Consider the following 72,089-nt stretch of genomic DNA (forward strand, 5'->3'; position numbering starts at 1 on the left):
AAGCGAGAGGAAAGGTGAATTAACTGGACAGCAGAATTAGATGTTTGATACTGTTGCTCAATCCATAGGATAGGCCATGAGTATCAGATCGGTCGGCTGATGTGGCTGTTGGAAGTCATATACTAAGTATTCTGGAATCAGTAAACAAACACAAAGTAGTCCACAGCCAGTAAACAACAGAGATATATCTGAATATATCTTTTTTCTTGCATTCATTCTGGAATTAGCCTTGCTCCTATTTAAATCAATAGGACTGGGGCTTCAGTTGTAGATGCCACCAGTACAGTGTAGTAGAGGAGGACTAGGACTAGGACTGCATCCTCGCACCTAGGCTGCTTCCGGTCATATACCTTGTATATTGGTTCCAGTGGCCACATCAGCTGATTGCTTTGGAGTTTGGGTGTCGGACCCTGACCCTTATACTAATAAGCGGTGGATAGTTAAATTTAGCATTTATTTTTAGATTGAAGGCTGAGGAACGTGTGGACACAAGGTGTTTTTGAGGGGGAGACCTGAAAGACTGGGCTAAATCAAAGGTTAACCTAATGCAGTGGATTTTTGAGACCAGTGAAAGTATGGATAGGCTCGGACTTGTCCACAGGGGAGCAAGTGAATACCCCTGGGGGCTAGTGGGTCCCACAGCCACCCACCTCCTGTAAGAGTGGTGCATGGCACTGTAGACACTGTACTGCATCCAGATAGCCAGCATACAATATCTCATACAACCTATATATTTACCTGCATAGAGAATTTAAACTGTAAATAAACTTTCAGACAATTTTTGATTTTCTGGCAGCATCATACATATTATACATCTGCATAGAAATATCCTGATCCTGACTGTTTTTAACCAGTGATATCTCTGGAAATAATTTGCATAGTACTGCAGCCATGAAAGAAGAAAATCTCCAAGTTTGCACATTTTATAATACCTGAAATATAAGTGTTTGAAGCAGGGGCATAACTAGGAATGGTAGGAACTGAAGGCGAACATTTGACATTGCCCCCCCCAAAAAACCGTATTCCTGCACACACTATTATGCCCCATGGTGGGCCCCATAGAGCTCTGGGAGAAATTCTCCCTTCCTCTGCCATGATACAATACCTATCGATATGCCATTACACATAGGACCCTTTCCGTGGCACCCAGGTCTCCACCCCTACACCATTTGAATGTCTTTGCAGACTGAATACCCCTACTTGTGGTCTTATCTCTACCATGTACATTATTCCTAATAGTCCCCAGTAGGGTATGTTTACTAGACACAGATATATGGCCCGATGGGAAAGCTACCTATATCTGATGACTCCTGGTAGATCATATAGCAAATGGCAAAATGTCTTATTATATTATTCCCAAAAAGAAATACTAATATATACTCTTGCTCCACTGGTGCCATGCCCCAGAGCTCCTCCACATCCTAAATAGTAGCCTCCCGGCCAACTGCTGATGGTTTGTCTCCCCTTAGGGCTTCCTGTTTCAGATATTCTGGACATGCCCTATGGATACAGTCATTCTGGGTGGGTCTGCTCCCTGATCCGGCAAGTAATGGAACAGGACCTCCACTATATCACAAGATGTACCTACTCAACTAACCCCCCAACCCCCTGAACGATAGGGAAGAGGTCCCGAAAATTACTGTTCCATCTCCTGACTGCAGCCTTGTGCCTAGTAACTCGCCATGGGTGGAAATCAGTCCCTCCTTCTCAACTTGACCTATACACCAAACTTTGTGATGTTCAGACTATGGATTATCTCATAGACACTACTGAAGACAAGTTAGAGCCCTTCTTATCCCGTGTGGTCCCTTTGGAGCTCCTATTCCAGGATCCACCAGCTGGATACAGCTATGGTCACAACTCGCACCCCCACCCTGCCCTGACACTTCACCCTCTATTGTCTCTTTCCTGTGTTTGTGTCTTGTCCTGTTTTCTCTGTCTTTGTAGTTTAAAGTTTTGCTGCTACCCGATTCCCATTTACCACCCTTGCCCTAAAAGCTTGTCACCCCCCTATCACAACCTAATAAATCTCCCCTAACAGGTTACATACACGTTGATCAGCACATGTTGTCCTCATCTCCGCTTGTTTGTTATAACATTTACTTTGTACAATTCACTTTCATTGTTCTGTTTATTTCAAAACCTTTCAAAAATGAAGTTGGGGAAAAGAAAAAGTTTCTGTGGCCGTGTGTCTGAGCCGTTTACAAGGAGCACAAATTATGAAACGTGTCCTATTTTCGCCCGCATTTGTGGCGCAGACAAGTGTAGGGGATCATACAATTCTTTTTGCAGATCTGTGATTGTGGATGACATGTGGACATGTTTTTTGTGGATCAGCATTTGCATACAGTAAAGACCACGCCAGTCGTAGGCCGTAGAAACCTGTTGGAAAAATTGAGTATTTTATTAAGAACAAGGATAATATGGCCATGTACATGAGCCCTAAAACTCACAGAAATGCTTGGAGGTTTTATACGCAAGCTTCCCGCCATGTACAATGTTCCAGATTTCATGTGATGTCAGCCATACATAAGTGACAGTTACTTTGTCATGAAGACTGGCACTTGTCCGCCATGTGGTTTCGCAGCCTTTCATCACATACACTGGGTGGGTCGGCTCAACCACCTACTCAGCAGCGTTAGATTAGGGAATGTTGCTGATGTTTCTGACACTTATCAGTCTCCTCCAGGGTGATGTGATGGTAACACTCACTACCAGTCAGCACGTACACATTATGGCCCCTGTGATAACAGATGCGGCAGCTACACCATAATACGTGTATTAAAGGAGGGACAAAACATCCTATTTTAAGACACATCGCAAGTGGTTTTATATATGTGAACTATATATGGTCTAGTGCATCTCAGTAAATTAGAATATCATTAAATAGTTTTTTTTAGTAATTCAATTGAAAAAGTGACCCCCTTATATTATACTGAATCATTACAGAGGGAACTTTTCCAAGTGTTTCTTTCTGTTAATGCTGATGGTTATGGCTTACAGCCAAGGAAAACCCAAAAGTCATTATCTCAGAACATTAGAATTTTGTATAAGACCAAGTGTAAAAAGATTATTTAACACAGAAATGTTGCCCAACTGAAGTCTGTCCAGTAAATGCCCTGAATACTTGGTGGTGGCTCCTTTTGCATGAATGACGGCATCAATGCGGCAATGTGGCATGGAGGGATCAGCCAGTGGCACTGCAGAGCATGTGTTATGGAAGCCCAGGTTGTATGACAGCAGCCTTCAGCTCGTCCACATTGTAGGGTCTGGTGTCTCTCATCTTCCTCTTGACAATACCTATAGATTCTCTATGAGGTTAAGGTCAGGCGAATTTGCTGGCCAATCAAGCACAGTGATACTGGGGTTATTAAACCAGGTCTTGGTACTTTTGGCAGTGTGGACAGGGGCCAAGTCCTGTTGGAAAATGAAAATTCCATCTCCAGAAAGCTTGTGGGCAGAGGGAAGCATGAAGGGCTCTAGAATATTCTGGTAGACGTCTGCGCTGACTTTGGTCTTGATAAAACACAGTGGACCTACACCAGCAGATGACATGGCTCCCCAAACCATCACTGACTGTGGAAACTTCACACTAGACCTCAAGCAGCTTGGATTGTGTACAGCGCCCCCTCCGTTCTTCCTCCAGACTCTGGGACCTTCCAAATGAAGTGCAAAACTTACTTTCATCTGAAAACACCTTTGAGCAACAGTCCAGAACTTTTTGATGATATTCTAATTTATTCAGTTGCACTAGTATTTCCAGTTGCTTATACAGCTCTGTACAGAGGTATTAATCATTTACATGTCTCTGTTTCCAAAGGGATTCACAAAATACTTTCCTTACCTTTCTGATAATTGTGGTGATGAAGTCTAAAAGTCTAAAATGAAGTCCAAACTGGCTGATTTTGTCAGGACCAAGTGACTTTCTTATGTATATGAGTGTGTGCCCACTGTCCCCTGGGATTTCCTAGGATAAAATTAAATCCCAGTCATGGCTGGGTAGATGTAAAATTAAAAAAAGAAAAAGTTATACTCACCTACCCCAGTCCTCTATTTGTGCATAATACCCCCCTATCCTCTGGTGCTGGGAAGATGTGTTGAGGATTCCCTGACTGTTGTAGAAAATCAGGCCCCATGACATTGTGAGGTTCAATCTGAGTGACATCCGAATACATTGTGTGATTAACTTACCTCTATGGAGACTTCTGGATAGGACCTGCTCAATTTTTATCGGAATGGAATGGACCATTGGATGCCACCTCAATGGGGCATCGCCTAACACACTACGGAGATGGTTAATGATTTTGGGGAGGCTATAACTACCAACAACTTGGTTTGTATTGAGGATCAGGAAGTGGAAAGGGTTAGATTCTACAAATACATTGGTGTACATCTGGATGACAAACTACCCTGGAGATTAAATGCAGACAAGGTGTATAAGAAAAGGACTAGCGGGCTGTTCTTCCTTCGGAAATTGGGGTCCTTTGAGGTGCGTAAGGAGCTGCTACTAGTACCAGGCAGTGGTCATGGGACCCTGTTTTATGCAGCTTTGGATTAGGGGGTTAACACTAGGTCAATGGCTGTTAAAAAGATTGATAAGATGATCAATATTGAAGGCTAGAGTAGACACAGCAGTTTAACAAGTGGGAGGGTAGTATATAGCGGAATGGCCTATGGAAAATAAAGGTGATCAATGGGATCCCCTTAGAAAGTCATTTATTTCTTCTGCAACATAACTATTCAACAACATCAGTGACTTGGCAAGTGCATAATCCATGGGGTTCTTCATGATCTCACTAAGGTACAGGTACCCTTCTGATGTTACTCTGACTGAGGTCTTTAATGGCGGACCATTACCAGGCTGACTTAGTCACTGGGGACCTCTGTGGGCTACTAGGTGTTGGCTGATACTCCTATGCTGTGTGTAATTTTGTGAAAACACAGGGAGAAAATACAAACTCCTTGCAGATGATGTCCTTGGCAGGATTTGAACTCAGGACTCTGCAAGCTACCGTGTCAACCCACAGGACCCATTTTTGAGAGTGACCTGCTAGTGTTGCCTATACCAGCAGATCACTTTCACTTACCTAATTATTGATGCAGCTCCCAGGACCTGTTCTGACACACAGTATGTGGGTACCTTTTATTCTGCTCCTGGAACCTTCACTATGGTGCCGCTGGGCATGGGGTGCAGAATAGACATCCTGCATCCAACAATATTACTGTAATAATGCCTTAGTAGTGCCCCTGCACAGGTAATAGTCCCCTTCCACACACAGGTAATATTACAAGTGTGGGCACTATTACAGTAATAGTATCCTCTGAATGATGGTCCCCTCCCCCAACCCTATCCTTACTTTTATTAATGCACAGGTAGATATTGGAGAAAGCCAATAGACAGTTGGTTAACGCGCTCAACTCGGAGCAGAAATGATGATCAGAAGATATGTCCTTCTAATAACGGGACTTTTATTTGATTTCAGATTACGCGTTTCGGGGTTTGAGAGTCACACAGGATGCTTCACCCCTTCATCAGATCTTAGTTCACTTGGCTGAATAGCATGCAGTGTCATTGCATCCCAGAGTATAATAGGTGGTGCTCCGGAGGAGGTGTAAGAAATAATTAAAAAAAACATTCACACTCACCTTCCTTTATCTCTTTTAGCCCTTCTTGCGGTGTCCTGCTCTCTCTCTTGATTTCCTAGGTGACGTTATACTCCCGGCATCACTGCGGAGGCCTGTGATTGGACCTCATCGGTGACATGGACATGCAGTGCGTCTTGACGTCATGAAGCTTAGCGCGTCCTTGTCACCACTATGGCCCAGTCACAGGCCTTTCCGTTCACCCTGGACATATGACGTCACCTGGACCAAGGAGGCCCAAAAGAGGTAAGAGAAGGTGAGTGAACAATTTTTAATTTTTTTCCCCTCCACTGGGCCTCCACTTATACTCTGGGATCTCAGGAAACCCCAGAGTATAATAATTTACCCCAATGCATGCCACGGAGGCCATTTTAGTTTGTCTGAGATTAATCCCAAATTGTTTGGCTTAGTTAAAAAAAAAAAAACAAATAATTTGGAATATTTGGGTCAAAACCATCTCATGCTGAAATGGTTCGCCCATCTCTAGTAGAGATACATTGAAATTTCTTTTAATCAACTGTGTGACTTTTTGTCACCCAAGGGTTAAGGCTGGGTTCATACCTGCGCCCCATTATAGTTTAAGGGGTCCACGGATTTCCACAGACAACCACTTTTTTTTAAGCGGATTACATTAGGACCCCCTGAACGGAAACTCAAATGCAGGTGTGAACCTAGCGTAACTGAGGTTTTAATATTTCGACTCCATTTCTCATATTTTTTTGAGAAAATGAAAATTTTGTGAGTTATCAACTGGAGTACAAATGTAGCAGAGCTAAAATTGTGCAACATGACAACTATGCGGGTTATTATAATGTTAAATATATATTATACGTAAAAAATATGAAAACCCAATCAGCATGTGGTGACACCGCTGCACATACTGCCAATTACAAGCTCATCTCTGCTACATCTGTAAAGCAGCATTCCAAGCGTTAAGTTATATTTACTAGGACTCAAAGTTCTGTAGTTTGGGTGTGTTTGGGTCTGTATCTGTGCGGGATGGCAAAGTGTGATAAGGGACAGGTCTTTCTATCACTATGATCCTGACTCAGGACTTGCTTATCAGTCTCCAGACAAGAGACCAGAGCTGCAAAACACATGATGCAGCAGATGGGATTATACAAGGCCAATGTCGGTTTTATAGTAAACACTGTTATGTCCATGATACCGTTCCTCCATACATTATATGGTATTCTGAGATACTTTATGTATTCTATAAAAAGACCCATCATCATCTATTATAATAGCACTGATTAACAAGAGGGATCTACCATAGGTTATGTGAGTTTATAGAATTATGAATTAAACTACTTTAATTTCCATCTATATCCTGTAAGGATAGGCAACCTTCAGCTCTCCAACTGTTATAAAACTGCAACTCCCAGCATGCATACTTAGGGCTCGTTCACATCTGCGCCCGGTCTCCGTTCATACAGGTTTCCGTTTCCTGCACAAAACAGAGCAGGAGACGGAAAGCTGCAGGACTCTTTCATACCCATTCATTTGAATGGGTTTGAAAGGCATCCGGCCGTGAGCGCCGGTGAGCGTTTTATGCTCTCCGCCGCGAAACCGTTTTTTTAAAACCGGACACAGAGTCGGACGTGCAGTACTCTGTGTCCAGTTTTAAAAAAAACGGTTTTGCGGCGGAGAGCATAAAACGCTCACCGGCGCTCACGGCCGGACCCAGTCTGACAGCTTTCTGTCTTGCGCATGCAGAAGATGGAAAGCTCAGAACGGAGTCCGGGTGCTAGTGTGAACCCAGCGTTACTCTGCTGTTCTTGGAACTCCCATGGAAGTGAATGGAGCATGCTGAGAGTTGTAGTTTCACAGCAGCTGGAGAGCCAAAGGTCGCTGACCCCTTCCTTATAATCTCAGAAATGCCAGCTGTTCCTTGGAAGAACAGTTGTTGATATACAGTAGTGTTAAAAAAATAGCTGTCCAGCATCTTTAAGACTGTATTCACATCTGCTTTGCAGATTTCTCTTAAAATCGGCAGAGAGAAAAGTCAGTATATGGTGGAAACCTGGAGGACCGCATTAAAGTCTATGGCAGGGGTCCTCAAACTGCGGCCCGAGGGCCACATGCGGCCCGCCAAGCACTTCTGTCTGGCCCCGTCGACAACGCCGACAGGCGTGCATTTATAATGAAGCTCCTGGGGGGCTCGGGCCAGGCCATGGAGAGCAATTCACTTTACCTATTGGAGGGCACCGCTCCCGATGTCTGTGCAACCTGCTCTGCCTCCGGCCCACTGTTTAAAAAGTTTGAGGACCCCTGGTCTATGGGGTCTGTGAGTAACCATTTTTTAAGAGGATGGCATCTCCATCTTTTGGGTCCCCATGTGGACCCGACCGACAGACACCCGAGTGCTAGTGTGAACCTAACGTAAGTTGATAAATCAATGTTTTTGCTAGAAGTGACATTTATATATTTCTACATAGCAAATCATTTACTTGTTAGTGTAGTAGACTAGTAGAAAAATCATTGATGGAGTCATCAATTCGGACATGAATATCACTCATTCTGAGCAACTGAATCATTCATTGAAAATGGTTATTCTAAATAATAGCAGTAAGTTACCGTATATACTTGAGTATAAGCCAAATTTTTCAGCACAGTTTTTGTGCTGAAAAAGTGCGCCTGTGCACCTGTGAAAGACATCTGTGGTAGGCCGCTGGAGCAGCGCTGCTGCTGATAGGTGAGTGATGAGGCAGCGCTGTCTCCAGGACCGCCCCAAGATGTTTCCAGAGCATCTTCTCTGCCTTGGAAACATCTTATGGCGGCCCTGGAGACAGCGCTGCCTGACTACCCACCTATCGGCAGCAGCGCTGCTCCAGCGGCCTACCACAGTCAGCAGCGGGCCTCTACTCCAGTCCAGGCCCCCTCCCCTGGCTACATCACACGCCGGATGACGTCGCCACGTAAGCTCAGGCCTGCACCCAGCATGTGTCGATGACGTCTTACTGCATCTCAGCGAAGGCGGCGTCATCATGCCCCCTACGCTGAGACGCAGTATACTGCCGGGGAAGATGAGGCAGCCGCAGAGGGAGCAGCATGAGCAGTGCGAGGTCGGTAAGTATGAGAACTTAATGTTTGTTTGTTTTATAATAGGCTGCTACCTGCTGAAGTATTCCCAGCAGGTAGCAGCCTATTTACCAACCTTCCCGGGCCTGCTCACTGCCAACCCCCATGTCAACCTTATACTATAGGCCGCAGAGGCCAGCAGTGAGTAGGCCCGAACCCAGGCCATGATCCCACTGCCGCTATTATTATACTTGGGGGTATTGAGTATAATAATCAGAGCCCCAGGGGAGTTGGGAGAAAATAATAAACAATGTTACTTACCTCTCCGGGATCCAATGTTAATCCTAGCCGGCTTTGGGCCTACGTGGTCTGGGATATTACCATATAGGCCCAAAGCCTGTGCTAGTAGTAATAGCCTGTTACTGCTAGTACAGGCTTTGGGCCTGTATGGCAACAGGCTGTTACTACTACCATAAGGCTTTGGGCCTATATAGTACTGCTAGCACAGGCTTTGGGCTTATATGGTAATATCCCAGACCACATGATGTCTGACACATTACCATATAGGCCCAAAGCTTGCTAGGATTAACATGAGCACAAACAGAATGTCATGCATTTTCCCCGAATAAGCTCGAATAAGTTTTCCCAGTTTTTTGTTGCAAAATTAGGGGGGTCAGCTTATATTCGGGTCGACTTATACTCGAGAATATACGGTACATTGGTGAGGTCAGTCATTCTGTGCAGTAAAAGGGGTCCATTTTGGTCTATATTTAAGGTAGGAGGGTGGAAAATGTCGCCCAAGTTGGTTATAATTAGAGATGAGCGAACAGTGTTCTATCGAACTCATGTTCGATCGGATATTAGGCTGTTCGGCATGTTCGAATCGAATCGAACACCGCGTGGTAAAGTGCGCCATTACTCGATTCCCCTCCCACCTTCCCTGGCGCCTTTTTTGCTCCAATAACAGCGCAGGGTAGGTGGGACAGGAACTACGACACCGGTGACGTTGAAAAAAGTAGGCAAAACCCATTGGCTGCCGAAAACATGTGACCTCTAATTTAAAAGAACAGCGCCGCCCAGCTTCGCGTCATTCTGAGCTTGCAATTCACCGGGGACGGAGGTTTCCGTCCAGCTAGCTAGGGCTTAGATTCTGGGTAGGCAGGGACAGGCTAGGATAGGAAGGAGAAGACAACCAACAGCTCTTGTAAGAGCTAAATTCCAGGGAGAAGCTTGTCAGTGTAACGTGGCACTGACGGGCTCAATCGCCGCAACCCAGCTTTCCCAGGATCCTGAATGGAATACACTGTCAGTGTATTCCCGTATACCCGATATATACCCCGATACCCGTTCCAACGGTGTGCCCCCCCACCTTCACCCCAGAAATACCCTGCAAGTCCCCTAGCAATAGAATTGGGGCTATATACACCCACAATTTTTACTACTGGTATACAGTGCCATTGTCTGACTGGGAATTCAAAGAATATATTGGGAATACAAATACCCTCATTTCTTGCTACTGCCATATAGTGCCAGTTTCTGACTGGTAATTCAAAGAATATATTGGGGTTACGTGCACCCACAATTTTTACTACTGGTATACAGTGCCATTGTCTGACTGGGAATTCAAAGAATATATTGGGAATACAAATACCCTCATTTCTTGCTACTGCCATATAGTGCCAGTGTCTGACTGGGAATTCAAAGAATATATTGGGGTTACGTGCACCCCCAATTTTTACTACTGGTATACAGTGCCATTGTCTGACTGGGAATTCAAAGAGTATATTGGGAATACAAATACCCTCATTTCTTGCTACTGCCATATAGTGCCAGTTTCTGACTGGTAATTCAAAGAATATATTGGGGTTACGTGCACCCACAATTTTTACTACTGGTATACAGTGCCATTGTCTGACTGGGAATTCAAAGAGTATATTGGGAATACAAATACCCTCATTTCTTGCTACTGCCATATAGTGCCAGTTTCTGACTGGGAATTCAAAGAATATATTGGGGTTACGTGCACCCACAATTTTTACTACTGGTATACAGTGCCATTGTCTGACTGGGAATTCAAAGAATATATTGGGGTTATAAATACCCTCATTTCTTGCTACTGCCATATAGTGCCAGTTTCTGACTGGTAATTCAAAGAATATATTGGGGTTACGTGCACCCACAATTTTTACTACTGGTATACAGTGCCATTGTCTGACTGGGAATTCAAAGAGTATATTGGGAATACAAATACCCTCATTTCTTGCTACTGCCATATAGTGCCAGTTTCTGACTGGGAATTCAAAGAATATATTGGGGTTACGTGCACCCACAATTTTTACTACTGGTATACAGTGCCATTGTCTGACTGGGAATTCAAAGAGTATATTGGGAATACAAATACCCTCATTTCTTGCTACTGCCATATAGTGCCAGTTTCTGACTGGGAATTCAAAGAATATATTGGGGTTACGTGCACCCACAATTTTTACTACTGGTATACAGTGCCATTGTCTGACTGGGAATTCAAAGAATATATTGGGGTTATAAATACCCTCATTTCTTGCTACTGCCATATAGTGCCAGTTTCTGACTGGTAATTCAAAGAATATATTGGGGTTACGTGCACCCACAATTTTTACTACTGGTATACAGTGCCATTGTCTGACTGGGAATTCAAAGAGTATATTGGGAATACAAATACCCTCATTTCTTGCTACTGCCATATAGTGCCAGTTTCTGACTGGGAATTCAAAGAATATATTGGGGTTACGTGCACCCACAATTTTTACTACTGGTATACAGTGCCATTGTCTGACTGGGAATTCAAAGAATATATTGGGGTTATAAATACCCTCATTTCTTGCTACTTCCATATAGTGCCAGTTTCTGACTGGTAATTCAAAGAATATATTGGGGTTACGTGCACCCACAATTTTTACTACTGGTATACAGTGCCATTGTCTGACTGGGAATTCAAAGAATATATTGGGAATACAAATACCCTCATTTCTTGCTACTGCCATATAGTGCCAGTGTCTGACTGGTAATTCAAAGAATATATTGGGGTTACGTGCACCCACAATTTTTACTACTGGTATACAGTGCCATTGTCTGACTGGGAATTCAAAGAGTATATTGGGAATACAAATACCCTCATTTCTTGCTACTGCCATATAGTGCCAGTTTCTGACTGGTAATTCAAAGAATATATTGGGGTTACGTGCACCCACAATTTTTACTACTGGTATACAGTGCCATTGTCTGACTGGGAATTCAAAGAGTATATTGGGAATACAAATACCCTCATTTCTTGCTACTGCCATATAGTGCCAGTTTCTGACTGGGAATTCAAAGAATATATTGGGGTTACGTGCACCCACAATTTTTACTACTGGTATACAGTGCCATTGTCTGACTGGGAATTCAAAGAATATATTGGGGTTATAAATACCCTCATTTCTTGCTACTGCCATATAGTGCCAGTTTCTGACTGGTAATTCAAAGAATATATTGGGGTTACGTGCACCCACAATTTTTACTACTGGTATACAGTGCCATTGTCTGACTGGGAATTCAAAGAGTATATTGGGAATACAAATACCCTCATTTCTTGCTACTGCCATATAGTGCCAGTTTCTGACTGGGAATTCAAAGAATATATTGGGGTTACGTGCACCCCCAATTTTTACTACTGGTATACAGTGCCATTGTCTGACTGGGAATTCAAAGAATATATTGGGGTTATAAATACCCTCATTTCTTGCTACTGCCATATAGTGCCAGTTTCTGACTGGTAATTCAAAGAATATATTGGGGTTACGTGCACCCACAATTTTTACTACTGGTATACAGTGCCATTGTCTGACTGGGAATTCAAAGAGTATATTGGGAATACAAATACCCTCATTTCTTGCTACTGCCATATAGTGCCAGTTTCTGACTGGGAATTCAAAGAATATATTGGGGTTACGTGCACCCACAATTTTTACTACTGGTATACAGTGCCATTGTCTGACTGGGAATTCAAAGAGTATATTGGGAATACAAATACCCTCATTTCTTGCTACTGCCATATAGTGCCAGTTTCTGACTGGGAATTCAAAGAATATATTGGGGTTACGTGCACCCACAATTTTTACTACTGGTATACAGTGCCATTGTCTGACTGGGAATTCAAAGAATATATTGGGAATACAAATACCCTCATTTCTTGCTACTGCCATATAGTGCCAGTGTCTGACTGGTAATTCAAAGAATATATTGGGGTTACGTGCACCCACAATTTTTACTACTGGTATACAGTGCCATTGTCTGACTGGGAATTCAAAGAGTATATTGGGAATACAAATACCCTCATTTCTTGCTACTGCCATATAGTGCCAGTTTCTGACTGGGAATTCAAAGAATATATTGGGGTTACGTGCACCCACAATTTTTACTACTGGTATACAGTGCCAATTTCTAACTAGGAATTCAAAATGCGCAAGGCTCCCGGAAAGGGACGTGGACGAGGCCGTGGGCGAGGTCGGGGGAATGGTTCTGGGGAGCAAGGTAGCAGTGAAGCCACAGGGCGTCCCGTGCCTACTCCTGTGGGGCAGCAAGCATTGCGCCACTCCACAGTGCCAGGGTTGCTTGCCACATTAACTAAACTGCAGGGTACAAACCTTAGTAGGCCCGAGAACCAGGAACAGGTCTTGCAATGGCTGTCAGAGAACGCTTACAGCACATTGTCCAGCAGCCAGTCAGACTCTGCCTCCTCTCCTCCTATTACCCAACAGTCTTGTCTTCCTTCCTCCCAAAATTCCGAAGCTTTACAGAACAATAACCCAAACTGTCCCTGCTCCCCAGAGCTGTTCTCCGCTCCTTTCATTGTCCCTCAACCTGCCTCTCCACGTCACGATTCCACGAACCTAACAGAGGAGCATCTGTGTCCAGATGCTCAAACACTAGAGTCTCCTCCATCTCCGTTCGATTTGGTGGTGGATGACCAGCAACCCACCCTCATCGACGATGATGTGACGCAGTTGCCGTCAGGGCATCCAGTTGACCGGCGCATTGTGCGGGAGGAGGAGATGAGACAGGAGTTGGAAGAGGAAGTGGTGGATGATGAGGACACTGACCCGACCTGGACAGGGGGGATGTCAAGCGGGGAAAGTAGTGTGGATGTTGAGGCAGGTGCAGCACCAAAAAGGGTAGCTAGAGGCAGAGGCAGAGGTCAGCAGCTTAGGCGAAGCCAGGCCACACCCGGAATCTCCCAAGATGTTCCAGTTCGTACCCAGCCCCGAAAAACTCCCACCTCGAGGGCACGTTTCTCGAAGGTGTGGAGTTTTTTCAAGGAATGCGCCGAGGACAGATATAGTGTTGTCTGCACAATTTGCCTCTCGAAATTGATTAGGGGCTCTGAGAAGAGCAACCTGTCCACCACTTCAATGCGCCGTCATTTGGAATCCAAGCACTGGAATCAGTGGCAGGCAGCAACGGCAGGACAAAGGCCGCCTGCCGTTCACGCCACTGCCACTGCCTCTGCCTCTGCCTCTGCCACTGCCACTGCTGACTGTGCTGGCGATGCACTCCAGAGGACGAGCCAGGACACCACTTCATCTGCCTCCGCCACTTTGTTGACTTCTACCTCATCCTCCCCTGGTCCTGTCTTATCTCCTTCTCCTGCACCATCAAAGGCACCATCAGGCGTTTCTTTACAACAACCCACCATCTCTCAGACATTGGAGCGGCGGCAGAAATACACTGCTAACCACCCACACGCGCAAGCCTTGAACGCCAACATCGCTAAACTGCTGGCCCAGGAGATGTTGGCGTTCCGGCTTGTTGAAACTCCCGCCTTCCTGGACCTGATGGCAACTGCGGCACCTCGCTATGCCGTCCCTAGCCGTCACTACTTCTCCCGGTGTGCCGTCCCCGCCTTGCACCAGCACGTGTCACTCAACATCAGGCGGGCCCTTAGTTCCGCGCTTTGCACAAAGGTCCACTTGACCACCGACGCGTGGACAAGTGCATGCGGACAGGGACGCTACATTTCACTGACGGCACACTGGGTGAATGTAGTTGAGGCTGGGACTGCTTCCCAAACTGGCCCGGTGTACCTCGTCTCCCCGCCTAACATTCCTGGCAGGGACACGAGAAGAACACCCCCCTCCTCCTCCTCCTCTACCGCCTCCTCCTCCGCCACCGCCTCCTCCTCCGCCACCGCCTCCTCCTCCGCTGTTAGATTGACCCCAGCTACGAGTTGGAAACGTTGCAGCACTGGCGTTGGTAGACGTCAGCAGGCTGTGCTGAAGCTGATCAGCTTGGGGGACAGACAGCACACTGCCTCCGAGGTGAGGGATGCCCTCCTCGATGAGACGGCAATATGGTTTGAGCCGCTGCACCTGGGCCCAGGCATGGTCGTTTGTGATAACGGCCGGAACCTGGTAGCAGCTCTGGAGCTTGCCGGACTCCAACATGTTCCATGCCTGGCCCACGTCTTCAACCTAGTGGTGCAACGTTTCCTAAAGAGCTACCCCAATGTTCCAGAGCTACTGGTGAAAGTGCGGCGCATGTGCGCCCACTTTCGCAAGTCGACAGTAGCCGCTGCTAGCTTAAAATCTCTCCAGCAACGCCTGCATGTGCCACAACACCGGCTTTTGTGCGACGTCCCCACACGCTGGAACTCAACGTTTCAGATGTTGAATAGAGTGGTTGAGCAGCAGAGACCTTTGATGGAATACCAGCTACAAAACCCTAGGGTGCCACAAAGTCAGCTGCCTCAGTTTCACATCCATGAGTGGCCATGGATGAGAGACCTTTGTGACATCCTACGGGTCTTTGAGGAGTCCACAAGGAGGGTGAGCTCTGAGGATGCGATGGTGAGCCTTACAATCCCGCTCTTGTGTGTTCTGAGAGAATCCCTGATTGACATCAGGGATAACTCAGATCACACAGAGGAGTTAGGGATAGCATCCGATCCGTCACAGCTGGAGAGTAGGTCCACACATCTGTCCGCTTCACTGCGTTTAATGGAGGAGGAGGAGGAGGAGGAGGAGGAGGAAGAAGAGTTGTCCGATGATGTGATGGTGATACAGGAGGCTTCCGGGCAACTTCGAATCGTCCCATTGTTGCAGCGCGGATGGGTAGACATGGAGGATGAGGAGGAAATGGAGATTGAACTTTCCGGTGGGGCCAGAGGAGTCATGCCAACTAACACTGTGGCAGACATGGCTGAGTTCATGTTGGGGTGCTTTACAACCGACAAGCGTATTGTCAAAATCATGGAGGACAACCAGTACTGGATCTTTGCTATCCTTGACCCCCGGTATAAAAACAACATCTCGTCTTTTATTCCGGTAGAGGGGAGGGCCAATCGCATCAATGCTTGCCACAGGCAATTGGTGCAGAATATGATGGAGATGTTTCCAGCATGTGACGTTGGCGGCAGGGAGGGCAGTTCCTCCAGTAGGCAACCAAGTTCTCACCGGTCCACACAAACGAGGGGCACACTGTCTAAGGTCTGGGACACCTTGATGGCACCCCCTCGCCAAAGTGCCGCCACGGAGGGTCCTAGTGTCACCAGGCGTGAGAAGTATAGGCGCATGTTGCGGGAATACCTTTCCGACCACAGCCCTGTCCTCTCCGACCCCTCTGCGCCCTACACGTATTGGGTGTCGAAGTTGGACCTGTGGCTTGAACTTGCCCTATATGCCTTGGAGGTGCTGTCCTGTCCTGCCGCCAGCGTCCTATCTGAGAGGGTGTTCAGTGCAGCCGGTGGCATCATCACTGACAAGCGCACCCGTCTGTCAGCTGAGAGTGCCGACCGGCTCACTTTGATAAAAATGAACCACCACTGGATAGAGCCTTCATTTTTGTGCCCACCTGTGTAAAGCACCCCAACATGAAACTCCATGTCTGTACTCAACCTCTCCAATTCCTCCGCATCCTCATACTCATCCACCATAAGCGTTGCACAATTCTGCTAATACTAGGCTCCCTCCAACATGATTTCCCCCAACTCTGCTGGTTAGAGGCTCCCTCCACCCTGATTTCCACCAACTCTGCTGGTTAGAGGCTCCCTCCACCCTGCTTTCCCACAACTCTGCTGGTTAGAGGCTCCTTCCACCATGAATTTGCCCAAACTGGGCTGTTTAGAGGCTCCCTCCACCATGAATTGGTCCAAACTGGGTTTTTTAGAGGCTCCCTCCACCATGAATTGGTCCAAACTGGGCTGGTTAGAGGCTCCCTCCACCATGAATTGGTCCAAACTGGGCTGGTTAGAGGCTCCCTCCACCATGAATTTGCCCAAACTGGGCTGTTTAGAGGCTCCCTCCACCATGAATTTGCCCAAACTGGGCTGGTTAGAGGCTCCCTCCACCATGAATTGGTCCAAACTGGGCTGGTTAGAGGCTCCCTCCACCATGAATTTGCCCAAACTGGGCTGTTTAGAGGCTCCCTCCACCATGAATTTGCCCAAACTGGGCTGGTTAGAGGCTCCCTCCACCATGAATTGGTCCAAACGGGTTTTTAGAGGCTCCCTTCACCATGAATTGGTCCAAACTTGGCTGTTTAGAGGCTCCCTCCACCATGAATTGGTCCAAACTGGGGTGGTTAGAGGCTCCCTCCACCATGAATTTGCCCAAACTGGGCTGTTTAGAGGCTCCCTCCACCATGAATTTGCCCAAACTGGGCTGGTTAGAGGCTCCCTCCACCATGAATTGGTCCAAACTGGGCTGGTTAGAGGCTCCCTCCACCATGAATTTGCCCAAACTGGGCTGTTTAGAGGCTCCCTCCACCATGAATTTGCCCAAACTGGGCTGGTTAGAGGCTCCCTCCACCATGAATTGGTCCAAACGGGTTTTTAGAGGCTCCCTTCACCATGAATTGGTCCAAACTTGGCTGTTTAGAGGCTCCCTCCACCATGAATTGGTCCAAACTGGGGTGGTTAGAGGCTCCCTCCACCATGAATTTGCCCAAACTGGGCTGTTTAGAGGCTCCCTCCACCATGAATTTGCCCAAACTGGGCTGGTTAGAGGCTCCCTCCACCATGAATTGGTCCAAACTGGGGTTTTTAGAGGCTCCCTCCACCATGAATTGGTCCAAACTTGGCTGTTTAGAGGCTCCCTCCACCATGAATTGGTCCAAACTGGGGTGGTTAGAGGCTCCCTCCACCATTAATTGGTCCAAACTGGGCTGGTTAGAGGCTCCCTCCACCATGAATTTCCCAAAACTTGGCTGTTTAGAGGCTCCCTCCACCATTAATTGGTCCAAACTGGGCTGGTTAGAGGCTCCCTCCACCATGAATTTGCCCAAACTGGGCTGTTTAGAGGCTCCCTCCACCATGAATTTGCCCAAACTGGGCTGGTTAGAGGCTCCCTCCACCATGAATTGGTCCAAACTGGGGTTTTTAGAGGCTCCCTCCACCATGAATTGGTCCAAACTTGGCTGTTTAGAGGCTCCCTCCACCATGAATTGGTCCAAACTGGGGTGGTTAGAGGCTCCCTCCACCATTAATTGGTCCAAACTGGGCTGGTTAGAGGCTCCCTCCACCATGAATTTCCCAAAACTTGGCTGTTTAGAGGCTCCCTCCACCATTAATTGGTCCAAACTGGGCTGGTTAGAGGCTCCCTCCACCATGAATTTGCCCAAACTGGGCTGTTTAGAGGCTCCCTCCACCATGAATTTGCCCAAACTGGGCTGGTTAGAGGCTCCCTCCACCATGAATTGGTCCAAACTGGGCTGGTTAGAGGCTCCCTCCACCATGAATTTGCCCAAACTGGGCTGTTTAGAGGCTCCCTCCACCATGAATTTGCCCAAACTGGGCTGGTTAGAGGCTCCCTCCACCATGAATTGGTCCAAACGGGTTTTTAGAGGCTCCCTTCACCATGAATTGGTCCAAACTTGGCTGTTTAGAGGCTCCCTCCACCATGAATTGGTCCAAACTGGGGTGGTTAGAGGCTCCCTCCACCATGAATTTGCCCAAACTGGGCTGTTTAGAGGCTCCCTCCACCATGAATTGGTCCAAACTGGGTTTTTTAGAGGCTCCCTCCACCATGAATTGGTCCAAACTGGGCTGGTTAGAGGCTCCCTCCACCATGAATTGGTCCAAACTGGGGTGGTTAGAGGCTCCCTCCACCATTAATTGGTCCAAACTGGGCTGGTTAGAGGCTCCCTCCACCATTAATTGGTCCAAACTGGGCTGGTTAGAGGCTCCCTCCACCATGAATTTGCCCAAACTGGGCTGGTTAGAGGCTCCCTCCACCATGAATTGGTCCAAACTGGGGTTTTTAGAGGCTCCCTCCACCATGAATTGGTCCAAACGGGTTTTTAGAGGCTCCCTTCACCATGAATTGGTCCAAACTTGGCTGTTTAGAGGCTCCCTCCACCATGAATTGGTCCAAACTGGGGTGGTTAGAGGCTCCCTCCACCATTAATTGGTCCAAACTGGGCTGGTTAGAGGCTCCCTCCACAATTAATTGGTCCAAACTGGGCTAATTAGAGGCTCCCTCCACCATGAATTGGTCCAAACTGGGTTTTTTAGAGGCTCCCTCCACCATGAATTTGCCCAAACTGGGCTGTTTAGAGGCTCCCTCCACCATGAATTGGTCCAAACTGGGCTGGTTAGAGGCTCCCTCCACCATGAATTGGTCCAAACTGGGGTTTTTAGAGGCTCCCTCCACCATGAATTGGTCCAAACGGGTTTTTAGAGGCTCCCTTCACCATGAATTGGTCCAAACTTGGCTGTTTAGAGGCTCCCTCCACCATGAATTGGTCCAAACTGGGGTGGTTAGAGGCTCCCTCCACCATGAATTTGCCCAAACTGGGCTGTTTAGAGGCTCCCTCCACCATGAATTGGTCCAAACTGGGTTTTTTAGAGGCTCCCTCCACCATGAATTGGTCCAAACTGGGCTGGTTAGAGGCTCCCTCCACCATGAATTGGTCCAAACTGGGGTGGTTAGAGGCTCCCTCCACCATTAATTGGTCCAAACTGGGCTGGTTAGAGGCTCCCTCCACCATTAATTGGTCCAAACTGGGCTGGTTAGAGGCTCCCTCCACCATGAATTTGCCCAAACTGGGCTGGTTAGAGGCTCCCTCCACCATGAATTGGTCCAAACTGGGGTTTTTAGAGGCTCCCTCCACCATGAATTGGTCCAAACTGGGGTTTTTAGAGTCTCCCTCCACCATGAATTGGTCCAAACTGGGGTTTTTAGAGGCTCCCTCCACCATGAATTTGCCCAAACTCTGCTGGTTAGAGGCTCAATCCACCCTGATTTTCAAAACAAATGTTGGTGCCAACCTCAACTTACTACAAGGGCCAAATTCACTGCTGGTGACAAGCTCTCCTCACTGCAAGTGCCAAATACACATGTTTCAAGGTGTTTTCCTACTGTCAGAGAGGTGGTATTGAGTGTGTAAAGTGTGTAGTTGTTAGGCTGTGATGTTGGGGTAATAGAGGGTCTTTGGTGTGTTAGATGCCCCCAGACATGCTTCCCCTGCTGTCCCAGTGTCATTCCAGAGGTGTTGGCATCATTTCCTGGGGTGTCATAGTGGACTTGGTGACCCTCCAGACACGGATTTGGGTTTCCCCCTTAACGAGTATCTGTTCCCCATAGACTATAATGGGGTTCGAAACCCGTTCGAACACACGAACATTGAGCGGCTGTTCGAATCGAATTTCGAACCTCGAACATTTTAGTGTTCGCTCATCTCTAGTTATAATGTATTTCCTGCTAAAATAATGGGGAAAACTGGTATTTCCAGACATTGTCATAAAAACATACTTTAATAAAAAAGTTAATTGGAGGGGGAAAAACATTCAGAGACCTGCAGCACATTATAGGCGGCCCAGGTCAAATAATCTCAGATGCCTTGAAGTGGCAACCAAGATCTGAAAGACACGTAAAAAAGAAGGGAACTACTGTTTGAATGGATTGAAGAATAGCCAAAATGATCACCTCTAGACAAATCGAGGAAGGTCTGAAATTACCGATGAGCACTACTATAACCAGAGGAGGATCAAGTGAAGTCAAGTTACCAGCAAGAACTTGCAACAAAGTCACTATATATCCTGAACAGTCCAAGGAACACAGCTCACATGTGACGTAACATCTCCTTTAATGACAGATCATGTTCCGAAACAGTATGAAATCCAATACTGCTCCATGAATGGAACATGGATGAAGTATACAAATCATGTAACATGTGATAGGATGCCATGTAAAGCTCTGTTTCCTTGCAGCATTTGTAAGCATCTTCAGCTCTGGTATATCCCCCTGATGATCACCAAAGGGCTAGAGAAGGCAGACTTGCAATGATCGGAGTTAGTCTACCCCTTTAATCCCTTCATGCTGCAGCCATTTTTCATTCTTTACTCACCACTTTCCAAATGCCATAACATTTTTTGTTTTACAGTTCACAGAGCCGTATGAGGGTAATGTTTGTGGGATAAATTGTACATCGAAATGGTAACATATAATAATCCCTGTGATGTGCTAGAAAGCTATAAAAAACAGAATGGTGTGGAATTAAAGAAAATCTGCATTTGCATGACTTTCTTATGGACTTCATTTTTTATAACTTTCAAAACCGCATGTTCCCTGTATTCTGGGAGCACTCCTGGGATCTGTCACTTTTCTAGATTATTTTACAAATACCTTATGAAACCCTAATGACAGTGTAGCCTGTTTTACCATGATAACAGCAGTATATGATGCAATTAAAGGAGACATATACATATGCTGAATAGGTGGAGGGTGGACTCAAGTTACCTCCGTCCAACACAAAGGAGATTGTGACAGATCAGAATACAAAAATAATAGCGGCAGTGGGTTCTCAGTATGGTTGTATGTGGGTTATATAGCTGTATAAGGAATATATGTACTAGAACTGGTCTTGGAGGAATAGGTCATATAAGAGGACAGGGCAGACAGGATCAAGTTTGTAAAAATCAGAGAATCAGAGCAATGGAAGAAAAACTTCTGTTAAGGCTATATACACACAACCATGTGCACAGTCAGTGTGCTAGCCCTGTTTATCACAGCTAGTATACTGAGCCATTCATTTCTGAAGCCACATACGCACGACTGTATATTTATCCCAAGCCAGTGTATGTAGCAGCTGAGTCCAGGAAAAAAATTCAGGATAGGTATTATGGGTGAAGATTTTTGGTGAAATTTGCACCAAAAAATCAGCAACATCATATGGTACAATGTAAGTGAATGGGGTATTAACAAAACCTGTAGACAAATTTCCACATATTTTACAGCTTGATGTAGGTTTTTCTACTGAAGGGTGAAATTGCTACAAATTTGTGCACATGCGGATTTTCGTCATTAGCATCAGAACATTCAGTGGAACCCGTCATCGATTGTGTAAACCACTCCCTGGTGACAGTTTTGCTCCCAGATGTCATTACAAGGGTTAAGCAGTGGTCGTATATTAATAAACAGTGATAAATAAAAAAGTGGGCCCCGTGACTGAGAGAAAGTGGGGATAGCCGTGGATCTCCATCAACTTCACTTGTAATTTACTCTTAGAATTCTAGACTATGAGGCCCCATTCCCACGGAGTAACACGCCGCTCATTCAGACACGTAAACATGTGTCAGAGTGAGCGCATCAAAACAGAATCCCATTGACTTCCATTTAACACGCGTAACACATTGAAATCAATGGGTTAAAAAGCCTCCCACTGATTTCAATGTGTAGCGCGCGTAAGACGGAACCCATTGAAGTCAATGGGATTCTGTTTTGAAGCACTCACTCTGACATGTGTTTACGTGTCAGAATGAGCGGCGCGTTACTCCGTGGGAACGGGGCCTGAAGGTGACACCTGTGCAGTTAAATTTTGAGTGTTGCTCACAAGTGCCTTTAGTGTTCAAAAAAGGTACAACATGGAAGCTTCTAAACCAGAGTACTACGACATAGTCATAATGTCTTAATTTAGGATGGGCGACTCCCTGAAGATTCGTTTCATTCAGAATCCAGGCCGAACTTGTTCAGACAGAACCGGATGTGAAATCATTATACTCTAGGACAGGGATAGGCAACCTTCAGCACTCCAGCTATTGTAAAACTACAACTTCCAGCATGCATCCTTGCATTACTGTTCTTAGAACTCCTATGGATATGAATGGAACATGTTGGGAGTTGTAGTTTCGCAGCAGCTGGAGTGCCGAAGGTTACTGACCCCTGCTCTAGGGTCTCTTCAGACGCCACAGTATAATAGGTGTCCGGCGATCTGTTTTCTCCTTTCCCGATGCATGATGTTTCAGAAGAGCTCGAGAGTCGGTGTCTAGCCCTCCCTCCTCTGTGCCGTCATGCGCCTGGGGGCATCACTTGGGCCTTGGGTGAAATGGACACACCGAGAGTCATGAGGTCACAAACACAGAGGAGGAAGACAGAGATTGACGGACTCTGCAAGAAGCCCAAAAGTGGTGAGAGAAGGCAAGTATAAAAGTTTTTTATTTTTACACCTACCTTGGGCCCACACCTATGATTTACAGCAAATTACCGTATGTTGCGGCAGCCATTTTAGTTCACCCAGGATGAACCCCAATTTGTTGGGTTTCGGTAAAAACAACAAATAATTTGGAATAATCGGGACAAATCGGGCTCGTTGTGAGCTGATTCACCCAACATTAGTCTTGACACATGGGTCTTTGGATAGGGTAACACAACTACACAGATCATTGTCGGACATGTCAATCATTTTTTAACAAGTTCAGGACCAGACACCTAGAGACAAGTGGTTTGAAACTAAATTTTGTGTTCACCACTCGTGAACTGGAAGTTAAATTATTATACTCTGAGGTCTGAAGACAGTGTAATAATATTACTTCGGATTCTATCTGAACAAGTTCAGACTGAAACAAACCAGAGAATCGATTTGTCTGACACCAAGATGAAGCAAATCTTCAGAGGTTCACCCATCTCAAGCTATAAATTTTTTTCCCTTTGAGTTATTCAAATAATGTTTGCGTCTTTTTTTGGTGATAAATAGGAATTTTTTTATTTATTTATTTTTTTTCTGTTTTTATTTTTGCATGCTTTTTCTTTATTTTACTATCTGAGAAAATGCAAATCTTTATTTATTTATTTTTTTTAAAAAAAGAGTATACAGTAATTTTTCTGTAGACGACTCTAATTTTGTGTTGTCAGGGGTGAGGCTAGAACCTGTGGGTGTTTTAGTGGTGTATGTTTTCTTTTCATTTTATTATTTTGTCTTTTTTTTTTTTTTTTTTTTACAGATTGTGTCCCAAAAAATAAGTATCCACTATTAGGATAGATGATAAATTGCTGATCGGTGGGTATCTGACCGCTGAGACCCCACCTATCCTGAGAACACTGCTTTATCTCCTCTCTGACTGCAGATGAGACGCTCATGGACACAGACAAACCCTAAGCAGGGCCGGATTTATCATTAGGCTAACTAGGCTTCAGCCTAGGGCCTCAAGATCAAAAGGGTCCTACATTCAAATTGTTAGCAAAATTAAAATTATACTATTCTAAAAACAGTGAACACTAAAACACAGCCGAAAATAAGGAGTGGCCCCTGCACACAGTATTATGTCCCTTAGTGGCCCCTGCACACAGTATTATGTCCCTTAGTGGCCCCTGCACACAGTATTATGTCCCTTAGTGGCCCCTGCACACAGTATTATGTCCCTTAGTAACTCCTGCACACAGTATTATGTCCCTTAGTGGCCCCTGTACACAGTATTATGTCTCATAGTGGCCCCTGCACACAGTATTATCCCCCATAGTGGCCCCTGCACACAATATTATCCCCCATAGTGGCCCCTGCACACAGTATTATGTCCCTTAGTGACCCCTGCACACAGTATTATGTCCCTTAGTGGCCCCTGCACACAGTATTATGTCCCTTAGTGGCCCCTGCACACAGTATTATCCCCCATAGTGGCCCCTGCACACAGTATTATGTCCCTTAGTGGCCCCTGCACACAGTATTATGTCCCTCATTGGCACCTGTACACAGTATTATGTCCCTTAGTGGCCCCTGCACACAGTATTATGTCCCTTAGTGGCCCCTGCACACAGTATTATGTCCCTTAGTGGCCCCTGCACACAGTATTATCCCCCATAGTGGCCCCTGCACACAGTATTATGTCCCTTAGTCGCCCCTGCACACAGTATTATGTCCCTCAGTGGCCCCTGTACACAGTATTATACCCCATAGTGGCCCCTACACACAGTATTATGTCCCTTAGTGGCCCCTGCACACAGTATTATGTCCCTTAGTGGCCCCTGCACTCAGTATTATGTCCCACTATGGACATCCATAACAATTATTATACTCTGGGGTCTTTTCAGACCCCAGAGTATAATAATCGGAGACCCGGGGGAATAAAAACATAAAAAATTGCTGTTATTTACCTGTCCCCTGTACCTGACGTCAGACGCCACATGACCCGGGACGCAGGCTGGGGTCTTGGGACGTCAGACAACTAGGCTGAAGCCTGCCCGGAGCCTGGAGAAGTACGTAACACAGTTTTTTATGTTTCTTACCTCTCCCGGGCCTCCCATCATTATACTTGGGGGTCTGCAAAGACTTCCGAGTATAATAATAGTCTTTGCGGGGCCCGTGGTGTCACTTACCGATCCCGGCGCAGCCAGGATCGGTAAGTAGATAGGGCCCGTTACCGGCTGGACTCCAGCCGGTAACGGCCTATTAAGAAAAAACGCAGCGGTAGCGGCTGTCGCCGGCCCCCTAATGTCCTGGGCCCTGTGGCAGCTGCCTCCACGGTAGTTACACCACTGACTGCGCACTCGGGCACATTTGCACTTTTTTGCACTATTTAATTTATTTATCTATAATCATTGATTTATTGTATATATATATTTTTTATATTAGGCTCGATTTGTATTGATCCTTCATACACACTATATGATGAATTATCTACGTTTTTACACTTTATTTTTACATGATCTTATTTGCGTCTTATGATCAGTACACTTTTTTATTCCCACTAGTACAATTGGTATATAGGTTTTATCCATCTTTCTTTACCCATTTAATTCCTGTCGGTGGAGCTGTTATTATTATTTGCCTTGTCGATCGTTATTTTAATAAAGTTTTAATGGCTTTGTATTAGAGCATGCACAATAGACTACAACGGTGGCCATGTTTTTGTAGTAGTGATAGAATGGTCCGGGCATGCTCAGTAGCATTTTTGTTGGCCATTTTATTTGGATGCTTTCTGGCATTGGCAATACAACTATAGAAATGAAAAATGGTGATTGCACCTGCGGTAAGTCCTCCAAAGTCCATGTGTCCATTCAGTCAGTGTCCCCGGATATATATCACAGTAAAGATGGATTTTATTATCGTTCACGTCATTTACAAACTTATAAATGGGAGGTGAAAGGGCCTCATAAGTGGCAGAGCCTAGGGCCTCTTCATCTAAATCCGGCCCTGACCCTAAGTCCCATTCAATTCAATGAGAATGTTGGAGATAACCAAAGTCTGCAATCCTATATGGACAAGTCTAAATATATGTCAATATTGTATCACTGTAAGGATTTTGTCGGGGTATAAGAAGTAAATTTAGAACTGTTTGTTTTGTGATCGGTGAAGTATAAGACATATATTATGTAGTACATTTACTTCTGGACATATACACTCTGGTATGTACCTCCCAAGTGTCCATTTTTTGGAGGGATGGTCCCTACTTTTGACCCAAGTCCCTTTGCTCCTCTTTCCTCCATAAATATCCCACTTTTTGATATTGAAATAGATGTGTATTAATAAATATAACTATATTGTCCCTAACAGTATCTTACACCCTGACTTATATAATATGTCATCATTTGGTTCATTTTAGACTTCAGAATATTCTTAGATATAGTTTTAATATATTAATAAAAACCCATTCAAGCCTATAGACAGGCAAAGAAGTGTCAAACTTTTACCAAGTAAGTTCTGAGTGTCCCTATAAGAGAGTTCTTACCAAGTGAGGGAGTCGATGAATCAAGAACTGTGCTTTGCCTTTGTAAAGATTTGTCACTGACACTGACTGCCACCTACTGGTCATTATTATATTCATTTTTGAATCAAACTTTTTTTCGCAATTCCGAACTGAGACTTCAAATCCAGATGTGAAAGTAGCCCAAGACTACGGTAAATTAATATGATTTTACCGGTTTTAGGTTTATACAGTTTAGAGTAACTGAGGTTGCAGAAAACTGGAGATTTCATAGTGACATGTCAGAAATTTTGATATGTGAAGTTAAGGAGCAGAATCTCTCAGCAGAACGCTGCGCCTATTTGGCTGTGATCAGCTCCTTTTGGCTGAGGGATTCAGCTTCATTTAGTCTACAGGTGGGATCCCCAGCACCCTGACCTCTACCCGTCATAACGTCTGACATGTTACCATGACATATCCAAGGTTTTTAAAACTACAATTACTCTTATACTGTATCTCTATGTAAGTGAAAAGTTCTACAACTGTTTAATATATTTGCCACTTGTGAAACTATATCATCTTTTATATGAATTTCAACAGTTCTACATGTTAGGGCTTTTATTACATAGTTAGTCACAAGCAGAGCGGAGTTAGAGTCTGAACCAACTTTTACATAACTGATGACTTTAACCTGTATTTAATAGGTGCCGTGAGGAAGCAAAAGATAGTGCCTTATAATAGAAAAAAACTTGTCATCACGTATACTGTATGATATTATCATTCATGTAGGCAAACTGTATATAGAGGTTTCTAGCTAGACTTTCCTTGGATTATTCTGCCACCTAGAGGTGAAGATCACAGCCACCTCCTCTTCCCTTCCAAACTGGACCTCTTACGTGAGCGTCAGTTTTGCCACAGAAAAATGGCTGAACTGACATGCGCGGTCAGCTTGGCGCGGCCGATGACATGGCGAAGAGGTGTCGGTGGAGAGTCTTCGAGGAGTTTTAAATCAAACCGTTGGAAATTAGCTTTTGAGGATTTTGAGACGGTTTCAAAAACTGATTTCGCACAGAGAGCCAAATACTGATGTGACCCCAGTCTGAACAGGTTGTGCCTACTTGTATGGAATGGACTGGGTCGCACGCCCTTACAGTAGGTCCGCCTCAGCAAAAAAAAAAGTCACATAATTTTAGAGTTTTGGATATTTTTTTTGCTGCAGCATACCTCCCAACTTTCAAAAGCTAGGAAGCCTGCACATGGAGTTAGGCTCCGCTCATTCTGAACGTAAAACTCGTTCAGAAAAAGCGTGTAAAAACCAGATCACATTGATTTCTATGGTTGTGGCATACCCACGTATCATATTGAAAACAATAGGGAAAAAAGCCTCCCATTGATTTTAATGGGTAGCACACGTATGCCGGCACCCATAGAAATCAATGGGTTTCTGGTTTTTACGCGCTCATTCTGAATGAGTTTTACGTTCAGAATAAGCGGAGCGTAACTCCGTATGAAGGCTCCCATAGAAAGAGGGACAGAATGTGCAGCGTGCTATGCGTGACACAGCAAATTTAGCCCCACCCACTTCTATATTGACTCTGCCAAATCTTAAACATTTTGCTATGTGCCCCCATAAAGTATAATCCTCCTAATATTATATGTCCCCACATAATTGTATTCCCTTCCAATTTGCCTGACAATATGAAGAACCTAGAGGGGGACATTAAAGGGGCTCTATCATTGGGGATATGCATTTTAAACTAAGGACACGTTGGAATAGCTGAATTCAGCGCACTGTTGGCTTTCCCGTTATGTGTCTCCCTGGCTGGAAATATCAATGCCGTTAGTTTCCTCACAGCCCAGCTAGACTGTCTGGAACGCCCCTCTGACAGTGGGCAGAGATGGTGCCGCTATAACAGCACCGATATCTCCAGCCCCGGGCAGATAACAGGAAAGTCGACAGCGTGCTGAATTCAGCGCACTATATAAAACCGCACATGCAGGAAGACATGAAAGGTTCTCTTTAAGGCTATGGCTGGGTTCACACTACCGCCACTGTCCCCCTACCGTTTTTCCATGGTAAACTCCGGGGACACTGGACAGGGGACGGCTTCTCAGCAGTCAGCTTTAAAACCCTTCATTTGAATGGGTTTTAAAAGTAAACCGCTGGTGTCTGTCTGCAGCCTCTCCGCGGGGAAACTGGGGTTTTTGGCCAGACATAAAATCTTACATGTTCAACTTTGTGTCCAGCCAAATAAACAGTTTCCTCGGGAAGACGCTGCATATGGACATCGGTTTGCAGATTTACAGATTATGAGCTAAAGATATGCTAAAGACTATTCAGATGCTGCAATTAGTTTGTAAAAAGACCCCCGTTTTTATTAATTACCTTGGTGATCGATATGTAAATGATCTTGATTGTGCACGGTGGGCGTGTCGTGCACCCCTTAGTGTCATAGCTTCTGCACACCCACCGCTGCCTCCAAGCCCCCCTCCTCCTTCTTATTCACTGCGGTTTCTATTGAAAGCATGCGTGTGCGCATTGGCCTGCTACTGCTCATGCACCAGCGCCTTTTTCCCATACAGAACATTGTGAGCTGGAGCATGTGCAGTAGCGCGCTGGAGGGACACGCCCACCGTGCACGATCAAGCTCATTTACATATTGATTACTAAGGTAATTAATAAAAACGGGGGTCTTTTTACAAACTAATAGCAGCTCCTGAATAGTCTTTTTAAAGGTTCTCTTTAGCTCATAACCTGTAAATCTGCGGATAGAGCCCCTGTAGAGCTGACCGCCGGCAAGCCGCCCCCTGTGCAGCTTCTCTGGGGAATAGGACGGAGACCCAGCAAGTGGACACAGGCGCAAGTGTGAACACCTCCTAAATGGTCTGCAGTGCGCTGTGTAAAGCCGCTATATACCACTGTACGGTCACTATACGGTCACTATAGACACGTGACCTCACCCAGCGAGGAGTGGTTGTTTCAAAACGAGGCTCGGAACGCTACAATGGTGTGACTTGTGATTGGTCCTACTTCAGCCAATAGCATCCTGTGTGACTGATTTGAACTACTGGCGCTGAGTGAACACATAACAGCAAAGCTTCAAGTATTGACAGGCAAACTACAGAACTACAGGCGAACTACAGAAAGCCGCCCCCCCGCGGAATGGGGGCGTGGCTTAGCAGAGGGGCGTGGCGAATCGAATGGGGCGGGGCTTAGCGCCGTTCGCGGGCAGAGAGCAGGCCCGGAGACTGCCTGTGTTCTGCCTGAGCGTGAGGGGAGGCTGCTGGAGCAGCGCTGCTCCAGTGGCCTCTGCAAACCACTGCTCGGTGCTAAGCCAGTCCAGGACAGCTTGTCCTGGACTGGCTTAGGTTAGCAAAAATACCGCCCTCCCTGAGGCCCTGGCATAGCGCCGCCTGAAGCGCTCGCTTCAGGTCGCCTCATGGGAGGTGCAGCGCTGGACCGTAGGCGGCACTCTCACTCCTCAGGCGCCGTCTATGATACTGTGTCAGGACGGCCTCGTATGTATGAGTATAGCGAGCCCCGTGACTACCGTCTGCTCTGTGTATCCGACCTTCTGCCATATGTACCCGCCCCCACTGCCCTGTGTAACATAGAAGTAGTCACTAACAATTCTGGGGGCGCCCGAGAGTCTGATAAGTCTCCATTATATAGTAACCCTCTACTCTCCACAGCTACGAGCTCAGGTACTGTGCAGTGTCTACATGTACAGGTCAGGTTCAGGTGGGTAGTCATCATGTAGCAGTGTATATATGGTGGACATGGAAATGTCTATGTAAATACACTGCCCTTCATGTAGCAGGGCCGCCCACATCACCACAAAGGGGCGGCTTAAGCTGACCAGAAAAGTTAAAGGGGTTACCTCACGAACGACACTTATGGCCTATCCAGAGTCTCGGTTGTCCAGCACTCCTGTACCCCGACCTCACTGACTGTGAAATCCAGACTGTCAGACATAGTTGGGCTGTACAGAAACAGTGTAGCTCTCTTCTATGCTATTTCTGTAACTAATATAGAAATGAATATGAGTTACAGAGGATGCTAGGCTGTAAGGCCCACCCTTGTTATAGTAGGGAGATGGCTGAACCGAAATTACCAATACTGATCAGCACCGGTGGAGGACAGCGCACTGATGGCTTTCTAGCAGTATATACAGTCCTATGAAAAAGTTTGGGCACCCCTATTAATCTTAATCATTTTTTGTTCTAAATATTTTGGTGTTTGCAACAGCCATTTCAGTTTGATATATCTAATAACTGATGGACACAGTAATATTTCAGGATTGAAATGAGGTTTATTGTACTAACAGAAAATGTGCAATATGCATTAAACCAAAATTTGACCGGTGCAAAAGTATGGGCACCTCAACAGAAAAGTGACATTAATATTTAGTAGATCCTCCTTTTGCAAAGATAACAGCCTTTAGTCGCTTCCTGTAGATTTTAATCAGTTCCTGGATCCTGGATAAAGGTATTTTGGACAAACAATTCAAGTTCAGTTAAGTTAGATGGTCGCCGAGCATGGACAGCCCGCTTCAAATCATCCCACAGATGTTCAATGATATTCAGGTCTGGGGACTGGGATGGCTTTTTCATAGGACTGTAACACCACATAAAGAGAACCTTTCATGTCCTCAGGCACATGCAGTTTTATATACTGCTAGAAAGCAGAGACTGTGCTGAATTCAGCGCACTATTGGGTTTCCCATTATGTGCCCCAGGTCTGGAGATATCGGTGCCATTACCGATCTCTGCTCACTCTCAGAAGGGTGCTCCAGACAGTCTAGCTGGGCTGTGAGGAACACATGAATATGAAACCGCCGGGGTTTCGTCCCCTGTCCAGTTTCGCTGGGGCTGATGACGGAAATTGCGGAATGCATACACCGGACACCAAGCACAAGTGTGAACGAAACTTTACTTGCGGCTGCGAACGGGGCACCATTCTCTTGTGAACAGGGAGTCATTGTTATTATTGAGAAATATCTTTATGTAGCACATATGAAACTAAATCTTGTGTGGTCTGTACTGTACATTTGGCTCTGTAAAGCATTTTTGTATAGAACCAGTTCTAGGAGAACCTCCTAAAATTGCTTGCAGAAAGTGTTGGTAAATTTGTCTACCAGTGGTTAAGCTATTTTTCCTGATGCAGTGATATGATGCTATTAAAAATGAGTGAACAGTAAAATATTCGATATTCGTTTCGAATAGCCACTCAATATTCAACTATTCGAACGAATATCGAACCCCATTATAGTCTATGGGGAAAAATGCTTCATTTCAGGGGATCCCACCATTCAACTCAGGAGAGTTACCAAGTCCACTATGACAACGCTGGTCAATGCATTCCTATGGGAAAAAGTCAGCTCGCGCATATCGCAAGCTAACAGGGATCCCAACATAATACAGTGATTTGGGCATGTTAGATGCCCCCAGGCATGCTTCCCCTGCTGTCCCAGTTTTATTCCAGGGTGTTGGCATCATTTCCTGGGGTGTCATAGTGGACTTGGTGACCCTCCTGAGTCGAATGGTCGGATCCCCTGAAACGAAGCATTTTTCCCCATAGACTATAATGGGGTTCGATTTCACTGTTCGCTCATCTCTAATAATTACTAGAGATTAGAGATGAGCGAATAGTATTCAAAACTAGAGTTTCAAATACCTCGCTCCCATAGGAATGCATGGGAGCGGCCGTACAGCAAGGGGTTAAGCGCCGGCCGCTCCCATTCCTATGGAGAAAGGTATTCGATTCTAGTATTCAAATCATCTCTACTAGAGATGAGTGAAGTTTTGGAAAATTCCATTCAGCCGCTTCTCCAGATTTTGCAAAAAGATTTGATTCTTTCCTAATTGATTTTGGTGAATTACGTTAAAAAAAAAACCTATTTCCTAACTGCAGAGAGCCTGTATAGTAGTGTAGAACACTGTGCCTTGCAGTAACACACATGGAGAGTCTGCTGTGGTAGTTAAACAATATAGTGAGTGAGTATAACATGCTTCGCTCTTAGAACCACTACACATTTCACTTATTTGGACCCAGTGCCAGAATGTGGAGGTTGCAGCAGCCTCATGAATCCATACAGTGACCCAGTTGTAGAATGTGGAGGTTGCATCAGTCTTATGAGGCCATACAGTGCCTAAGTTCTCTTGGAGAAAGTCAGGATTCGATTTCTTGATAATTCACTGTTTTTGGCTGTAAAAGGCTTGTTGTGTTCCACCTTGAACACACAGGAATAAGTATTGAGCAGCAGTATAGTGGCTGTGAGCGCTGCAATGTGTATTAAGTTTCTTTCTGTTAACAATGCTGCAACCACCGCAAAGTCTTCTTTGATTTCCTCCCTATACTTAACCTACACTAGCAATCCTTTTTCCCTGAACTGCTGTTTTCTAATACGCTCCCTAGCTACTGCTGATGTTTGTCCCTTCAGTAAGAGCAATGTGAAATGATGGTTGATCCCGCGTTCCCTGCCCCTTGTCCTAATATGTGCAGAGGACATTTTATTGAAAAATGCAATTCGGTGCATTGAAGTGTGAAGAAATTGAAGATTTCCTGAAATTCGGATTGAATTCCACTTGGACCATCTGTATGCCCTAGACTCCTTTATTTTTGAACCCTTTAATTGAGTCACATAAAGACATTCCAGAATCCGAAAACTTGTTTAATATTCCAATTAAAAAAATGTGAATTTCAAACGTAGCTTTTAGACATGATTATATTTGGTCAATCGGCAGTGAAGGAGTCTGGATACCAATACTGATGTTCTGCTGCTCAATGATTTGTTTCATAGATCATTCAGTCATGCAGGATTCCTAAGATCTTTTGAGTTAATTTCATCCTATATCTCACGTGTATTCCAGCAGTCATAGGATGCAAAAAAAACCCAACACTGTATGGCAGTGATTTCCAGCAAGTCAGAATTTATGCAAGGATTCCTGTTGCATTTCCTTCTTCCTTATCACACCAGCAGAAAGGAAAGGTCCCACAACATGGCTGTAACCAGGGCCTCCATAGGTAATTGAGGAAAGCTAACTGCAGAGGTACCACACTGATGGTTTTCTGATGCTCTGCCACTGCCGCCTTTATTCGGTCTAGTACAGTCTTATATTGGGGGTCCACATGAGGGTCAAGGGGGTTGGACTCTGAAGTATCTGCGGATAATTCAAATAATAATGGAGGATCAAGGAGAGAAGTCCCATCTGCATCACAAGCACAGAATGCAGTTTCATAGCAGCCCACCGCACCCTCAGGGGAAAAGACTGGAGTCATGTAGTGAGCTTTCCATATAGCGCCACCTAGGAAAAAAAATGTAAGTACAGCAATTAATTTTCTGTAGGAGATTTAAACATGAACAATAAGTTAAATGAGGACCTTTCACCACCTCTACCAACTCAAGTTGGCGGTGCTCTTTAGCTTCCACTGTTCCCAAGCAATAAGCACACTTAGTTTTGGTGCCTGATGTGTTATTACTCTGTAATGTCAGGTGGGCGGTGTCAGACAGGGGGTGCGATTCAGAGCTCCAATCAGAGACAGCCAGTGTCAGCGTTCAAAATCACACTCCTTGTCTGCTTCTGCCTGACAATGCCCACTTGACAGTTTAGAGACTAAATAGCATATTAAGGACTAAAACTAACAGCATTGATTGTTCAGGAATGATGGGGGCTAGAGACATCCTATGCGTGGACCCTGGGCGTAGAGCAGAAGAGGAGGCAGCTGCGGCTCCACTCAGCAAAGGATCACATGTAGGTGATTTTTTGATGTTTTTTTAGTGCAGTTGTGGATAATTTAAAGGGGTATTCCCATAACTCTTGTTCTGCAATCTGGCTGATAAGTGGAAAAGCTGAAGATAGACAGCACAGTAATCCCGGAGCTCTCACCTCCCCCCTTCCCTATCTGAGGAGCTCTGTTGCTTGTCAGCTCCTCCCCCCCTGACAGCAGGCAGCTACATCACTTGGCAAATGAGCAGATAAGCCCAGTTGCAAATAAAGAACCCTTATGTAACTCCATCAACAAAACAGTAAAAAAGTTATAGGCGCCAGAATACGGTGACCCCATAAAAATCGCTCATTTTCAAAAAGTGAAAAAAAGTTTTATTTGTAAAAGCGGTAAAACATAATGAAATTAAATATAAATATGGTATTCTCCATAATTGTAATGATTTGCAGGTCGAATACAGGTAAAACAAAATGCAAAAAATGAAATGCAAAAATAGTATTTTTTTTGCACGACGCCCTAAAAATGTTAGTGAAAGCTAATCAAAACATTATACGTACCCCATGGTACCCCAGTGGTGCAAAATGAAAGTACAACTCGTCATGCTAAGAATAAGCCTTCACATAGCTATGTCGACAAAAATAAACAAGTTATGAATTTTGGAAGGTGGGGAAGGAAAATATCCTTAAAGGGTTAAAGTGATTTCTGGGATTAAGATATTGGAAGGTAGAATAGCCAGCATGGCCACTACACTATGTACAGAGTTGTCTCCTTCTGGCTCCATACACTTTGCAAAAATTCCAAGGGAACTTGTTCCTATTCCAACATTAATTCCAATACCAATTACGGCAAAACATTAAAACCAATACTTTATTGATATACCTTAAAAATGAAGAAAGACCCAGGGTATAAACCAAAAATATAAATATCAAAATTTCCCTCTCTAGGACATACTTAGGTGGACCTATGATGTTAAAAAAGACCACTAGTAATTAACCCCAACCCTCCCTCTCTCTCTATCTATCTATCTATCTATCTATCTATCTATCTATCTATCTATATATAGTATATACACAAGGTTTTACAAGGGCATGTCCACAACTCACTCTAAGGCTCAGTTCCCACACATTGAAATCAATGGGTTAAAAAGCCTCCCATTGATTTCAATGTGTAGCGCGCGTAAGTCGGCACCCATTGAATTGAATGGGATCTGATTTGGAGCGCTCACACTCTGACACGTGTATACGTGTCTGAATGAGCAGAGCGAAACTCTGTGTGAAAGCACCTTAAGGCTAGGGACAGAAAAGTACTTCACAATCTACTTTCCTGTCCGCATGACTCGTGCAGAGACCGCGCGGAAAGCACACAGACCCCATTATAGTCTATGGGATCCGTGTGCTTTCACTGCTACCGCTTGTCAATGCATTCGATAGTCCAATCGGGGGGTCCCCATGCGCAATCCCCCAACGTATTACCGAATACAGATGTGGACCAGGCCTGAGGCTATAACTTGGACCATGCTCATATGATAGTAAACATGAAATAAAGCACTTACTCTCTTTTTGATGCCAGCGGACCGCATGTAGGTCAGTGCCACAGTAATGGAACAGAAATTCATGTTCTGAGTGAGGAGATTGTTTTGTGACTAGAGGCATCAGGTTCCTTCCATCAATGATTCTAATATAACAGAAAATTTTAATATGAATTTCCATAAGCTTCAGCTTTAATTACACTTTATTTTTTTAATACATTTTCTGACCTCCAAATCCCACATTCCTTCATACAGCCTAACTTTAATCATTACCAGGGGAGCTAACTATCTACAGGTCTGTACAGCTCCTATTGCTTTTTTAACCGCATCTCCAAGCAGCCCGGATGATGGACCCATTCATAAAGAGGAATTCTGAGCTGATTTCATCTCAAAATCAGCTCCAAATTCCATCCTGTTTGAGTGGAGGCAGTGACTTGCTGAAAAATAAGCTTCCTATTCGCTCTTTCTGTGGAAACCGCGTTGCGATGCTCATGCTGATTAACCCCATTGTATCTGTGGCTAACCAATGTGCAAACTAGCTGCAGAAATTCAGAACTCTACTTTGGCTTTCCATCAAGGGTTCCACAGGGCTGATATTTAGAGAACAATTTGAGACAAAACACCACCTCACGTTCCGCCCCAAATTCATCCATGTGAACAACCCTTAGATCATATTCCATCGACCACAATTTGGCATCTGTTCTTCATCACCTCCCGCGGTTCTACTGAACTTCAAATGCCAAAGAAACCTACAGTAACCTAAGATATGTTCCCTTCCCATCATATAATGGATTAATTATATTGGTTGGCCGGGATCTAATCCTGTTTAATCCCCGGCAATCTATCTTTAACATTTTTCAATACTTTTGAGGTCATTCTTTTTTAAACTTTAGTTTTTATTAAATTTTGAAAAATTTTCAAGAAAACAAAATCGGTCCAAACAAGTGATAATACCATTCTTAGTACATAGTCTATACATAGACAAAGAGAGAGGCAAACTAAACCAGAGAAACGATAGGAAGGAGTTAAAAGGAGGGGGAGAAGATAACATTAGAGACCATGCAGGTCATGGAGACCATATAGACTGGAAGGCCTCCATTGTATTGTAAAGCGTAGCAGTGAGTAGTGGCATAACTAGGAATGGCGGGGAAATGTGACGAAATTTTGACATGGTCCCCCCTCTCCCCTGAAGACACCGACTGACTGACGCCCCCATGCATTCCTGCACACAGTATTATGCCCCATAGTGACCTCTGCACACACTACTATGCCCCATAGTGGCCCCTACACACCGTATTATGCCTAATAGTGGCCCCTGCACACAGTATTATTCCCCATAGTAGCCCCTGCACACAGTATTGTGCCCCATTGTGGACCACCCATGAACAATTATTATACTCTGCGGTCTTTTAAGACCCCAAAGTATAATAATCAGAGACCCAGGGGAGGATACAAACATAAAAACCACTGTTACTTACCTCTCCCGGGCTACCTCTCCCTGAGTTACTCCAGCAGGTAACGGACTATTAAAAAAATAAATAAATCTGCAGCGGTAGCGGCTGCCGCTGGGCCCATAATGTCCCAGGCCCAGTGGCAGCCACTATCGCTACTACCCCGCTAGTTACGCCCCAGGCAGTGAGATATTCCAAACTCCTAACATCTTTACTTTGAGGTCATTCCTACAATGTATTAGATGTGACAGGGCACAAACATAACACAAACCTGTCATTAGGCAATTCTCCACCACCCAAAGAGACCAGTGTTGGATAGATATCCATTAGACTTGTGGGCTCATCAATTTCTACATCAGAAGGAATCACTCCAGGCCATCGCAATATCCCTGGCACTCGGATACCGCCTTCCCAGCCAGCCATACCCTTTCCACCTTTTATATGATAAGAACATGTTGTAAATGTGTTAGATGAATTTAATACACTAAGTAGATTTGTATGCAGTGTGTATGACTTAGTAAAATAAAATTGAAATAATGAAATATATGATTGTATGATCCCATTAACTAGGAAAATTGTTTCTCAATGGAGTTAGCTGTGTACACCAACATACCCAGCATCCTGGACATTCTGGGGCCCACAATGACGCAAACACCATTAGGGTCCCTTATAAACCAGGAGTCAACTCTGCTTCTGCCCCTTCATTTTAGCCAGAGGTATACCTTGAAGCTACAGAGCCCCAGAGTAATATCTGTAATGGGGCCCCAAAGAATAATTGCATATTTAATTGGGCAGAGAGACCTTTGACGCCCCCTGAGGGCGGAGGACTATAACTATGCTCTCCATGTGAGTCTCAACATCTGCGCCATTATTAATCATAACTTCAGACATCAGTGTTACAATGATATCTCAGATATTACAGCACAAGATGAACTTTTTTTCCTCACCTCTATAAATTCCATTCCATCCTCCAGTTTGGATGTTGCCATCTTTATCCTCTAAATATCCTCCATTGTCAGAGGCAAAATAAATCATTGTGTTATTCCTTAATCCAGCATTATCAATAGCATTGACTATTGAACCTGAAAAAATATTCAATGATGTAAGTGATTAAACTATACAGAAATAGAAGACAGATGTGCTACATGTGATAACCAAGACCTAAAGCAAGGGCATTATATACAAATAATTGCTCTACATCCAGGGGTAATATTGTCTTACTCAAGAGTTTCCAAACTAAAAAGTTTCCACTTTCCCAGCATAAAAATATTGATGACCTATCCCAAGGATAGGTCATGAATGCCAGGAGTCTGACACCCGACAACTGGGGGTCTGATACCAGACAACCCCACCTATCAGCTGTTCTGTGCAGCGGATACACAGACAATAGATCAACAAGCAGGCAGCCCTGCTCTCAGTGTAGTGGCCTGACCAAGTGATGCAAATCAGCTTCCATTTTCTATCTAGATCGGGGGTCTCAAACTCGCGGCCCGCAGGACAACTGCGGCCCTCGGGACAATAGTTTGCGGCCCCCAACTCAGTACCAGTACATAGCTGCCAACTTTCCCGCATTTAGCGGGAAAGTCCCGCTTTTATACTCCTGTCCCGCGGTCCCACGCAGCTCCCTGCATGTCCTTTTAGTGTTGTACTTAACAAACTTTCCTCCGATCACCCCCCCACTCTTATAACAGCAATAAAAGCGATGGGTGATCGGTGGAAAGCTTATACTACTGTAAAGTGAAGGACCTGTGTGTGATGCCAGATGTCACGTGACTAGGGAGGCGTGTCTTAGTGTGGCAGCCGGAAGATGAAGGGATGTGCCGTCTAAAGGTACTGAGAGGGGAGGGGAATGTGAGATACAGGGTGGAGAGTGTGTGTGTGTCTGTGTGTGTCTCTGTGTGTGTGTCTCACAGTAACCTAGGGGCAGAGATGGAGGGGAGGGACATGAAACTAGGGCCACAGATGGAAGGGGAAGATGAAACTGGGGCAGAGATGAGGGGGGCATAAAAATGGAAGCAGACGGAGGGGGAACATGAAACTGGGGGCAGGATGAAGGGGGGACATGAAACGGGGGCAGATGGAGGGGGGACATAAAACTGGGGGCAGATGAAGGGGGAGCAGATGGGGGGACATGAAACTGGGGGCAGATGGAGGGACAACAGGAAACTGGGGGCAGATGAAGGGGGATATGAAACTGGGGGACTAACAAGAAAAAATATATATATATACCGAGCAACCCAGATGATTCCCAAATATACACTTAAATATATTTGAAAAGATCGTGTACCAAACACAAGGGAGATTTACAGCAGCAGTAATAACATCCAAATACCCCTTAGGGAACGATAAATGAAGAAGAAAGACCGATGGATGCGAGGATAAACTGCGCTACTCTCTTGAGATAAAATACGTTCTTTATTCCGCTTTTCTTAAAAACACGACGCTACATACAGCGTTTCGGGGGATTCCCCTTTCTCAAGTGTTACAGAAACACACAATGTACCTTAATAAAAACAAACAAATATCATAATGAATACAGGATATAGTTTCCTACAAAAAAAAAAAGGTAAACAACTAAACATGGATTTTAAGTCTCTTCCAACCATTATTAAAGACCTCAGTGTTACCCTCCAAAATAGTTGTCACTAATAAATGGTCTGGGTAGCTAAAGAGGCAAACCAACACAGATACAGAGTATAAGTCATCAAATGTAAATCATCCAAAACCAACAACATATAAAATACAATATACAGCTAGATAGGAAGAGGGTTAGGGTAAGTTTTCTTACCAGACACAAAGTCAGGAGCAGGGATCAGGAGCAGAAGCTTCCCTGCTGGGGTATGGTTGTGATACTTGTGATACACAGCGTGGAGTGAATCCACCATGTGTGTAACGCAGGCTTTTACCTGCTACGCACGCTGGTAGGGAGGGTCACATGTATCCAAATTGTTAATCCCCACCAGCCGCTCAAGCTAATTGAAAACTGCTGTCCACAGATGATCCCTCTGTCAGAAAGAACAGAGGGTGCAGACAAAACGCTGTTCAATTAGGGCACTGGAACTAAACGCCTGGGCAGATTCATTCAAAATTAGGGAGCCCTAGACCATAATCTTATTTTACAGTGTGTTTTGTGATGTGTAAAAAGGACAGGTCATATTCGAATTCAGGAAGCCACGGACCCTGATCATGCTTTAAAGTGCATTTTCACATATATAATCAGGAGTCCCAAAACGATTAAAACATCTGTTTAAGAAATAGGTTGAAACCTCATCATAAATAAGTATATAAATAAATAAAAACTATATAATACATTGTTATCAACTTGAACCCACAATGAATATTACTCCTCAAATGAGGGAATTTTATTAAAAAATAGGTCTTATTTTAGACTGTAACATGGATACTGGTATAATAGGTCCATGATATAAAAATATAAAAATATAAAAAAAATAAAATAAATAATAAATAATAAATCATGAGTAATAATACACATACATTTGAAAAACAAGGGGGTACAAAAATATAAGCATACAAGCTACAGTATAAGGACAGAACATTTTACATTAAAATCTTCAAAATCAGAGAATGAACTGAGTTGCATTGGTTTTTATCTGTTTAATCCATAAAAATGACCCACAATAGTGTACCTATTTCATACAAAGTTAGTTGGAGATGTCCTCCAAAGCTTCATTAAGTCCCTCTGGATGGAGCGTATTGAGTTTAAAAATCCAAAACATCTCTTTCTTTTTCAATGCCTCAAAACGATTATTTACATTGCTAGGAATTTGTTCAAGTGGAATCACAATAAAATTAGAAAAGCTGCACCCGTGTTTAGCCTTTGCATGTCTTGAAACACTATGTTTTTCATAGCCATTCGCAACATTGGAGCGATGCTTCTTAATTCTATCTCTTAGAGACATTGTTGTCCGTCCCACATACTGTAACCCACATGTAACCCTGATAAAGAATTGGAAAAGGATGGGCCTATATTGAAGGTACCATCCTGTACTGGATTAGTACTTGAATATACCCTATCAAGACATTTTGCGATTACAGGTGATTACCAGGAAAGTGAAAGGAATGGGGTCCCCCAACCAGGACCCTCCACTATTTATTCAAGTACTAATCCAGTACAGGATGGTACCTTCAATATAGGCCCATCCTTTTCCAATTCTTTATCAGGCCCTTCTACTTTTCACCCAGTAAACCTTTTAGAGGTAACAGTCCCATCCTCCGATTCACCTCCCCCTATCACTACTAAGTTAAAACCCAAGTCTAGGTTTTACCCATTGCACCATAAAGGTGCAAATATTGAGACGTTCTATTCCCTGGTCTCCTCTGATTTCAGGAAATTGGATAAAACAAAGGATGTTCCAACCAATCTTAATCCAGCGGAAAAAAGAGCCTTGAAAACTTTAAAGGACAATTCCGGGATTGTAATCAGGGGGGCAGATAAGGGGGGTGGTATTGTCATTCAGAATCGTGAGGCGTACATGTTTGAAGCCACCCGAATTCTTTCTGATGACAATTATTATAGAGAGATCAACCATGATCCAACTGTCCAACATTATTCTGAATATGTAAAGATTATCCTTAGAGCATTTAATGATGGCATTATAAATAAGAAAGAAAAAGAATACTTGCTGGTTAAAAACCCAACAGCAGCCCTATATTACCACCTACCAAAAATTCACAAAGATCCTGTGAACCCCCCAGGACGTCCGATAATCTCAGGTATAAATGCCATAACAAGAAATCTTTCTCATTATATTGACCTTTTATTACAGAAATATGTCATTAAGCTACCGTCCTATCTAAAAGACTCTGTTAGTCTCTTGGAAGAGATTTTACCTATGCCATGGGGGAAGAACTATCATTGGGCCACATTGGACGTCACAGGTTTATATAGTAATATTGCACATACAAAAGGTTTAGAAACTATCAAAAGTTATTTAAGTATTGACTCATCTATGCCCGAGAAACAAAAAGAGTTCATCCTAGAAGGGATCAACTTTATCCTCACCCACAATGTGTTTAAATTCGAGGGAAAAACGTTTATTCAAGTAAAGGGGACAGCTATGGGGACAAAATTTGCCCCAGCGTTTGCAAACCTCTTTATGGGTCGCTACGAGGAGTCCTTTATTTTGAAAGATCATCTCTGGACTACAAATATTAAATTCTACAAACGTTACATAGATGATTTGCTTTTTATTTGGGAAGGCACCACTACAGCATTCCATGAGTTTACAGCCCATCTAAATAACAATAAATGGGGAATAAATCTAACGGGTAAAATCGATGAGAAAGAAATCGAGTACCTGGATTTAGTCCTAATGGGTGACGAAAAAGGTATACGGACTAAAACGTTTTTTAAAAAAGTTGATAGTAACAGTCTGTTGAATTTTAAAAGTTTACACTATCACAAATGGATCAAGAATGTCCCATTTGGACAATTTAAAAGAATAAGACGCAATTGCACGAGCCAATCAGACTATATGGCACAGAGCAAGATCATGGCCACAAGGTTTAAAGATAAGAATTATCCAGCCCCTTTTTACACATCACAAAACACACTGTAAAATAAGATTATCTAGGGCAGCAAACCTAAGCCAAAAAGACTGTTTAGTTCCTAAAAAAGTTACAAAAAAAGAAAACGAGTATAAATACAATTTTATCACTACCTTTAATATAGCCCATCGTTCAATTAGGAAAATTTTAGAAAGACACTGGCATGTTTTGGCAAATGATCAATTTTTGAAAAAACTAATCCCGAAGAAACCTTCTATGACATTCAGGAGGGCACGAACCTTAAAGAGTCTCATTGCCCCGAGCAAATTAAGATCCTCTGGGAAAATGAATACTAAGCTTCAATCCAATAGTAAAAATGCCGGTAGCTTTAAATGTGGGCATTCGAGGTGTAAATGCTGCTTAAACATAGCACACAATACGAGGGAAGTCACTAGTAGGTCTACAAACGAAAAATTTTCCATCAGATCTAGACTAGACTGTTCATCGTCGTATGTTGTATATATTTTAAATTGCCCATGTGGGTTACAGTATGTGGGACGGACAACAATGTCTCTAAGAGATAGAATTAAGAAGCATCGCTCCAATGTTGCGAATGGCTATGAAAAACATAGTGTTTCAAGACATGCAAAGGCTAAACACGGGTGCAGCTTTTCTAATTTTATTGTGATTCCACTTGAACAAATTCCTAGCAATGTAAATAATCGTTTTGAGGCATTGAAAAAGAAAGAGATGTTTTGGATTTTTAAACTCAATACGCTCCATCCAGAGGGACTTAATGAAGCTTTGGAGGACATCTCCAACTAACTTTGTATGAAATAGGTACACTATTGTGGGTCATTTTTATGGATTAAACAGATAAAAACCAATGCAACTCAGTTCATTCTCTGATTTTGAAGATTTTAATGTAAAATGTTCTGTCCTTATACTGTAGCTTGTATGCTTATATTTTTGTACCCCCTTGTTTTTCAAATGTATGTGTATTATTACTCATGATTTATTATTTATTATTTATTTTATTTTTTTTATATTTTTATATTTTTATATCATGGACCTATTATACCAGTATCCATGTTACAGTCTAAAATAAGACCTATTTTTTAATAAAATTCCCTCATTTGAGGAGTAATATTCATTGTGGGTTCAAGTTGATAACAATGTATTATATAGTTTTTATTTATTTATATACTTATTTATGATGAGGTTTCAACCTATTTCTTAAACAGATGTTTTAATCGTTTTGGGACTCCTGATTATATATGTGAAAATGCACTTTAAAGCATGATCAGGGTCCGTGGCTTCCTGAATTCGAATATGACCTGTCCTTTTTACACATCACAAAACACACTGTAAAATAAGATTATGGTCTAGGGCTCCCTAATTTTGAATGAATCTGCCCAGGCGTTTAGTTCCAGTGCCCTAATTGAACAGCGTTTTGTCTGCACCCTCTGTTCTTTCTGACAGAGGGATCATCTGTGGACAGCAGTTTTCAATTAGCTTGAGCGGCTGGTGGGGATTAACAATTTGGATACATGTGACCCTCCCTACCAGCGTGCGTAGCAGGTAAAAGCCTGCGTTACACACATGGTGGATTCACTCCACGCTGTGTATCACAAGTATCACAACCATACCCCAGCAGGGAAGCTTCTGCTCCTGATCCCTGCTCCTGACTTTGTGTCTGGTAAGAAAACTTACCCTAACCCTCTTCCTATCTAGCTGTATATTGTATTTTATATGTTGTTGGTTTTGGATGATTTACATTTGATGACTTATACTCTGTATCTGTGTTGGTTTGCCTCTTTAGCTACCCAGACCATTTATTAGTGACAACTATTTTGGAGGGTAACACTGAGGTCTTTAATAATGGTTGGAAGAGACTTAAAATCCATGTTTAGTTGTTTACCTTTTTTTTTTTTTGTAGGAAACTATATCCTGTATTCATTATGATATTTGTTTGTTTTTATTAAGGTACATTGTGTGTTTCTGTAACACTTGAGAAAGGGGAATCCCCCGAAACGCTGTATGTAGCGTCGTGTTTTTAAGAAAAGCGGAATAAAGAACGTATTTTATCTCAAGAGAGTAGCGCAGTTTATCCTCGCATCCATCGGTCTTTCTTCTTCATGAAACTGGGGGAGAAATGGTGGGGGGAGATGAAACGGAGGGTAGATTAAGGGGGCACCTAAACTGGGGACAACTGGAGGGGGCATTATACCGTGGGAGAAGTATACCTGTCAGCCTTTAGTTGCCCCCAGTTTAATGTCCCACTTCAGCTGCAGTTAATTCATTGCCCCCCTCCAACTACTCCCACTGTTTAATGTCTCCCTCCAGCTGTCCCAGCTTCATGTCCCCTGTAGTTTCCCCCAGGTTAAACTGGGGCACCAGGAGAAGGACTTAATACTGTGGGAACATTATAATGGGGACATATAATGTACGGGTGACTGTAGGAGGATTATACTGTGTGGGGGCACACGAAAAAATGAATAAGAATGGGTGGAACTAAATTTGCTGCGGAGCGCATAGCTTGTGGAAAACCTGATGCAGCCCAGCCTCACCCAGACTCTACCTCCAGCGGCCCCCCGGTTAAATAGACTTTGAGACCCCTGATCTAGATGTTCCATGGCAGTGAATTGATAGCTCTTGACCTTGACTGGCACAACTGGAGCTTAACAAGGAGGATGCTGAGGGCACTTTCAATGGTGACTTTATATTACAAATCTGTGTCTCCAAAGGCCTTATAGGAGTATCCCAGGCCCAGAGAAATTATAACCTATATGAAGTAAGTGAACTTATCTTTTAAACCCATGAGATCATAAGGAACTAATGTCCACAAGGAACTAGATGTCATCACTATTGTACACATCTGCAAACTGGGCCATAGTCTGGTAAGAGCCTATATAGTACTTACATTTTTTTGTGGACGCTCACAGAGTTTTATTATTTCTTCTCATTCTATTTATTAAGGCTAAAGCCCCACGAGACGTCCCACAGCAAAAAAGCACTGTGGGAAAAACCGTGGCAGCAACACATCACGGTCCGCCCCGCAGTGGTTTAGACAGAAAGTTTGCAGAGATTTCTTCTGTAGACTTTTTTTCAATTACACCTATAGGAAAATTGACATGCTGAGATTTCCAAAGCCATGCTGGTTTTGGAAATCGTGGCATGTCTGCAGCGCGGTATTTACCGCAAAGTGGGCATAGGATTTGCTAAAATCCCATCCACTTTGCCCTGACTGTAAAACGCCGCGATTTTTCCCGCGGCATTTACGTCACGTGGGGCCCCAGCCTTAAAATATGAGAAAAAGGTTGTGTTCCATTCTATTTAATACATCTATTAGCACCTGTTCACACACCCCCTTTTTTTTACATCTGCTTAGCAGGTCTGTTTAACTCTTTCAGCACCGAGCCAGTTTTCATTTTTGCATTTCCATTTTTCCCTCCCCTCTTTCCAAGAGCCATCATTTTTTCATTTGTCAGTTCTTAGAGACAGAGGATGGCCTGTTGTTTGTAAAACAAATTGTACTTTGTATTGGCACCATTCGATATCCTGTGCAATGTACAGGAAACTGTAAAAAAATTCAGAATGAGGTGGAATTGGAAAAAAAAAAACACATTTTCACCAATTTCTTATGGGTTTAATTTTTGACATTCGCTATGTGATAAAAATGACACGCTACCAGTATTCTCTGGGTCAGTACGATCCCAGCCAAATTTATATAGTATTTTTAATGGTTTGATTATTGATGTTTTGTCGCCATGTTCTAACATTTGTAGCTTTTTCATATTTATTTTTATGGAGCTGCGGAATTTTTTTTATGAGGCAAAGTGTTGAAAAAACTGTCATTTGGCTATTTTGATTTCTTTTCCTCACTATAGCGTTACACCCTATGGGATAAATATTTTTAGATTTTAATAGTTCAGCCACATGGAGACCTAAAGTGTATATGTTTGTTTCTGTTTATTTATTTTTATATGTGATCTAGGGAAAGAGGGGTGATTTGTATTTTTATACTTTTTGTGTTTTTTATGTTTAAAAACTTATTTTTTTATTTTTTTTTACTTTTATTTTCAGAGGCCTCGTGACAATGAACCCTACAGGGTCTGATCACTCATACAATACAATGCAGTACTAATGTATTGCAGCATATAGTAAAATCCACTGACTTGTATTGCAGCAGCCTGGAATAGTCCGGGAGCAGTGGTATAAGTGCCGGGGTAGCAGCCATAGCCGCTGCCACAGGGCCCGGAACATTAGGGGGCCTGGCAGACCCCTGATGCTTTTTTTTTAATAGGCTGTTACCTGCTTTTCAGATCCCAGAGTATAATGATCAGAGGCCTAGGGGAGGTAAGTGAACATAAAAAACAATGTTACTCATCTCTCCTGTGCTCCAGCATAACTCACTGCAATCTTTGGACCTCTTTATTGATGTCCTAGACGGCAGACATACGTGATGTCTGTCCAGACACTGAAGAGAGCCGAAAGCGACAGGGAGTGCGCCGGAGTCCAGCAGAGCCAAGTAAGAGTGGTTTTTATGTTTGTCACCTCTGATCATTGTACTCTGGGGTCTGAAAAGACCCTAGAGTGTAATAATACTTTGTAGATGGTTCACTATGGGGCATAATACTGTGCAGGGGCCACTATGGGACATAATACTGTGTGCAGGGGTCACTATGGGGGATAATACTGTGTACAGGGGCTACTATGGGGCATAATACTGTGTGCAGGGGTCACTATGGGGGATAATACTGTGTACAGGGGCTACTATGGGACATAATACTTCGTGGAGGGGCCACTGTAGAGCATAATGTTGTGTGCAGGGGCCACTGTGGGACATTATACTGTGTAGAGGGGCTGCTATGGGACATGATACTGTCTGGAGGCTGCTATGGGACATTATAGTGTGTCTAAATGGGGCATTATACTATGTGGAGGCCAAGAAAGGGGGCGTTATACCGTGGGGGGCCCTAGCATACTTTTATCTCTGTGAAAAAACTGAAGTATGTTTGGCTGCATTAAATTTCAACGGGTCTAGCATAATCGATCAAATTTGGACTGCACAAAGTGATTGCATCTGTTTTACTGTATGACCTACCAACCATGAAGTCCATTTCTTCAACATTATCCCCATAAGGCCCATGTTTGCTTTTTCCAGTAAATGCTTTTGTGGTTACCAGCGGTGTGTGAACATGGAGAAAGGAAACGATGAGCAGGAAATGGACATTCTTTTTTCTTTAAATAAACAGAAATAACTTTATTAAAATGTTAATAAAATTGTAATTTAGAAAAGATAAAATATTTTAAGAAAAAAAAAATCTAATATGTAGGTAGGTAAGTTCTCTAAATGTTTGAAGTGAATGGACCAAAGATGTAACACGAGACCCAGAAGATCATGTTTTCATAAATAATTTAAATTTTTATTATAAATAAAGATCATGTTTTCAGAAATAATTTTTTTTTTATAAATAACGATTATGTTTTCATAAATCCATAGTGCAGGAGAATAAAACAAAATTTGTGTAAGCGGCCATTTTCTTGTGGCCGACGGGCATGCGCAGTCGGCTTTGCCCTAGGCCTGAGGCGCAGAAGTTTGTAGCCTCCGCCGGAAGAAGACACAAAGAAGACCCATTCCTGAAGAAGATGGAGGCGGCGCTGGAGAGTTCTCTCGCAGCATTGGGGACACCCCCAATGCTGTTTAAGTGCTGGGGACCGCCCCCAGTGCTGCAAGAGAACTCATTTGCTTATCGACGAAAACTGGATTATATACCGAACAGCGGCGGGGAGAAGACATCTAAAGGTAGGAGAAGAATAGCCTTTCTTAAGGCTATTCCTACATGTTAGGCAGAAAAAAAATGAGTTTTAATGATAGGATCCCTTTAATACTGATTGTTTATTTCCAATCAAGGGGTGGAGAGTCTACATATAAAGTCAGGCTCTCCACAATCCCAAATGGCCCCTTTGGTTTTGAATGACATGTCTTGAGTACAGAAACTACATCACTACACAACTTTCCTTAAATCCTGGTGCATGCACCATAGTAATGTGCACAGTGCCATCAAGTACATAACCGTGACGCATGTGCCAAGATTTCAGGAAAACTGTGTATACCTTTACTCAGAAGGATGAAACCACCGGGGTCATTTCAGGGTGTGGAGATCATGACTTTTTCAGGTGACTCCACTTCCCTTGTTAGCATATGGAGTAAAACATATTTTTCCATACATTGCAGAAATGCTGGGTCATAAGAAGGGTATAATTTTGACACTATCCAGTTGTTTTATAAGGAAGCTACTCTGGGCTACAGGCACAGTATGCTTGTGTAAGCAGCCAGAGTAAAATAGCCGAACAAACATGCGCAGTTGGCTCTGCCCAAAGCCCAATGGCAGAGCTGACTGAGCCTGCGCAGGATTTTGATTCTGAACGCAGGCTCGGCCGGGAGATGACGTCGAGTATGACGTGGCAGAGAGGCACAACTGAAGAAGATGGAGGTGTCGCTGGAGAGTCTTCAGGCAACACGGATGATGCCCCCTATGCTGTTTGAGCACAGGGGGAACACCCCCTGTGCTGTCTGGAGACTCATTTGCATACAGGAAAAAAAAGAATCTCAACAGAACAGCAGCGCAGAGTAGAATTATAAAAGTAGGGCTATTCCAATGTGGTATTACCTCAAAAAGGGATACTAATGATAGAATCCCTTTAAGTGTCTGCTACATCAGTAATTTTATATTATAATAATTCAGGCATTTTCTTACGTGGCAATACCTAAGATTTTTTTGTAATTGGTAAAGTAGGTGATTGAATGTTTTTTCCCTCTATCATTGGGAAAAGTCATTGTTAACTAATCACATCTTTGCAGAGGTTTTAGAAAGGCTATTCCACACCTACCTTTAGTATGTAGATTGTCTCAGTGTTTTTTGAATAAGTAAGTTTTTATCCATATGCTAATTAGACTAGGTGCACGATGCATCGTTCATCCTCTTTGCTGTTGTTTCCTATGGGTGTATACAGCACAGGCTGCTGCTGCTGACTCAGCTTCCTGTTTGCACACACACATAGGAGATAATAGCAGAGACGAGTGCTGCTGGGAACTTCCTGTGCTGGCTGGAAGCTCATTAGCATATGAATAAAAACAGACTTATTCAGAAACCGCTGAGGCAATTTACATACTATAGGTAGGTGTGGAATAGACTTTCTAAAGCCTATGCAAGGATGTGATTACTTAAAAATGACTTTTCCCAATGAGAGAGCCCCTTCAACTTTATTACTGTTACTTTATTTACTGTTCATAGATTACTTAGACTTCAATACTATGGTATTGCAGCCTATGGTTAAGTTTTTATGTTACTATTGAGGCCTGCCACAGGCAGAGCTTAATAGTACCTTTGGCCTAGAAGGTCTCTGAGAGACAACTCCAATCATGGACACTGCCACCTATAGAACTGGCTCAGCTCCTAAGACAGTGCCATGCTTACATGTTGAATGTTGGGTAGTTTTTAACATGGGAGAATACAGGTTCTGCAATATTATGGAAAATGAACTGAAAACATTAGTTGCAAACCATGTTGTCTGCTATCTAAATATTCATACATGTTGCAAAATGAAAGGCAAGCCGCCATACCTGTCAATGAACTGTTGTGTTTCCCTCAGCAGCTGAGATGCAGATCTTTCCAGATTCATGGGTTGTTCAATAATTTCGTGATTTCTCATTATTATACAGCTCAAGTATTGTAAAAGAATTGGTTTTAGGTACCAGATGATATAAAACAAAATGCCAAATAGGGCAGCGTAGAAAACGACCCTCCTGTTGATCTTGAGCATATTACTGTATCTAAGAATCATTAATGTCATCAGAAAAAAAGCCATAAGATGAGTAAAAAATGTCAATTGCACATCAATGTTCAGCAACCCTTTGGGCTTACACATGTAGAGGAGTGTAAGTGGAACACCATAGAAATAGTCAAAACCATGGCTAAGCGGATGATGGCAGTGATCATTACGAGATTCACAACTCACCCCAAGATGCCATTTGCCTAAGTAAAGAAAAAACACAATGCTTGTTACATCGTCACTAACCTTTAAAAAATGTTGCATAAATCTCTATACAAGGAATTCTAGCAAACCTTGCAATGTTTTTATTAAAAAAAAATGCTTCTTTCTCCACTTACAGTGCCTTGCAAAAATATTCATACCCCTTGAGCTTTTGCACATTTTGTCACCTTACAACTAGAGATGAGCGAATATGCTCGATCGAATACCTCGGCCGCATAGCTCCCGCTGCAAAAACACTTCTGGCGCTTCGAATTTTTACTGCCCCTCCCACCTTCCCTGCCGCCGGAAGCTAAATGGCCGAGGTATTCGATCGAGCATATTCGCTCATCTCTACTTACAACCACACACTTAAATGTGTTTTATAGAGAATTTAAGTGATAACCAACACAAAAGTAGCAGATAATTGTGAAGCGGAACAAAAATGATACATGGTTTTCAAAATTTGAATGAAGTTAAAATCTGAAAAGTGTGATGTTAAAGTATTCAGCCCCCCTGTATTCTGATACCCCTAAATTAAATCCAGTGCAAACAATTGCCTTCAGAAGTCACTTAAATAGCTAATAGAGCCCAGCTGTGTGTAATTTAGTCTCAGTATAAATACACCTGTTCTGTGAAGGTCTCAGTGGTTTGTTAAAGAACACTAGTGAACAAAGAGCACCATGAAGACCAAGGAACTCACCAGACAGGTCAGAGATAAAGTTGTGGAGAAGTTTAAAGCAGGGTTAGGTGATAGACATATTCTAAGCTTTAAGCATCCCAAAGAGCACTGTCCATCATCTACAAATGGAAAAAGTTTTCTGCAACTGCATCTCTACCAGGACAGGGACCTCCACCTAAACTGACAGATTGAGCAAGAAGCGCACTGGTCAGAGAGGCAGCCAAAGAGGCCCATGGTATCTCTGAGGAGCTGCAGAAATCCGCAGGTCAGGTGGGAGAATCTGTCCGCAGGACAATTAAAAGACATGCACGCCACAAATCTGGCCTTTATGTATGAGTGGCAAGATGAAAAGCATTGTTGAAAGAAAGACGTAAGAATTGCCGCTTGTAGTTTGCCACAAGCCATATAGGGGACACAGCAAACATGTGGAGAAAGGTGTTCTGGTCAGATGAGACCAAAGTGGAAATTTTTGCTTAAATGCAAAGCGCTATGTGAGGCAGAAAAGTAACCCTGCTCATCCCCCTGAACACACCATTCCCACTGTGACACATGGCAGGGCAGCATCATGCTGGGGGTGGCTTTCCTCCAGCAAGAACATGGAAACTGGTCAGAGTTGTTGGTAAAATGGATGGAGCTAAAAACAGGACAATCCTGGAGAAAAACCTGTTGGAAGCTGCAAAAGACTTGAGACTGGGAAGGAGATTCACCTTTTAGCAAGACAATGACCCTAAACCTACAGCCAGAGCTACAGTGGAATGGTTTAGATCAGGGGTGCTCACACTTTTTCAGCATGTGAGCTACTTTATTAGCTGACCAAGGCAAAAGATCTACTAGGGCGGGGGCGGGCATGTGGGCGGGACTGGGGAGGGCCTATGGGCGGGACTGGGCGGGCTTGTGGGCGTATCTGTGGATGGGGCGGGGCATGTGGGCGGGGCCTGGCGGATCGTGAGAGCAGGAGACAGCGGCGTTCTGTGGCCGCCCAGGGATCCCCGGTGTCTGTTTGTTCACAGCGCAGGCTGAGAGTTATCTCTGGACACTGGCAGGCTGGGGCTGCGGCAGCCCCGCCTGCCAGTGTCCAGAGAGGACTCTCAGCCTGCACTGTGAACAAGCAGACACCGGGGATCCCTGCATCCCGTGATCGACCCATACGTCCTTTGCGATCTACCAGTAGATCACGATCGACGTATTGGGCACCCCTGGTTTAGATCATACAATATTCTTGTATTAGAATGGCCCAGTCACAGTCCACACCTAAATCCAATTGAGCATCTATGACAAGTCATGACTATTGCTGTTCACAGACGTCTCCATCCAATCTGGCTGAGCTTGAGATATTTTGCAAAGAAGAATGGGCAAAAATCTCAGTCTCCAGATGTGCAAAGCTGGTAGAGACAAACTCCAAGAGACTTGTAACTGTAGTAGTAAAGTTGGTTCCACAAAGTATTGGTATAGGGGGGGGCTGAAGACTTTTGCACATCACACTTTTCAGATTTTTATTTGATTAAAATTTAGAAAATCATGTATAATTTACCTTCCACTTCACAATTATCTGGTACTTTGTGTTGGTTATCACTTAAAATCTCAATAAAATACATCTAAAATTGTGGTTGTAAGTGGACAAAATGTGAAAGCTGCAGAAAACAGGAAATACAGTATGAGTCTATTATAGAGGTTCCAGTGACAAGTGTGAAAACTGGAATATTACCCTTTAATTTTATTACATGAATAGTCACATACCTAAAATAGAAATATATTACCCTGAACCTAAAACAAATTTCCTTTCATGAGATTTTCTTATATCCTATGTACTGAATATTGGCCTAGAGCATCAACAAATTCATGGATGGCAACTCAGGCCCATTTACCTTATCAGTATGTTTTTGATATGTGGAAGGAAACCTGAGTCGCTGGAGCTAACTCAAGAAAACACACAGGAAGAACATGCAAACTTCATGCAGATACAAAACTGCAAAGCCACAAAAGTTACAATAATATCTTGGCAAAACATTTACAAGGTATGAAGAGTTTATTTATCAGAATTTAGAACTTCGAGTTCCAAGACTGTAGGACATTATAAAGAATATTTTCTAAGATTAAAATTTACGCTACCAGTTAGGCAAGGTTCACACTAGTGTCGGTGTCCGACAGCTAGTGTCTGATGCTAATGTCCACGCAAAATCTTGCTCGGACACTAGCTGTGTCCGTTACATTTTGCATTATTTTAAATGGCACATCATGTGTATCCTTTCCGTGTCTACATTTAGGGTTTAGCTGTCCGCTTGAAAAATCGGACATCTTTGCAAACGGACACTTAAGGATAGACACGGACAGTAAAGAACGAACATGTTGTCCCATTTAAAATAATGCAAAATCTAACAGACACAGCTAGTGTCTGATGCTAATGTCCGCGCAAGATTTGGCTAGCTGACCTCCCTTTGTTGTAGTTTGTCTTGTCTGCGTATTGTATGTCACATATATAGGAAGGGATCGTCTCCAAGTTGCCGCCTATTACATAGGATAGGGCCTGGCAAGAGGAAGGGACAGTGGGGGGCTTCAGCTTTGGGCTCACTGTCTCTCGTGCCCCTTCCTCCAGGGTTCTCCAGCAGCTACTGGGGAATTGTCATCTAGCAATTCCCTAACATCCCCCTTACTTATGGTACTGAAAACAAACACAATGAGAGCTTTACCGGTATGAAAAATATAGGACAGTGTACAATACCTATAATCCCAGTAGAATAGCCTTGTTTCTGCAGTATTGATGCAAATGTAGTCTCATTCGGGGGTAATCCACTAGCTGCACCAAGCCACTTTAGAACAGGAGCTCCATCACATGATCCCATACCTATCATAAGACAAATATGACAAGGAATGATTGAAAATTGTGTATTCGGCAATAGAAAAGTGCAGCTCACTGCCTTAATAAAGGTGAAGGCTTTAGGCCAGAGTAACTAGCAAACGTGTTTTACATTTATTGAAATATACAGAATAGCTTTTCATCCTTATACATTTATGCAGTACTAGCTTTTACCCGCGACTTCGTCTGCGGTGATTTGAGAATTGGGCAGACACAGACGTGTGAAACTGTAAAAGTGCTTTAAAAGTGTTGTATTGTGTATGTCGTGATACAGACAATGTGATGTGTTGTATTGTGTATGTCGTGATACAGACAATGTGATGTGTTGTATTGTGTCAGACAATGTGATGTGTTGTATTGTGTCAGACAATGTGATGTGTTGTATTGTGTATGTAGTGATACAGACAATGTGATGTGTTATATAGTGGAAAGCTATATGTAAATGTGAGTGAGTAGAGTGAGGGCTACTCCTGAGGTGACAGTAAGGAGTGTGCAGGCAGGTTGAGGCAGGAAATGCCAGGCAGTGTGTGTGAGTCTATAGCTGGGGCTAGGAGTGCTGCTTTTGTGAGTCTCCTGCTAGGAAGCCATGTTGTTTAGTGGCACCAAAAGTAGCCTGTGACTCAATCCTAAGGGAAAACTATGTTTGTGGAAAATTGCACGCAAATCCGTCCAGGCGTTTTAGCGTGATTGAGGAACAAACATCCAAACTCACAAACATCCAAACACACAAACTTTCACACTTATAATATTAGTAGGATTTCCTTTTTGGCATTATTTTTTGGAGGTCCTAAATTATATATTTTCCTGTGGCACTTCACATGGTGAAATATTTAGGTAACTCAGTTTATTTTTCAAGGTTTTCTTTTAAGCTCACCATACACATAAGACTTATTAGAAATGTATCACAGAGAACATAGCAGCAGGAAGTAAAAATAAAAAGAACCAACTCAGATGGCGAGGGATTACCAGACTATCTACATACATTAAATTGGATTAAGCTGGTATTGCTAGGAGAGGCCACACTGGATAAGACACAGTAGATTAAAGAGGTTATTGTTAGGACTTGAACCCAGGGCCTTTGGTGTCCCAGGCTGCAGCTCTTCCAACTGACCTATTCAACTTCCTGGACAGCTCCTGTGCTGATCTGAAGCCTAGTTGCTGGTGCCTCTAGTTTCAGTTCCCGCTGCTTTGATAGCAGCCTTCAGCTCGTCTGCATTGTTGGGTCTGCGGTCTCTCATCTTCCTCTTGACAATACCCCATAGAGGTGAGTTTGCTGGCCAATCAAGCACAGTGATACTGTGGTTATTAAACCAGGTCTTAATACTTTTGGCAGGGTGGACAGGGGCCAACTCCTGTTGGAAATTGAAAACTTCGTCTCCAAAAAGTTTGTCGGCAGAGGGAAGCATGAAGGGCTCTAGAAATTCCTGGTAGACGGCTGCACGGACTTTGGTCTATACCAGCAGATGACATGGTTCCTCAAACCATCATTGACTGTGGAAACTTCACACTAGACCTCAAGCAGCTTGGATTGTGTACAGCGCCCCCTCCGCTCTTCCTCCGGACTCCTTCCAAATGAAATGCAAAATTTACTTTAATCTGTAAACACCTTTGACCCCTGAGCCACAGTCCAGAACTTTCTTTCCTTGGCCCAGGTAAGACAATTCTGGCCTGGTCTATTGGTCATGAGTGGCTTGATACATGGAATGTGACACATTGCCGTGATACATCTGTGTGTGATGGCTCTTGAAGCACTGAGTCCAGCAGCAGTCCACTCCTTGTGAATCTCCCCCAAATTTTTGAATGACCTTTTCTTAACAATGCTATCAAGGCTGCGGTTATCCCGGTTGCTTGTGCACCTTTTCCTACCACACATTTTCCTTCTGCTCAACTCTCCATTAACATGCTTTGATACAGCACTGTGTGAACAGCCAGCTTCTTTGGCAATGACCATTTATGGCTTACCCTCCTTGTGGAGTGTCAATGACTGCCTTCTGGACATTTGTCAAGTCAGCAGTCTTCAACATAATTGTGTTGCCTACTGAACCAGAGTAAGGGACCTTTTTAAATGCCTTTAGAGCAGTTTTGGGTTAATTATTCTAATGTTCTGAGATAATGCCATCTATGTACTGTCTATAATTTTCACAGACCCATAGACTTTAGTGCAGCTCTGTGGTTTGCAAAATGGACCAGTATGGAGACTGTCTCCGTTCTTGTTCTGTGGAAAGCAAATTGACATGTATGCAAAATTTAGACATGAATCTTCCCTTACTGGTATAATAACACATGTTACTCAGCTGAAACGAAGAGTAAAACATGCTGAAATAAAAAACCCCCCCAAAAACAAGCATCCAGTTTTTAATTAAAAGCAGTATGTGAACGCAGTCTTACCTGTGGTCCTCCATAGCACTGTAGATAAACCCATCGAGTTATCTTAACTCAAGCGCACAAATGAAGAGTTACATAACCAATGCACAATTCATGAATTGTCATAAAAACTACACAACTGGTTCATTATTTGACATATCAGACCTGGATATGGATTCACTAAAGAGATATTTACTCACCAGACCTAAAGGGATACCGTCCTGTCATAAAAGCAGCTCTGCTTTGTGTGCATAATGGGGCGGCTGCTATGTGTTGGGTCAGTTTAACTCCTTCATTTGCCAGTTTATCAATATTTGGCGTCCTTTGAACAGGAAAAATGGTTTTAATTTTTGGTAATAAAACAGAAATGGATTCTAAATAAGAAAAATCCTTCCCAGTGTAGCAAATATTTTTTTATGCTAGGTTCACGCCTAGGTTTACACTGCTTGGGGACCCAAAAAACGGAAACTCAATCCACTTAAAGTGGTCACTCGCAGAAACCCATGGCCCTATAGATGTTAATGAGGTCCACCCTGTTGCCGCCTGAAAATACGGAGAGAAAAGCGCTGCTTACAGTACTTTCTCTCCACATTTTAAAAGCGAAATGGGGGGGGGGGATATCTCAAATGGAAGGTGTGAACCTAGACTTAGTTATTACAAAAGATATCAAAGCTCAGAATCCATTAATTTAGTACCATATAATAACATCTTCATTATAAGACTAGACTGTATACAGTCCTAGGGAAACAATCACTGTCCTACACCTTTAAGTAAATCTTCATCTTTTGTAATGACTTTTGAGTAACAAACTATGGGCGGCTTTTTCTAATTGGAAATCATGTGAAAAAGATTTTAGACTTGTACCTTATTGTGTTATTTCCATAACATCCAATATCTCCAATGCCAAGATCATCAGCAAGCAATAGCACAAAGTTTGGTTTAGGGTTTGATGCCATTATAAGTGTATTACCAGCTAAATGCAAGATGACCAGAAAAGTCCTGAAACCGATAAAGTCTGAGTCACATAAAAGAATCCCAATTTTATCTACAAATCAATTTATAACTCAAATGACCCAACAGAATTGTCATTTTGGGGTTCTGTGAGTCGTCTGTATTAGAGATGAGCGAACAGTGTTCTATCGAACACATGTTCGATCGGATATCAGGGTGTTCGCCATGTTCGAATCGAACACCACGTGGTAAAGTGCGCCAAAATTCGATTCCCCTCCCACCTTCCCTGGCGCCTTTTTTGCACCAATAACAGCGCAGGGGAGGTGGGACAGGAACTACGACACCGGGGGCATTGGAAAAAGTCATTGGCTGCCGAAATCAGGTGACCTCCATTTTAGACGAATAGTGGATTTCAAATCCGGGTCATATGAGAATGTGAACTTTGTGACTATGAGACAGGGATAGCTGTACAGGCAGGGATAGCTAGGGATAACCTTTATTTAGGGGGGAATGTTATTAAAAATAACTTTTTGGGGCTCTATCGGGTGTGTAATTGTGATTTTTGTGAGATAAACTTTTTCCCATAGGGATGCATTGGCCAGCGCTGATTGGCCGAATTCCGTACTCTGGCCAATCAGTGCTGGCCAATGCATTCTATTAGCTTGATGAAGCAGAGTGTGCACAAGGGTTCAAGCGCACCCTCGGCTCTGATGTAGCAGAGCCGAGGCTGCACAAGGGTTCAAGCGCACCCTCGGCTCTGATGTAGGAGAGCCGAGGGTGCACTTGAACCCTTGTGCACCCTCAGCTCTGCTACATCAGAGCCGAGGGTGCGCTTGAACCCTTGTGCACACTCTGCTTCATCAAGCTAATAGAATGCATTGGCCAGCGCTGATTGGCCAATGTATTCTATTAGCCTGATGAAGTAGAGCTGAATGTGTGTGCTAAGCACACACATTCAGCTCTACTTCATCGGGCTAATAGAATGCATTGGCCAGCGCTGATTGGCCAGAGTACGGAACTCGACCAATCAGCGCTGGCTCTGCTGGAGGAGGCGGAGTCTAAGATCGCTCCACACCAGTCTCCATTCAGGTCCGACCTTAGACTCCGCCTCCTCCGGCAGAGCCAGCGCTGATTGGCCGAAGGCTGGCCAATGCATTCCTATGCGAATGCAGACTTAGCAGTGCTGAGTCAGTTTTGCTCAACTACACATCTGATGCACACTCGGCACTGCTACATCAGATGTAGCAATCTGATGTAGCAGAGCCGAGGGTGCACTAGAACCCCTGTGCAAACTCAGTTCACGCTAATAGAATGCATTGGCCAGCGCTGATTGGCCAATGCATTCTATTAGCCCGATGAAGTAGAGCTGAATGTGTGTGCTAAGCACACACATTCAGCACTGCTTCATCACGCCAATACAATGCATTAGCCAGTGCTGATTGGCCAGAGTACGGAATTCGGCCAATCAGCGCTGGCTCTGCTGGAGGAGGCGGAGTCTAATGTCGGACCTGAATGGAGACTGGTGTGGAGCGATCTTAGACTCCGCCTCCTCCAGCAGAGCCAGCGCTGATTGGTCGAGTTCCGTACTCTGGCCAATCAGTGTTTACAAGGACGATGAGGCTTCCCAAGATTTCTGCACTTCGAACTAGAGTTCTTGGAATTATTATTTTTTTTTTTTAATAGGAAATGGTTCATCTATTGAATCATCTGATGTATGATGTCGCTCAGCATAATGGTTTATTATTTTGCCTTCAGACTACAGAATTCAATTACATTATTTAAGGAAATTGTACACCTATGGGATTATCTAAAGGCGTTATAGTTCACAGCATATTCCCTGCACTGTAGCTGCTTTGGTACTGTGTTTCTTGGTGACATACTCAATTTAACCCCTTAGTGCTATTTCACGCACATGCACACCAGGGAATGTGGTTAGTTCCCGCATTCCCACGCGCCTGTATGTGATGGTGATCGCACGGGCTCAGAAGCAGAGCCCGTGCGATCACCAGGGGAGCCTGGCTGTATCTGACAGCCAGGCTCCCACTGCAACAGCAGGGACGGTGATAACACCGATCTCCGCTGTTTAACCCTTAAGGTGAGACGGTCAATAGTGACCGCCACATCTTAAGTGTTTCAAAGTGAAAGTAAAACTCCCGGCGGCATCAGGAGCCATGCAGCAGCAGTGTTTTAGTTTTTGGCCCTTGGGGTGACTAGAGCCATGCAGCAGCAGTGTTTCATTTTTTGGCCCTCGGGGTGACTAGAGCCATGCAGCAGCAGTGTTTCATTTTTGGCCCTTTGGGTGACCCCTAAAAAAAATTAGATTTCAGGCCCTTGGGGTGAGCCCTAAAACATAAATTTTCAGGCCCTTGGGAGGAGCCCTAAAACATTAGATTTAAACCCCTTGAGGGTGAGCCCTAAACAATTATTTTGCAGGCCCTTGGGCTGGAGCCCTAAAAAATTGAGTTGCAACCCCCTGGGGGGGGGGAGATAATGGAAATATTATTATTAATATATATATATATATATATATATATATATATATATTACATGCAGAATTAGGGGCTGGGGTTGGAAGAGAAGGAGGAGGATGAGGAAGAGTAAATTGTTTGCTGACTGAATCTCTCCAGTACCTGGGCTCTGGAGTGGATACCCGGCTGGTTATCCACGTCCTCACCCATGTCCCCTGCTGCTGCTGGCAGCCCCTCTCCAGTACCTGGACTGTGGAGTGGATATACAGCTGGGTATCCACATCCTAGCCCCCGTCCCCTGCTCATAATGACGAAGGACATTGGTAGCTGGACTGTGGACTAGACACCCAGCTGGGTATGCACGTCCACGTCCTCTGCTGCTACTGACGAGAGACAATGCTGGCAGCCCCTGTCCAGTACCTAGACTGTGGACTACATACCCAGCTGGGTATGCACGTCCACGTCCTCGCCCATGTCCCCTACTGCTACTGACGAGAGGCAATGCTGGCAGCCCTTCTTCACTACCTGGACTATGGACTACACACCCAGCTGGGTATGCACATCCACGTCCTCGCCCATATCCTCTGCTGCTACTGACGAGGGACACTGCTGGCAGCCCCTCTCCAGTAGCTGGACTGTGGGGTGGATATACAGCTGGGTATGCACGTCCACGTCCTCGCGCACGTACCTTGCTGCTACTGACGAAAGGCAATGCTGGCAGTCCCTCCCCAGTACCTGGACTGTGGACTACACACCCAGCTGGGTATGCACGTCCACGTCCTCGCACACGTCCCCTGCTGCTACGCTGCATGATTTGCAATTAGATTATATTGAGCTCTGAAAAGAGCTGTTATTTGCAATTCCTGCCTAACCAAAGCACTGTATCGCCCTTAGACCAAGCTCTCCCTATCACTCCAAAACGAGAATGAGACGAAGATGGCCGACACTATTCTTATGAATTGGGAGGTCACATGTTTTCGGCAGCCAATGGGTTTTTTCAATTTTTTTCACTGCCTCCGTTGTCGTAGTTCCAGTCCCATCTGCCCTGCGCAGTTATTGCTGCAAAAAACGCGCCAGTTAAGGTGGGAGGGGACACGAATTTTTACTGCGTATGCGGCCTTGTATTCGATTGTGAACGAATACATCGAACGCCATGATATTCCATCGAATACCTATTTGATCGAACGGCGTTCGCTCATCTCTACTCATTATACTTCTTGATGAATTCTGTGAGGGGTGTAGTTTCCAAAATGAGATCCTTTTTGGTCTGTTTCCTTTGTATTGGTACTCTAGGGGCTCTGCAAATGAGACATGGTGCCTGAAAATTATTCCAGTAAAATCTACTTTTCAAACACCCTGTGTTGCTCCTTCCCTTCCATGCGCTGCCTTGTGCACAAACATCAGTTTACACCCACATGTGGGGTATTTCTGTGCTCTGGAGAAATTGCACAACAAACTGGGAGATGCATTTTTTCCTTTAACTCTTTGGAAATGTGTTAATTTTAGGGCTATTTGAATGCATCATATAAAAAAATGAAATGTCTAAATTTCGCCTCCATATTGTTTTCTTTTTTTATTTCCGTGAAATACTTATATTAATATACTTATATTAATGTTGTTTTGAATTATTTTAGGGGTGCAGTTTTGAAAATGGGGTGATGGTGATTTATGGGGGTTTCTATTATACAGGCCTTTATAATCCCCTTCAGTACTGAAGTGGTCCCTAAAAAATTAGTTCGGGAAATTTTCTTGTAAATCTGGAAAATCGCTGTTACACTTGTAAGACTTGTAACGTCCAAAATAAATTAAAACACAATCAAAAGATTATGCCAATATAAAGCAGAGATATGGTAGATAATATTTATTCATGTATTTGTGTGATATAACTATGTTTTGAAAAATGCAAATTTTTTTCTTTGCAAATTTCCATCAAATTTCTTATTTTTTAAAATAAATACACAAATATTGATTCGATTTTACCACTAACATGAAGTGCAATGTGTCACGAGAAAACAATCTCAAAATCACTTGTGTAAGTTAAAGCGTCTCAAAGTTACTGCCATATAACGTGACGCATGTCAGCTTTGAAAAACGAGGCCTGGTCCTTAAGGCACTTTTGGGCTGTGTCCTTAAGGGGTTAAAGTGGTTGAGCTAAGTTCTACAGCTTCTCCTTATGAAGTTATTCCCACCAATTCTAACAATGGTGCTCTGGTTTTCCTGTCCTAATGGAGCAGTGGGCCGGAATATGTGCCCTGCCACTCCATTCACTCTCTATTGGATCACCATAGATCGCCCGTGGTCCCATATAAAATGAATGGAGCAGGAGAACCAGAGCTACATTTTCAAAATTGGTGGAGTTCCTCTGGTTAAATCCCCATTGATTAGGTCTTTATACCCGATCTTAACTTAATTTCATAATTTGGTACAACCCCTATAAGACGTGATTCAGATGGCTGTATTAAGTATATTAAATACAGCCTATATGTTGGCTGTATCCAATGACTGAACACTGTAGGCGAATAGAGTCTTACAGCATCTATCTATCTATCTATCTATCTATCTATCTATCTATCCATCCATATTGCTGGACTACTATCTGGAACTATCTGAAGGCAGGATTACAGAATTAAGCAATGATTTACAACATTATAGATGACTGATGCTATGAGACTAGCCGTGACCTCAGTTTTCCTTTCAGGATTTCCCACCAGAGATAGGATATCCGATTCCCGGTTTATGGCATTGCTGCTTGATTTAAACTTATTTCAAAGAGTTATTAAAAATGCATAAAAAATAATCCAAAATGTAGATAGAACTGCTCAAGGATACTTACACATGCATTCTAGTAAATCCCATTCTTCACGCAGAAATGAAGGAGATTTGATAAAAAATACCTAATGGAGGCAGAACAATATTCCACAAGTCTGCCCTGGCTGGGGTCAAACTCCGCAGCGTTTGCACTCTAACTACTATACTATGTGATGGAACAAAGACTGTTAATAATTAATCACTTTAACATGAAATATAAAAAAACAAAAAACTTGAGAGTCTTCAGTAGTTGATACCTATTTTAATGGCTGACTAATAATGATGACAGATTACAAGCTTTCAGGATATCTCAGATATAGTTAAAAACAATTTCTGAAGGATGTATATTTATGCAAAAAGAGGCACATAGGAATAGAATGTTGGTTGGGAGGGTAGATGGTCATTGGTACATACAAGTAAACAATTCATCAGTTCCCAAGGTCCTTATCAGTTCAATGAGTGGTCTTTATTAGAGATGAGCGAACAGTGTTCTATCGAACTCATGTTCGATCGGATATTAGGCTGTTCGGCATGTTCGAATCGAATCGAACACCACGTGGTAAAGTGCGCCATTACTCGATTCCCCTCCCACCTTCCCTGGCGCCTTTTTTGCTCCAATAACAGCGCAGGGAAGGTGGGACAGGAACTACGACACCGGTGACGTTGAAAAAAGTAGGCAAAACCCATTGGCTGCCGAAAACATGTGACCTCTAATTTAAAAGAACAGCGACGCCCAGCTTCGCGTCATTCTGAGCTTGCAATTCACCGGGGACGGAGGTTTCCGTCCAGTTAGCTAGGGCTTAGATTCTGGGTAGGCAGGGACAGGCTAGGATAGGAAGGAGAAGACAACCAACAGCTCTTATAAGAGCTAAATTCCAGGGAGAAGCTTGTCAGTGTAACGTGGCACTGACGGGCTCAATCGCCGCAACCCAGCTTTCCCAGGATCCTGAATGGAATACACTGACAGTGTATTCCCGTATACCCGATATATACCCCCGATACCCGTTCCAACGGTGTGCCCCCCCCACCTTCACCCCAGAAATACACTGCAAGTCCCCTAGCAATAGAATTGGGGCTATATACACCCACAATTTTTGCTACTGGTATATAGTGCCATTGTCTGACTGGGAATTCAAAGAATATATTGGGGTTATAAATACCCTCATTTCTTGCTACTGCCATATAGTGCCAGTTTCTGACTGGTAATTCAAAGAATATATTGGGGTTATAAATACCCTCATTTCTTGCTACTGCCATATAGTGCCAGTTTCTGACTGGGAATTCAAAGAATATATTGGGGTTATAAATACCCTCATTTCTTGCTACTGCCATATAGTGCCATTGTCTGACTGGGAATTCAAAGAATATATTGGGGTTATAAATACCCTCATTTCTTGCTACTGGTATATAGTGCCATTGTCTGACTGGGAATTCAAAGAATATATTGGGGTTATAAATACCCTCATTTCTTGCTACTGGTATATAGTGCCATTGTCTGACTGGGAATTCAAAGAATATATTGGGGTTACAAATACCCTCATTTCTTGCTACTGCCATATAGTGCCAGTTTCTGACTGGTAATTCAAAGAATATATTGGGGTTATAAATACCCTCATTTCTTGCTACTGGTATATAGTGCCAGTTTCTGACTGGTAATTCAAAGAATATATTGGGGTTACGTGCACCCACAATTTTTGCTACTGGTATATAGTGCCAATTTCTAACTGGGAATTCAAAATGCGCAAGGCTCCCGGAAAGGGACGTGGACGAGGCCGTGGGCGAGGTCGGGGGAATGGTTCTGGGGAGCAAGGTAGCAGTGAAGCCACAGGGCGTCCCGTGCCTACTCCTGTGGGGCAGCAAGCATTGCGCCACTCCACAGTGCCAGAGTTGCTTGCCACATTAACTAAACTGCAGGGTACAAACCTTAGTAGGCCCGAGAACCAGGAACAGGTCTTGCAATGGCTGTCAGAGAACGCTTACAGCACATTGTCCAGCAGCCAGTCAGACTCTGCCTCCTCTCCTCCTATTACCCAACAGTCTTGTCCTCCTTCCTCCCAAAATTCCCAAGCTTCACAGAACAATAACCCCAACTGTCCCTGCTCCCCAGAGCTGTTCTCCGCTCCTTTCATTGTCCCTCAACCTGCCTCTCCACGTCACGATTCCACGAACCTAACAGAGGAGCATCTGTGTCCAGATGCTCAAACACTAGAGTCTCCTCCATCTCCGTTCGATTTGGTGGTGGATGACCAGCAACCCACCCTCATCGACGATGATGTGACGCAGTTGCCGTCAGGGAATCCAGTTGACCGGCGCATTGTGCGGGAGGAGGAGATGAGACAGGAGTTGGAAGAGGAAGTGGTGGATGATGAGGACACTGACCCGACCTGGACAGGGGGGATGTCAAGCGGGGAAAGTAGTGTGGATGTTGAGGCAGGTGCAGCACCAAAAAGGGTAGCTAGAGGCAGAGGCAGAGGTCAGCAGCTTAGGCGAAGCCAGGCCACACCCGGAATCTCCCAAGATGTTCCAGTTCGTACCCAGCCCCGAAAAACTCCCACCTCGAGGGCACGTTTCTCGAAGGTGTGGAGTTTTTTCAAGGAATGCGCCGAGGACAGATATAGTGTTGTCTGCACAATTTGCCTCTCGAAATTGATTAGGGGCTCTGAGAAGAGCAACCTGTCCACCACTTCAATGCGCCGTCATTTGGAATCCAAGCACTGGAATCAGTGGCAGGCAGCAACGGCAGGACAAAGGCCGCCTGCCGTTCACGCCACTGCCACTGCCTCTGCCACTGCCTCTGCCTCTGCCACTGCCACTGCTGACTGTGCTGGCGATGCACTCCAGAGGACGAGCCAGGACACCACTTCATCTGCCTCCGCCACTTTGTTGACTTCTCCCTCATCCTCCCCTGTTCCTGTCTTATCTCCTTCTCCTGCACCATCAAAGGCACCATCAGGCGCTTCTTTACAACAACCCACCATCTCTCAGACATTGGAGCGGCGGCAGAAATACACTGCTAACCACCCACACGCGCAAGCCTTGAACGCCAACATCGCTAAACTGCTGGCCCAGGAGATGTTGGCGTTCCGGCTTGTTGAAACTCCCGCCTTCCTGGACCTGATGGCAACTGCGGCACCTCGCTATGCCGTCCCTAGCCGTCACTACTTCTCCCGGTGTGCCGTCCCCGCCTTGCACCAGCACGTGTCACTCAACATCAGGCGGGCCCTTAGTTCCGCGCTTTGCACAAAGGTCCACTTGACCACCGACGCGTGGACAAGTGCATGCGGACAGGGACGCTACATTTCCCTGACGGCACACTGGGTGAATGTAGTTGAGGCTGGGACTGCTTCCCAAACTGGCCCGGTGTACCTCGTCTCCCCGCCTAACATTCCTGGCAGGGACACGAGAAGAACACCCCCCTCCTCCTCCTCCTCTACCGCCTCCTCCGCCACCGCCTCCTCCTCCGCTGTTAGATTGACCCCAGCTACGAGTTGGAAACGTTGCAGCACTGGCGTTGGTAGATGTCAGCAGGCTGTGCTGAAGCTGATCAGCTTGGGGGACAGACAGCACACTGCCTCCGAGGTGAGGGATGCCCTCCTCGATGAGACGGCAATGTGGTTTGAGCCGCTGCACCTGGGCCCAGGCATGGTCGTTTGTGATAACGGCCGGAACCTGGTAGCAGCTCTGGAGCTTGCCGGACTCCAACATGTTCCATGCCTGGCCCACGTCTTCAACCTAGTGGTGCAACGTTTCCTAAAGAGCTACCCCAATGTTCCAGAGCTACTGGTGAAAGTGCGGCGCATGTGCGCCCACTTTCGCAAGTCGACAGTAGCCGCTGCTAGCTTAAAATCTCTCCAGCAACGCCTGCATGTGCCACAACACCGGCTTTTGTGCGACGTCCCCACACGCTGGAACTCAACGTTTCAGATGTTGAATAGAGTGGTTGAGCAGCAGAGACCTTTGATGGAATACCAGCTACAAAACTCTAGGGTGCCACAAAGTCAGCTGCCTCAGTTTCACATCCATGAGTGGCCATGGATGAGAGACCTTTGTGACATCCTACGGGTCTTTGAGGATTCCACAAGGAGGGTGAGCTCTGAGGATGCGATGGTGAGCCTTACAATCCCGCTCTTGTGTGTTCTGAGAGAATCCCTGATTGACATCAGGGATAACTCAGATCACACAGAGGAGTTAGGGATAGCATCCGATCCGTCACAGCTGGAGAGTAGGTCCACACATCTGTCCGCTTCATCGCGTTTAATGGAGGAGGAGGAGGAGGAGGAAGAAGAGTTGTCCGATGATGTGATGGTGATACAGGAGGCTTCCGGGCAACTTCGAATCATCCCATTGTTGCAGCGCGGATGGGTAGACATGGAGGATGAGGAGGAAATGGAGATTGAACTTTCCGGTGGGGCCAGAGGAGTCATGCCAACTAACACTGTGGCAGACATGGCTGAGTTCATGTTGGGGTGCTTTACAACCGACAAGCGTATTGTCAAAATCATGGAGGACAACCAGTACTGGATCTTTGCTATCCTTGACCCCCGGTATAAAAACAACATCTCGTCTTTTATTCCGGTAGAGGGGAGGGCCAATCGCATCAATGCTTGCCACAGGCAATTGGTGCAGAATATGATGGAGATGTTTCCAGCATGTGACGTTGGCGGCAGGGAGGGCAGTTCCTCCAGTAGGCAACCAAGTTCTCACCGGTCCACACAAACGAGGGGCACACTGTCTAAGGTCTGGGACACCTTGATGGCACCCCCTCGCCAAAGTGCCGCCACGGAGGGTCCTAGTGTCACCAGGCGTGAGAAGTATAGGCGCATGTTGCGGGAATACCTTTCCGACCACAGCCCTGTCCTCTCCGACCCCTCTGCGCCCTACACGTATTGGGTGTCGAAGTTGGACCTGTGGCTTGAACTTGCCCTATATGCCTTGGAGGTGCTGTCCTGTCCTGCCGCCAGCGTCCTATCTGAGAGGGTGTTCAGTGCAGCCGGTGGCATCATCACTGACAAGCGCACCCGTCTGTCAGCTGAGAGTGCCGACCGGCTCACTTTGATAAAAATGAACCACCACTGGATAGAGCCTTCATTTTTGTGCCCACCTGTGTAAAGCACCCCAACATGAAACTCCATGTCTGTACTCAACCTCTCCAATTCCTCCGCATCCTCATACTCATCCACCATAAGCGTTGCACAATTCTGCTAATACTAGGCTCCCTCCACCCTGATTTCCCCCAACTCTGCTGGTTAGAGGCTCCCTCCACCCTGATTTCCACCAACTCTGCTGGTTAGAGGCTCCCTCCACCCTGCTTTCCCACAACTCTGCTGGTTAGAGGCTCCCTCCACCCTGATTTCCACCAACTCTGCTGGTTAGAGGCTCCCTCCACCCTGCTTTCCCACAACTCTGCTGGTTAGAGGCTCCCTCCACCCTGATTTCCACCAACTCTGCTGGTTAGAGGCTCCCTCCACCATGAATTGGTCCAAACTGGGGTTTTTAGAGGCTCCCTCCACCATGAATTGGTCCAAACTGGGCTGTTTAGAGGCTCCCTCCACCATGAATTGGTCCAAACTGGGCTGTTTAGAGGCTCCCTCCACCATGAATTGGTCCAAACTGGGGTTTTTAGAGGCTCCCTCCACCATGAATTGGTCCAAACTGGGGTTTTTAGAGGCTCCCTCCACCATGAATTTGCCCAAACTGGGCTGTTTAGAGGCTCCCTCCACCATGAATTTGCCCAAACTGGGCTGTTTAGAGGCTCCCTCCACCATGAATTGGTCCAAACTGGGGTTTTTAGAGGCTCCCTCCACCATGAATTGGTCCAAACTGGGGGTTTTTAGAGGCTCCCTCCACCATGAATTGGTCCAAACTGGGGTTTTTAGAGGCTCCCTCCACCATGAATTTGCCCAAACTCTGCTGGTTAGAGGCTCAATCCACCCTGATTTTCAAAACAAATGTTGGTGCCAACCTCAACTTACTACAAGGGCCAAATTCACTGCTGGTGACAAGCTCTCCTCACTGCAAGTGCCAAATACACATGTTTCAAGGTGTTTTCCTACTGTCAGAGAGGTGGTATTGTGTGTAAAGTGTGTAGTTGTTAGGCAGTGATGTTGGGGTAATAGAGGGTCTTTGGTGTGTTAGATGCCCCCAGACATGCTTCCCCTGCTGTCCCAGTGTCATTCCAGAGGTGTTGGCATCATTTCCTGGGGTGTCATAGTGGACTTGGTGACCCTCCAGACACGGATTTGGGTTTCCCCCTTAACGAGTATCTGTTCCCCATAGACTATAATGGGGTTCGAAACCCGTTCGAACACACGAACATTGAGCGGCTGTTCGAATCGAATTTCGAACCTCGAACATTTTAGTGTTCGCTCATCTCTAGTCTTTATGGCTGCTTTTGATCAGTGAAGATTCCTATAAAAGGCCATAAAACCATGTGACAGATTCAACCCCTCCTGGAGTGTGCTGAACAGGGTCATCAACCTGTATTCATAAATCCTTCTCTCTTTCTTTAATTTGAAGTTTCCCCTTAAAACCAAAATTTTCATGTCATTGATGATATTATGATCTTGTTTGCAAAAGTGTTTTGGCACGGGAAGGTTCATTCTTTGCTCTGTAATTGTGTGGCGGCGTGAATTCATCCACATTCTAAGTTTCTGACCAGTCTCTCCTACATACAGGCCTCCAGTGGGGTATTTGGTGCATATTATTAAATGTAGGAGAGACTGGTCAGAAACTTAGAAGACGCTCAAGTAGTTTTTTGTTTTTTTATATTTCATATCCACTGGCTAACATGGTACAAAAACATACTTTTCCACTTAACATGTAACTGATAAAACATGGCGTCTTGTAGTGAATTTAGGGACTTTTTCCATCTGGTATAAGCTCTCATTTTTTCAATGGTAAGAAACTATCAGATAAGTACAACTTACCTTTTATATCGCCACATTCCCTGCTATTACATTTTCTATCCTGGCAGTTCCTTTAAGAATATGCAAACTGCATTGTGATTGGTTGTGTTGAGTTTGCCTCTGTAGTTCTACACCAGGTGACTGTCGCTGTTCGAATTAGGAATCTACTGAGTGCATGTGGTGAGGAAATGACTTGAGACACAGAGCATTGATATGAGTTCCTCTCCCAGTAAGAGCAGGTGGCACATATAACCTTTATTGAGAAAACCATGGTTTAAATAAGATGTGTGAGGGCCTGGGGGTCATCTGATTTACTGTCTGTTAGAATCTAATCTGTTCATTTATTTGACATCCTACAGAAATCACTGAACTGAGACAGCCAGCCATAAAAGACACTCTGTGAACTGATAAGAACATCACAAACTGATGAATTGTTTAGTTGTATAACCAATAACCTTCTTCTACCCTCCCTCCTAGAATTCTATTCCTATGTGTCCCTCTTGTACATAAATATGCATCCTTCAGAAATTGTTTTTAGATATACCTGATGAAGAAGCCGGTTGCTTCAAAACGTTGTAATCTACCATCATTATTAGTTAGCCATTAAAAAAGGTATCAACTACTGAAGACTCTCTCTCTTTGGGTTTTTTACATTTTATTTATGACAGTTCAGCTGGTTTCTCCATCATTTGTTTGGAAATATCTTTGGGTTTGGGTCCTCCCGAAGTGTTTATTTACCATCCTTATCCATTGTATTGGCTCTGTTGAAATACTTATCCACTTTTGGCACCAGACACCTCAGGGTCCATTGTTTCCAGCCAAAGGGAGTCGGCTCAAATCAACTGGAGTGGGACTGCTGTCTCCCAAGACAACAATGAATTACAAGATGGCAGCATGGACATATCATTTTAGCTTCAATCTGGGGCACAAAGCAGCGCCGCACCTCCCATGAGGCAACCTGAAGCGAGCGAGTCGGGACCCCAGGGAGGATGGCATTTTTGATTATCTAAGCCAGTCCAGGACAAGCTGTCCTGGACTGGCTTAGCACCGAGCGGTGGTTTGGGGAGGCCACTGGAGCAGCGCTGCTCCAGCAGCCTCCCCTCACGCTCAGGCAGAGAGCAGGTCTTCTCTGTGCCTGCTCTCTGCTTGTGAACGGCGCTAAGCCCCGCCCCCTCACTCCACCACGCCCCCTGCGCTCTGCCATTCCCCTTCACTCCGCCCCCTCCTCCCAGGGGGGGGGGGGCGGCTTTCTGTAGTTCGCCTCGGGTGGCGAAAGGGGTAGGTTCACCCCTGGCACAAAGGCAAATATATATAGCTGTATCCAGATATTTGCTGATTTTCTATTTCTGGGCCACCTTCACTGAGGTCCCAGGTGCAGGCATCATCTTGTCACGTAATATCATATTCAGTTTCAAACATAAATAGTTATACTGCATTTAGTTTTAAGGATAACAATGTTTTGTGATTCACATATTTACAATGTTCTCAGTTGCTATCGGCACCTATTCCACTTTTCCCTTGCATTAGTCTTAATAAATCTCTTGTTTTTGTCTTTTGTGTGCACCAAGGTGCTTCCCCAGGTGATAGTCTGGCCGTATTCATAAGACTTTATGAATGGCTTATTTTGACCATGTGTTCTTACAATCAGACATCTGTGGGTCTGCATGGGGACTGAGTGGGAGTGCCAGAAACCACAAAGATTTCCAGAAGAGGTTAGGGGAGGTGAGTACAATTGTCCATCTTATTTATTTGGATTATTTATATAGGGTCACTTATGGCACAGTGCGAGTAGGGTTAATCATAATTGAGGTAAAATGTTCAATTCTTTGTAATTTTAATCATAATCACCCAACAATAGAAATTAGGGAGCATTTACACATTCAGATTGTTGAATGCAGTTCAGGTGTAAATCATAAAGAGAGTATAGAGTTTGTTACAATCACAGCTATCAAGCTGTGTACCCATGTGTCCATCACATGACCAAGGGCTGTCCATCACATGATCATTGGCTGTCCATCACATGACCACGGATGTCCATCACATAATCGGACACAAAGTCCTGCATGTCTGACTTTGTGTCCGGTTAAAAAAAAACAAAAAAACTGTTTTGCCGCAGAGATCAGAAGGTGCTCATAGGCGGACACTTTGCAAATCCATGACTTTTGGATATGGGATGTCCCTCACTCCTTCCTAAAACCACCCAAACTACAGAGAAAGAGGATGAAGATGGAT

General features: G+C 44.3%; 1 protein-coding gene across 1 annotated transcript; it reads right to left on the minus strand.

Moving 5' to 3' along the window:
* Window positions 1–33,506: 33,506 nt before the first annotated feature.
* LOC142194487 (arylsulfatase D-like) lies at window positions 33,507–57,714 on the minus strand. The gene is made up of 9 exons (XM_075263639.1): window positions 57,590–57,714; window positions 56,926–57,047; window positions 54,227–54,349; window positions 50,419–50,830; window positions 47,896–48,032; window positions 38,228–38,362; window positions 37,552–37,714; window positions 35,854–35,975; window positions 33,507–33,880 (listed from the first exon to the last, which is right to left on the minus strand). The coding sequence occupies exons 1-9, from the start codon at window positions 57,679–57,681 to the stop codon at window positions 33,507–33,509; spliced, it is 1,680 nt and encodes a 559-aa protein (XP_075119740.1). The 5' UTR covers window positions 57,682–57,714.
* Window positions 57,715–72,089: the final 14,375 nt, after the last annotated feature.

This window comes from Leptodactylus fuscus, chromosome 2 (genome assembly GCF_031893055.1).
Source record: "Leptodactylus fuscus isolate aLepFus1 chromosome 2, aLepFus1.hap2, whole genome shotgun sequence".
NCBI classification, from domain to species: domain Eukaryota; kingdom Metazoa; phylum Chordata; class Amphibia; order Anura; family Leptodactylidae; genus Leptodactylus; species Leptodactylus fuscus.

Coding starts and splice junctions, on each gene's coding strand:
- LOC142194487 (XM_075263639.1), bottom strand. CDS start 57,681: ATGGCATCAAACCCTAAACCAAACTTTGTGCTATTGCTTGCTGATGAT. Junction 57,048..57,589: donor TATGGAAATAACACAATAAG/GTACAAGTCTAA, acceptor TCCTGTTCAAAG/GACGCCAAATATTGATAAAC. Junction 37,715..38,227: donor ATGGAATGGAATTTATAGAG/GTGAGGAAAAAA, acceptor ATCATATAAAAG/GTGGAAAGGGTATGGCTGGC.